Source organism: Ictidomys tridecemlineatus, chromosome 10 (assembly GCF_052094955.1).
Source record: "Ictidomys tridecemlineatus isolate mIctTri1 chromosome 10, mIctTri1.hap1, whole genome shotgun sequence".
NCBI classification, from domain to species: domain Eukaryota; kingdom Metazoa; phylum Chordata; class Mammalia; order Rodentia; family Sciuridae; genus Ictidomys; species Ictidomys tridecemlineatus.
The window spans coordinates 47,903,081-47,975,169 of record NC_135486.1 but is presented as its reverse complement, the minus strand read 5'-3'; the positions used below and the strand labels follow the sequence as shown (position 1 = coordinate 47,975,169).

General features: G+C 41.3%; 2 protein-coding genes across 4 annotated transcripts; one reads left to right on the top strand and one right to left on the bottom strand.

Moving 5' to 3' along the window:
• Window positions 1-15,093: 15,093 nt before the first annotated feature.
• On the bottom strand, window positions 15,094-19,199 carry LOC101955812 (uncharacterized). Its single transcript, XM_078022858.1, has one exon. It carries the CDS (start codon window positions 18,720-18,722, stop codon window positions 18,003-18,005), a length of 720 nt encoding a protein of 239 aa, XP_077878984.1. The 5' UTR covers window positions 18,723-19,199; the 3' UTR covers window positions 15,094-18,002.
• A 39-nt stretch (window positions 19,200-19,238) lies between these two features.
• Dusp10 (dual specificity phosphatase 10) lies at window positions 19,239-60,342 on the top strand. Of its 3 annotated transcripts, none has more exons than XM_078022856.1 (4): window positions 19,239-19,686; window positions 21,927-22,778; window positions 54,659-55,030; window positions 57,986-60,342. In XM_078022856.1, exons 2-4 carry the CDS (start codon window positions 21,968-21,970, stop codon window positions 58,249-58,251), a joined length of 1,449 nt encoding a protein of 482 aa, XP_077878982.1. In that variant the 5' UTR covers window positions 19,239-19,686; window positions 21,927-21,967; the 3' UTR covers window positions 58,252-60,342. The 3 variants fall into 3 exon arrangements, with proteins under 3 accessions (XP_077878982.1, XP_077878981.1, XP_005335910.1); XM_078022855.1 differs by having other exon boundaries at window positions 19,254-19,622; XM_005335853.4 differs by lacking the exon at window positions 19,239-19,686 and adding an exon at window positions 19,822-19,909.
• The last annotated feature ends 11,747 nt before the right edge of the window (window positions 60,343-72,089 follow it).

The window sequence follows — 72,089 nt, the reverse complement described above, 5'->3', positions numbered from 1 at the left end:
CTGACATTAGAAATCCACGTGTCTGAGAACCATATCAAATACCCCAATGGTTTTATCCAGTTGGGGTTTAACATCTCATGTTTGATAATATTTTGAAAATATGCAACAGTGTGCACATTACTTAGGGTCTTTAGCAAGTAAGAGACCCTGAAGCTTAACTTATTAGCTTCATGGAAAATCTACTCATGAGTCAGACAACTAGCATTTATTATCGGGCACCTTCACTATGTAAAGAACCCAGTGTTCATTGATGTTATGGTTTGGATATCAGGTAGTGTCCCTCCAGATCTCCTGTGTTAATATTCAGACATGAAATGCTTAGATTATGAGAGCTGAAATCTAATGAGTCCATCCTAGTTTGTATTAACTGGGTGGTAACTGTAGGCAGGTAGGTTGTGGCTAGAGGAGGTATGTCACCATGGGTGCACCCTGGAAGGGGTCATCTCCTCTGTGGCCTCTTCTCCTTGCTCTTTCTTCTTCTTGTCCATCATGAGCTGAACAACACTGCTCTACCCTTGTACAATGGTATTCTATCTCACGTGGGCCCAGAGAAATGGAGCTGGCCCATCATTAACTGAACCTCTGAAACTATGAGACAAAAATCAACTCTTCCTTATTGGGTGTTTTGATCACCACAACATAAAACAAAGTTTCTGCCTGTTCACCCTCATTAAAAGTCCATTCCCATAGAAAAGAAACATAGATTGTTAGCAAATAAACAAGTAATTACCAAAATGTTATTGTGAATCCAATCAACAGAATGCTATGATAGACAATGAGAAGAAGATCCAATTTAGAAAAATCCTTAGGACAGGGGCATTAAGCTTAGACATAAAGGAAGAAATGTCAAGTTCTGGGGAAGAGCCCTTTTTTTCTGTAGATTGGTGCTCAACTATGCTAACACTGGAAAGAAGTCTATCTACTCCAGAAATGGATGGAGCTGGAATATAATGAGCTAAGGAGAAAGGGATGAGTTGAGACTGTGGAGTGAGGTGGAGGCCAGACCCTACAGCATCTCCCAATAAAGAGTAAATTGTATTCAAAAGATAGCAAACTTAGTGGGGAAGTATTTCAAGCAAAGGAGCTTTGCCTTTTAAAGAAGATTTTCCCCTTTTAAAGAAGAATTCTGTAAGAGGAATGGACCATAGGGAAATAAAATTTAAAAAGCAGGAAGACCAATTATCTGGGCTAGCTTTGACATTTCCAGGTTGTGCAACCTTGGGGAAATTACTTGACCTCTCTTAGCCTTAGTGTCCTAATCCGTAAAATGGAAATCAATAGTATGAATAATTTACGGGATTCTTGTGAAGACAAAATGAAGGTATGTAAATGAAGTGTTCAATACTGTCAATACTCAAAACCTGTAGGCTATTAATATATTGTTGCTATTGTTGGGAGCAAAGCAACACATAGTCTTGTAGTGTAAGGATTCAGAAATAAGAAGCCAAAGCTAATGCCCAGTCATTAGAATGCAGCCTTCAAGGGGGAAAGGGCTGGAGAATGAGACCCCGGGGCTATATTCTGGGCAGCCCAGAAGCCCAGGCATGGGTACTGGGATGCAGCTCCTCCTCCCCGTGGTCAGAATGATGCTGGAAACTAGGAGCAGAGCTTATATCAAGGAACCCAGGGGTTGGGCTGCAGTGAGGCAAGAGCTGGCTTCTCATTTGCTGTTTGTCTGTGCAGAGGGCCCCTGATGGTCTTTTGCCACTCATGAGCACAGAAGAGTGACTGAAACCTGTCAGATTGCCCAGTCTCTTTCAGTCACCATTGAGGCAGCAGTCACACTGGGAGCGAACTAAGGAACAGGTGCTAAGACTCGAAATGAACTGAAATTAAGGAAAAACATTCAACTTTCATTAACTTATTAACATTGAACTTTCTTTAATTTGTTTTTGCATGGGTATCATAGCCCGTGCTTCCTACACACAAAGGCCGTCATGCTGTCACTAGGCAATATGATCTTACGGGACCACCATCATTATATGCAGTGCATCACTGATCAAAATGTGATGATGTAGTGAATGACTATACTTGTACATTTTTAAGCCAGAGTTACCTGGAGCTCAGAGTTTGTGAGAAGATGCTAAAAGCCCCTGAGCTGCTTTTCCTGCAGTCAGGTGTGCAGTGCTGGGGGATCGTGCTACACCCTGGGATATGTGAATAAAACTAGTAGGGTTACTATTGTCACAGAGATTATAGTTTAGCGGTAGGCAGTCATGAAATTATAAAATACAAGAAAGGCTTTATATTTCCATAGTCTGAAGGGACATGCCCTGCTGGGGGATTAGTGAGGAGAACTGTCTCTTGAAATATCCAGATTCTTCCCCTTTTTCCTTAGAAATTTAGCATTTGCCTTCTTTTTCCTTCTCTACCTCCTCTTCCCTCTGCAATTCTTCATTTTCCCTTTCTTCTCACCTGCTCAGATTTTCCCCATTCTCCCATTACCGCCATCTTTTCTAGTCCAATTCTACCCCTGTTCTTTCCCTGGGAGCCTGTTTAATTTTTATATGGGATAGCTGGCCTTCTCTTGATGTCTCCAATTTGCATCACCATCTCTGAAAAATATTTTTTTCTTCTTTATATATATAAATACATGGAACATTTATAACATGTACCAAGTATTGAGCAATTTTTAAATTTAATGTTCCCTTCTATCCTCTAAGATAGGTTCTGGGTCCCTGCCCCCTGATTTCACAATTAAGAAAACAGAGTCGTAGAGAAATTGAGTAACTTGCACAAGGTTACCCAAAAGAGAGAAGTTGATAGACTCGACCTCAAGTCAGTTGATACCAAAACTTGTTCCTTTAACCATTATGCCATTCTGTCTCCAAGTAATTCTGACATATTCTATAACCTGTGGATGCTCTTCATGTGCAGGAAATTTCCAGCTTAATAGGGGAGGGGGTTGGGAAACGAAGCCACACCTATCCATGAAGAGGGTACAGCTCTGTTTTCAGATGGGCAGAGGTCACTGGGTTGTGGCAGATGCAGGGCCACCTGGTCTCCCTGTGGAAAGGTTGTTCAGACTTCTCAGTAACGGCTGGCAATGTACTCCACAAGATGGGGGACCAACAGTGGGCGACATAGGTGGCTTCTAGCAAGAGGAAGAAAACACACTTCAAGGAGACTTAGAAGATGATTTCAGGACCAAGAGAGGAAAACTGAAAGCCTCAGTAGGAAGGATGTGCACTATATGCTGGTGGATTGGTTGCTTGGAGTCCAGGAGAGGGGGATGGCAAAGCCCAAGTTGCCTCTGTGGCAATGTGGTGCGCCTCGGTATCAGCCCAGCCTGAAGGGGATGGTGTGCAGTTGTGCATCCTCCCTCCTTGCAGGAAGCAGTTACAGGCAGAAGGAGCATCTTGGAAGTTGAATTCTGTGGCTGAGATGAGCCAGGACCAGGAATACCTTTCCTTAAAAGCAATGAATTTATTTAGCCAACAAATATACCTTGTGCATGTGCTATTACTCTATGAATCAGGCATTCAGGGTTGAACAAAATAGACAAATATCTACGCACTCTTGGAGGTTGAATCTGTGCACTCGCTACAAAGAAAAGTAATCAGTGATCAAAACAAACCAGATGAAGGTGAAGGTGTGATATGGATCTGCCAGCCTGAAGATTTAGCACAGTTAGAGCTGTCAAAAGGGTTAATTGGGCAGCACACAGTCATTGTAACAAGCTGCTTTGCTTCACAATTAAAAAAAAAAAAAACTTTATTCTGGAGCCCTTTCAAAAGTGCACCAGAGATCCCAGACTGTGTGCAAACTGGATTCTAAATAATCAAAAGTGTCTTATATTCAGCTTTCCAGAAATTCTCCTCTTATAGAGAGCAGGATGTTCCAGTGAGCAGGTACTAATAAGGTGGCCTCATTTCTGTGACTGACACTGTAATACCTAGTGGAGTTGCTAGTTCCACCAGCCTTTTGACAGTAAGGTTATTCCAAACACAGAAATCACATGAAATAAGAAAGGTCTAGTAACAATAGCCAGAAATTAACGTCACTAGGATTTCATAACTAAGTTTTCTTGTCACCTTCATAAATTCTTATTTTCTTTCTTGGAAAAAAAGAATGTGCATTAAACAATTTCTAAGTTTCCTTTCCATTGTGACATACTCTTTTTATTAAATTACTAACACAATTGAACAAATTGATTGGCTTTACTGTAAGGTTTTCATACATATACATATCATGCTATACTGTAAGGTGGACTAGTCTTCCATGAAGATCATAATTCTAGGAAATTAGAATGGATGGAAATTAGCTAAAGGCATGTCAGATACAAAGGAAAAGCCATTAAATTACCCAAGGGATATCAGCTTTTGGAGCCTGAATCTGAGCACCCTTCTATATCAGGATTATTGGAAAAATTACTACACAGACCGTGGATGTCATGGGCTCAGGAAATGGTTTGTTTTCCTCCCTGTATCCTGTCTGCATGTTGTGTGTGGCCCTGTGTGTAAAGACTTGAATTACCACATGGATATATGGCCCCTTGGATAACAGGATGCTCTGCATGAGTGAATTCCCAGAAAATCCAAGCTTCTATCTGTAACTATCAGCACTCCTTCCAGCAGCTTCTGAGCTATTTTATTCAGAGCTAGTAAGAGGAGCATGCATTACTCTTCTGTGCTGAAACATGATGATTTGCTGTGGCTATGACAGGCTCTCTCATTGCCCTGGTTTTGGGTTTTATATTTGTTTCTTTTGCCCATCACTCCCTAGAAGAGGGCTAGAAGACAACACCATGCTTCCCCAAGTCTGTGTTAACCGAGCTTTGTGAAAACTTATTTTACAGAATGAAGCTGATAAATTTTTTTTATTAGGATGATTAGGCTACAAGGCTGATCTTCATGTAATCACCTGTATTTAGAAATCCAGAATTAACTCATAAAGTAAACAATTACTCGTATTAATGAATCCGCTCTATTAAATACATGAGTACTGCAGGGCAAGCCCTGAAGGAGAAATCTGATGTTTGACAAGTCAGGGCAAATTCTTGCTCTGTGAAATATGGAAGACTGCTTGAACTTCATGTTTTTTTTATCTGCAAAATGAGAATAGGAACATGTACCAATGAAGGAAGTTCTAATGAACTAAAGTGCATGAAAATATTTTGCAAAAGCAATTGTTGTGACACAACATTGCATTATAATTATCTCTGAGAAGATTGCATTCTCTAAACTACAAGCTAGTTTAGGACAGAAAGTTTGCCTGATATCCAAGGGAGATACTCAAAATATTTAATAACTGATAGGACATCCGACAATCAGACAGGAAACTGGCCTAATCAAAGCAGAAGCTGGCTGTAAATGTCCAATATGCCCAAGCCAATGCTCATATCAGCCCTCTCACACCCATGCTTGTCTTCCGAAGGAACTAGTCCTGTGCCTCACACAAAAAAAGAAGGCTCAGTGAATGAATCTAAAACATTATTTGTTTTGTGAAACTATTTTACACACATTTTTAGAAGCATGTGATCTATCCCTGCCCTACTTGACTCCCCAGTAGAATTTTTTTTTTCCCAAGCTTAGTTTCAGGTACTAGTCCCTGAACACTTGAAGCCTCTTTTCTTTTACCTGAGTTACAGATTCATTAACCCAGACTTTTTAGAAATGTTATTATTAGAACTTTAATCACCCATGTCCTCCTTTTAAGTTCTTTCTAAAATTACTTTCTGGCAATAATAATTATGTCAATCAGGGGCCAGCCAAAGATAGCTGTGGCCCCTGGGCCAAATCAAGACGGAGTTTCCAGCCATAATCTATTATTTGGCTCTAAACAGTTGTGCTAATTTCCCTGCCTCCACTCCCTACCCCTTTCTCCTATAGTAAGTGGAGTCCTAAAGACCAGGGTAGAATGTTCTGACTGGGTCCATTTTATCCTCTATTGTGATGTTGGTGTCTGTGGCTGGATTCTACAAGTAGTATCCTAGGACAATGCAAAGACAAAAATGAGATGGTAACTGAATAGAGTCATGTCACGGACAGAAAGTCAAAATGGTGTTGGTGTTGATAGATGTGTTGAGAGGATGATAATGTTAAGGTTGGAAGAGACAGAGACCAAAGAAGTCTAAGAATGAAAAGAATAGCTAACAGTTCATGAGTAGGAGGCTCTTATTTTTGTGTTTTTTAAAAAATATTTTTTGTAGTCGTTGATGGACTTTATTTTCATGTGGTGCTGAGAATTGAACCCGGGGCCTCATACATGCTAGGCAAATGCTCTACCACTGAGCCACAACCCCAGCCTGAGGCTCTTATTTTTAAAAGATGACTTCACTGCTTTCACCAACTCTGGCCAATATAAAGTCAACCACATTGTCCCCTTCTGCCTTAACTTCATTTATTCATTCAAGAAACAAGTACTGCGTGACTACTACTTTTGAACCATTGTGCTGGGTGTTGGGGTTACAGAGATTATATTCTTTGGGGTAAGGAATCAAGGGAGAAGGAACAGAAATGTAAGTCAAAAACCACAAGTAAAAGAACAACATGCATGAAAATTCAGAGATCAAAGAAACAGCAAATGCCACTATTTCTGAATACCCAGCATATGGGAAGCAGACTGTGAGCCAATCCAAGTGTTTACTATGAGTAACTATGGAAGAGACAACTAGGGCTGAAGTATTTAGGTTGGCATGTGTGTGCACGGTGCCTGGGATCTAACTCAGGGTCTTGTGCATGCAAAGCAAACAACTGAGCTATATCCCCAGGCCCAAATTGGGACTTTGGACAGCTTACTGAGGTAGCAGTTTGGAGCAAGGTTTGCCTTTGGCCTGTAACAATGTGCAAAAAAGATTTCAAAGTGTCTAGACTACATTGGTGATAATCGGGATGGAGAGAGGAAGTTGGATAGATAGTTAATATAGCAGAGAGTATCAGCTTGAATGGAGAATGATTGTTGAAGGAGGTAAAGGAGCAGGTATAGGATAGACTATCCCCCTCTTCTGACTTGGTACCCTGGTGGGGAGAGGCAAGGCACCAAGGAGAGAAGCAGCAGAAGCAAGTACAGGAGATAAAGGGATGAGTGCAGGCTGATGAGAGGCATCTATGAGGTATAGAGGTTGACATGGATCAGTGTTACCCAAAAGTCCCCGTTCTGCACACTGTGATGAGATACGGAGCCCCGCGGAAGGTAAATTAATATCCAGTATGCATCAGAGAGAAGAAAAAATTCAACCTAACTAAACAGCATTTTTAATAATGATTTTTATTTGCATTCTGACACAGCTCTCCTCTGAATTTGGGTCAGCAGGTCCAAGGAGTGCACTTTAAAAAAAGACTAGGTCAAGGCTAGGAGTTCAGGAGAGTGGGGAATAGAAGTACAGGTAAACCATCAGCATTTGAGAGCTCCTTCATTCTCCCTAGACTGTCTTGCCACCTCCTTCACTTTCTCAACTGTCCTTGTCTCCCCTCAACATCCACCAGGATATTTTCTTTTCACCTCAGAAGCAAAGTTTCCTGCTCTTGCTAAGGCTAATAAATCCTCCAGTCTCCCCATCCCATCTATCCATCCTTTTTCTTCCAGGAGACAGAGGGTGCTGATAACTGCCTCTTCCTCTCTTGCACTTCCTAAGTCTCACTTTAACAGGTTCTTCAGAGCAGCCTCCAATGCACCCAAGTCCTCCATTCTGAAACACAAGAGAACAAACAGAAAACCCTCTGGGTGCTCCTCCTCCTTCATTGAGCTATTTAGCTTCCCCTCCTGTCCTCATAGAACTTCTTGAAAGAACAGTCTCTGTTTCCTCTCATCTACTGCTCCTTGTAACCACCTCCCTGCCACTGTCCAATGGAAGAGATTCCAAGGTGTCCTCTTGAGTCTTTTGTCCAACTTCAACCTACTACAATTTCCTACAACAATCTGACACTTAATTACTCAAACATTAGTTATTCTCATTAGTTACATTAGAATTCTTGATTCCCAATTCTAAGGTCCTCTTTCTCCCAGTTCTCTTCTTCCTTCTCTGACCACTTAACCCAAATTCTTTTCCTTCCACAAGTGCCTAGAAGATATAATCAGTGTATTCTTTTCTAGAACTGTTATTTCAATTATGTTCAATTATAGGTAAATCACTTCAACTCTGACTTTTCTTCCGCAAAATGTGGAGGTTTGTGCTAGGAAACTTCCAAAACCTATTCCAGGTATAGTTTTTTTTTTATTATTATTGGTTGTTCAAACATTACAAAGCTCTTGACATATCATATTTCATACATTAGATTCAAGTGGGTTATGAACTCCCATTTCTATTCCAGGTATAGTTGATTCAAGAAGCACTTATTGCATGCTTTATCAGTGCTAAGAATAGATTTAGAAAATATATTCAAGAAATGTAAATTATATCAGGAGTCAACAAGACAATAAAGTCACCAAACGCTGCAAACATTTTTTGGAAAGAAGCAGTATATAAATAAGCAAACAAATAAATATGATGAAAGTTGCTCATTTTTATTGAGCCAGCCAGAAAATAGAGGGTTTTTTTTTTAACACTTACATTAGTTCTTAAGTTAGACAAATCATAATTTAAGTGCTTAGTTATTCATACCTGGCTAGGGGTTACTATATGGGTTTAGATAGGCCACATATGGTATGCGGACCAGCTGCATCAAAATCACCAGAAAACATGGGAGAAAATGTGGAATTTCCAGCGTCACCTTTGGCCTACTGAATCAAGTCTACAGGTGATCTGTGTGCATTTAGAGTTGTAGAGATTCTGGTCCAGGTAACAGGCAGTGAGTTTCAAGTTTCCTGGGAACCAGAGAGGATGCTGGGGAGTTGTACATTCATAACTAAGCATGTTACACATCCCTGATAGAGAGCCCGGGAGACCAAGAGCATCAGGCAGCTACAAAAATGAAAAGAATTCTTATTTCCCATTTGTTTTTGTGAACTCTGACCTCGTCTAAAGAAATTCACTCTGTAGGCCCTTATGCTGAGATTTTACAATAATTCCACTGTGTGCTGATTAACTTGGAAAAGCAGAAGTAACAAGAAATAAATAACTACAAGATGTCAACATTAATACTGGGGTTTAAAATGGCTTTCTTCATTGCATGCTATAAAATTGGGAAAGCAATCTGTACTTACTACAAAAAACCCTGATGGATTTAAAATTCAGGATGCTTAGATAAAGATTAAATATACATTTGGGGGAAAGAAAAAAATAGTCCTATCTTTCTCCCTTCAGGCTGAATGTACACAAATCTGAGGCTCAGAAACATATCTTTACTTTTATCTTTCCAGTCTCCAAATTGCTTTAGAATTCCAAAGTCAGAAGGCTCACTGAAATTTTCTACTTCCCCCTAATAAATGATGGTGAGATGGGGTGGGGGAATTTGTTTTTGTATCGATAATCCTGACTTAAGTTTATTAAATTTATCCTCTTCACCCTTTTAGTGTAGTGTTAAATGCCTGGAAATTAAGTCACACAAAGATGAACTCAATTAAGTATGTCTTCAGTAGTGCAGGAGAAGAATGCAGGGCACTAGATACCATGCTCATCTCTCAGGCTTTGTTTTTCCCTGTCTATCAAAGGGAAAGAAGGTGTACTAAGTCACATTTCTCCGGAGAAAAAGAACCAATCAGATGTGCGTCTACATATCTATATCTATATCTAGAAAGATATCTAGATCTAGAATCTGTATCTAGAAAGATTTATTCCAAGGAATTGGCACATGCAAGTTCAAAATCCGCAGGATTGGCCTACCGGCTGGAGACCCAGGAAAAAATCATTGTCGTAGCTGAATTTCTAAGGCCACCTGGCAGAATTCTTTTTTTTGCTAAGGGAAAGCCATCGTTTGTTCTAGGCAGGCCCTCAACTGATTAGATGAAGCCCACCCATATTATGGGGAAAATCTACTCTACTGTAACTGCACCAAACTAAATGGTAATATCATTTAAAAAAATAAAAGCATAACTCTCCCATAGAAACAATCAGAATTATGTCTGACCACATAATCTGAGTTCTGCAGCCTAGTCAAGTTGACATATAATATTAGCCATCCCACTTTGAAGGTCACACTGGCTAAACAAACAAAGAGGAAGAAGTCTGCATCTCTGCAGGAGGGAGACAAAGGCTGCTCCCCATTTGATGGGATCAGAGGCACTTGTCTTCCAGGTTCTCCCAGGTCTGAATAGAGTGACCCTGAACTACACTTGAACATCCCTAAAGGTCCTCTCACTCAGCTCTTCCAGAGCTGACTGTCTTCTTTCATCTTTGATGTCCTCTGGGTTGGGCATGAAAACAGAGGTTTCTGTCTGAGTCAGTGCACCCTTGTTAGAAATGCACCAAGACTGACAGTTCTGTTTCTTCCTTCCTATGCCAGGTAAGGGACCAGATTTCTGCTCAGGACTGAGCTTCAGATACCTTCATTTTGGCTGCAAAGCAATAAATAACTTCCTTCGATGTCCATGGCCTGGTCTAGAATATTTAGCTTTTGAAATCAGAAATTTCTAGATTTGAGATTTCCTCTACTTACTCCTTGCCTTATCTCTGCCCAAATATACCCTATCCAATTCTGATGTCAAAGCAAACAATCAGTCACCTTAGTCTTCCTTTTTCCTGCTTTCCTTCTTCCTTAATTATGTCCTTCTTTTTACAAATAATTTTGATGGTTGGAGGATGGGAAACAGGGACAGAAAGTTTGAACTTAAGGAAAAGAGGTCACAACTGCTAGAAGGGCAAGAAGTGGTCATCAGTGGAATACTGATGCGTGACCTTGATGAATACAACCTCCAGAGCTCTAACTTCTCTAATCCATATTCTGGAGGACTGGTTTACTATGTGGGGATTACAGTTGCATTCAAATGGGAGTCTCAATCTATTGGCATTTCTATTCTGTGCAGAATACAGAGAAGACACTTCATTGGACCAGTTACTATTATTAAAGTTCAGAATAGCAGTTCACAGAGTTGCATCAGTTTTACTAATTCCTTAGAATAGGAATTGCAAACTAAAGCTTGTAGATGGCTAAGAATTCCCTGTAAATTCTACATCTTAGAGAGTTCCTGTAGAAAGGTGACAAGTTGCTCTGACCCTCATACCTGTTACTCTGCACATCAGCACATGAATGAAATGTGACTCTGTCTGTTTGGCCACTTTCTAACCCAATCTATTTATCTGCTTTACCTTCTAAATTCTTATGAGCTAGAAGTTTATGACATCATTAGCATTCCTCCTCTTCTGAAGCTTCTATTTGAACTGAAATGTTAGTCATTGTTCTCTTTCTTGTTGAATAACTTGGATTGACTTGACCCGACCTGACTTGAATTAACTTGAGCAATTTCTGTGTGCCAGGGTAGTTCATGTCCAGCAAGGGCCAAGAATATGCAAACAAACATAGCTCAGTACTCAGCATAGAGCAGATGCTTTAAATTCACCTGGAAAAGAAACTGCAGGCTCAAGTGTGATCCTAAAGTGGCTGTCTTATCCATTATAAAACCCAGAGACCCCAGTGAACCCTCTCCCTAGGCAGAAACATCCAGGATGACTTAGACCACCTTCATAGAGCACTAGAAGAAGGACGTTTCAAATTGCTGCTCCCCATTCATGCCAGAGTGACCTTTCCTTTCAGAGCACACCCACCAGGAACACAAAGAACTCATCAAATTTCAAGCACAAGTCCTTGATAAAATGACTTTCTGAAGAAAGCTATTTATCAGCATCAGTCACATGCCAGAGAATAAACATTGGTCAAGCCTTTTATCAGGGAGATTAATGCCAGGAATTGTATTCCATTGAGCTCTAAAAGAAGAAAGATATTTAAGGATGTTATATTTTGGATTGGAATATCCCCCGAAAGTCCATGGGTTGAAGGGTTGGTCACCACTCTATGGTGCTATTGGGAGGTGGTGGAAATCTTAGGAGGTGGGGTGTAGGGGGAGGAAGTTAGATCACTGGGGGTGTGCCCTTGGAGGTGATTTGTCCTCTTCCTGTTTCTCTTTTGCTTCCTTGCTATGACGAAGTGAGCAGCTTCGCTCTACCACATATTCCTGCCACGATGTTCTTCCTCACCACAGACCTGAAAAGCAGTGGGATCAACCAACCATGAACTGAAACCTTGTGAAATCATGAGCCAAAATAAACCTTTCCTTCTTTTAAGTTGATTATCTTAGATATTTTGACACAGTAACGAAAAGCTGACTAACACAAAAGAAAAAAGATGGCTTCATTCTGTTGGAACTCAGTGAAAAAGAAGAAAAATTTTCATAAGTACATAAAACAATCATAAAACAATCAGAGTGCTGATAGATTAAAGAAAAAAACTCGAGTATAGTTTGGATTATGATGAGATGGATTAGGGTTGGAGATGTAGCTGGGTGGCAGAGTGCTTGCCTAATAAGTGTGAAGCCCTGAGTTTGATCCCTAGCACCATTAAACAAACAAACAGACAAATAAATGATTACAATAAAAAGAATGAAGATGTTTCCATAGTTGCTAGAGGAAAGAAGAAATTGGAGTTAAACTATAAAAAGGCAAATATATTTTTAAAAAAAACGAAAATAAAAGAAGTGATGTGTAACCAATGGGATTCTCCAGAGATAAAACACTTGATTAGGGTCTACATAAACAATTTAAAAGAAGATTGAATTTAGGGCCTTCAGAGGTTGCTAAACTTCCAGCTGTGGAAGAAGAACAAATCAGTAGCTAAAAACTAGGTATCAGATGAATCAGGCGGCATATTAAAAAAAGCAATTCAAGAGTGTGTGCATGCTACTATCTGAATATTTGTATCCTCAACAAAATTCACATATTGAGACTATGAAGCCCAAAGTGATGGGCCCTGTAGGAGTGATTAGTTCTTGAGAAGAAAGTGAAGTGATCATATGAGGTTGTGAATGAGATTTATGCCCTTATTAAAGCGGCCTGAGAGACCTCTTGCACTTTTCTCCAGGTAAAGGCAGAAGTGACATCTGAGTTTGCACCCTGGAAGAGGGCCCCAGCAAAACTTGAACATGCTTGGTACGTTGACCTTAGACTTCAAGCATCCAGAACTGTGAGAAATAAGTTTCTGTTACCTGTAAACCACTCAGTCTCTAATATTTTATTATAGCAGCCCAAATGGAATAGGAATGATAAGTTTAAGAAAAAATGCTCAATTCATTATTTCATTCACTCAAAAGAAACTTTTATTGAGATCATACTGTGTGCTAGTTTCTGTGCCAGGTACTATGGATAGGATGGCAACAACATATGGTCTTTGTGATAGAAATGTCACAGGGGGCTGGGGATGTGGCTCAAGCAGTAACGCGCTCGCCTGGCATGTGCAGGGCACTGGGTTCGATCCTCAGCACCACATAAAAATAAAATAAAGATGAAGATGTTGTATCCACCGAAAACTGAAAAATAAATATTAAAAAATTCTCTCTCTCTCTCTCTCTCTCTTAAAAAAAAAAGAAATGTCACAGGAACTTCCTTGAATTCATCATCCAATTTGCAACAACCACCAAACTCTTTACAAAATTCAGAGCAACATTTGGGATGCTTCTGGGAACAGAGTGAAAGTTTTGACCCTGTCTTCAACATGAAAAATGCATTTGGGAGAATGAAGACATAGAACAAAACAAAACGAAAAACAGAGAAACCCAGAAGAAAACAAAGAATAGAAAATTCTTATAAAGAGTTTAACTATTTTGGTCATCTGGAGTCTGAGAGATCTGGACATGCTAGAAGTTTTTAAAATTGCAAAGAGAATGAATTAAATAACACAAAAAGGCTTAAAGCAGATGCTCAAGCTTGAGACTTTCTGGGTTCAAATGTGGATTCTTCTGTTTTCTAGCAGTATGACTTCACGCAGAGTACTTAGCCTATCTATATTTCTGTTTCCCCATTTAAAATTAATGTTAATAAAAATATTTACTTAGAACTTGAGTGTGAATGTGAAGATTTAAATGAGTTAATGCATATGAATCACAGGAGCACTTAGCAAATAGCAGGATACTCAATAAATATTGCCTATTATTATTCATTTTCCAAGTTCTAGATCTTTAGAATTGAGATCTGTAAAGAAGTGGGCACATTACTGCACACTTGGTCATCTAAAGGACCTTCGTATGTACCTAAGTGATACAGCGTGAACCTACTAAGAGATGCTGAGAGGATTAGATTAATTCTTTACTACAGATTAACTATCCCTTATCCAAAATGCTTGAGGCTGGATATTTTGGACATTGGAATATTTGCATAAGAATAATGCAATTTCTTGAGGGATAGGAAACATATCTAAGCACAAAATTAGTTTATGTTTTATACACACCTAGTACATATAGGCTTACAGTAATTTTATACAATGCTTTTTGTGTATCTGCATTTTGATGGCAAACCATCATATCGGTTCAGGTATGGGTTTTCTGCTTTTGACAGCATCTCAAAGATCAAAAGTTTCAGATTTTGGAGGTTTTTGAGATTTCTGATTAAAGATGCTCAGACTGTATTAGACCTATAGTAAGTTGGGAAGGAGTTTGAGACTGCTTAGAATGCCTGCTTGTCTTTCAACTTCACATCTCACAATACACTTCAGCTGTGGCTATTAAAGTCAGAGACTGAGGTTCTGGAGGCATCTTCTAAGGATAAAACAGGAGTGCTCAGCTTGGTAGAGGGGCAAAGGTGAACAAGGCTTTGATGTAGTAACACATAATAAATAATAATAGGTCATCCACCACAGAGGAGAGCCTTGCCAGAGACTCATGATCCAGAAGTTAGTTTTCGTTTTTTATTTACATAAAGAAAATAAGTTTCTGGACCTAGGCAGAATCTTCTGACAAAAAAAGCAGCAAGTGTTTGTGAAGTCACAAATGGGGGATTAGTGAAAGAACCGGACTTCCTAGAAAGGTGATCTGCCTGCCTAAGTGAAGACAGGGAGTTCACTGATTCCCCTATCCAGCCAGTCACCTCTGAGTGGCCAGTAGGGGCCACACTGGACTTTGAAAAGAGGTCGAGGCCTGAGATCAAGCTTGACTTTGTCCATGCGGTCTCCATTCTCTGGGCCTCAAATTGCCTTATAGGTAAAACAAGGGGCAAGGATTAAACACCAAAGTAGAACCAAAAGAACAACCAGGATCTTTTCATTAAATGACATTTTATTTTGGAGTCTCCTGAACAAAACATTATATCTCTATCTCTAACAAGTATGAAGGGGTAAGGGATAAGAATGTGGCTAAGGAACCCCACCAGCCAACCCTGGCTCCAGCTTCAATTACCCCCACTTATATTGGTATCCCATCTCCCCCTGGATCATACTAACACAGTTTAAGAACCACTGGCCTAGATAAGCTGTGAAGTCCCACCCACGTCTAATATTCTGTGATTCCGGTGCCTTTGGCATCAAAGTGACCCAAATCAAAGAAGCAATTATAAGTTCTACATCAGTACTGTCCAACAGAAATAAATAAATTGCCTAAGTCTTTAAGATTTTTTAATGGCCATCTTGTATGTAAAATACATAGGTAGAATTAATTTTAATAGCATTTTACTTACCATACCTAAAAAATAAATAATTCAACCTGTTATCAATATAAAAATAACTGAGATATTTTACATATTTTATGAAGTTTTCAAAATCTAACATGTGTTAAGCTTCTCACACATCTTAATTCAAGTAGTCTCATTTCAAGCATTGAATAATCTCACATGTCAAATGGTTACCATACTCCAACACAGAGACACAGAGTCTTTCCCCAGGCACAAATGCTCCTGCTCATGAATTCAGGTGAGGAAGGCCTGCAGGCCTCCTGTACCCAAATGTGGATAAGGACAAAAGCACTTGGTCCTGCTTCTGTTCTATCCGGGCATTGGTCACTGTGTCAAGTCCAGTTCTGCTGTTAGAACCAAATATCTGAGACTGGGTAATTTATAAAGAATAGAAATGTGTTTGTCATAGTTGTAAGGACTCTAAAACTAAAGTACTAGCAGCTTCCAAACTGGCAAAGGTCTGGTCTCTACTTCCAAGGTGATACCTTGCTGCCCTGACTCTTGAGGTGAAGAATGCTGTGTTCTCATAGGAGGGATGGAAGGAAGGATGGAAGGAAATGAATGAATCCACTCCCTATTCCTACCCAATGAGGGCTTTGTCTTCATGACTTAATCCCCTCCAAAAGGCTCCACCTCTCCACTATCGCAGAGGTGACTAAGTAACATGTGAATTTGAAGTGACACATGCAGAACCACAGCAGCCACTTCCTCCAGCCTTCTCTTTCTCCAGCACTCCCCTAGACTTGGAGAGTGCTGGTCCAATGACCTCAATTGCTCTACATCTCACTTTTCTATTCCTTAGCTCATTCCCTACTTCTTGTTGATTTAAGATCATCTTTATCCTGGGATTTATTATTGCTAAATTATTGGTAAGCCTTACTCTGCCTTAATTATAGAATCTCCCTGAATCTACCTGGACCTTGAGTATTATTTTGACAATAGCAATTGTCCCAAATACTCAACAATCTCAATGTACATAAAGGAAGTAATTTAATTAATACATTTGTTCAACACTATCCATATCAAACATCATATCTGGCCTACATTGTCTTCATTTTTCTTTTGGCTTTAACACATGGCATTTTATGCTGAAAGAAATTGTACTTTTCTTGTGCTGTGTGAAGCTATGATCCAATATAATCATGTAACAACACTCAAATACAGTGAAGATTTTTCATTGTTTCCCTGGGACTAAAACGGAAATGTTCAGACTCTTCTGGTTCTTTGTATGCAGAACAGGTTCATGGCCATTGATTGACTGATAATACATATTTAAATTTGAGGGCAGTATTTTAAATAGTATTTTCACTCATGACTCAAAAACAGGAACAAAATCACCTCTTTTTATACAAAAGAAACTTAGAAGAGTTTTTTTTCCTATGACTATAATTTGAATATAAAATGCACACTTTCAAGATCTCATCTTAGTCAACCGAATTATAAATTCACTAGTTTGAAACTATAATCAAATAATCATTGCATTAAATGAGTTATATTTCTTTTTGAAGTTACTTTCCTCATTGGGGCTTTGTGGAAAAGAAGAACTCTTCTGCAATTGTATAAATTCCTACTTTATTTGGGCTTAGATACTGAGGTATTAACAATGAATTCATGATTTATAGATTACCAGTGCCTTTATATAGAGGCACTCCATTTTCTAAAGCAAGTACAATGATTTCTAACTGAATACCCTTTGATACTGAATATCAAAGAGAATCGTTTTTCCCCTCTCGCTTGCCTGAGTACTTTTTGTTCTGAACTGGTGTACTACCATTTTACAGATACATAAATGAACATAGTGACTGACTGATCAGATACAAGGCAGTCAGAATCAGGATTTAGAATTTTCCCAGAATTAGTGAACATTTTTTTTCAATAATTGTATGTGCTTAGGAAAAGATTTGTAGTTTTTCAGCTCCAAATAGATCCATGGTAGATCTTTCCAGGAAGTTCTTATCTGAGTCCTAGGGAAATTACCTAGAATCCAACTTTCCTGGCCACAATTTGCTGAAATTCAAAGGTGCAAGGACCAACTATTGGGAGCTGAATACCCATTAGTTGTCATTAAGGGAATGAATGTGTGTGTTGGATTGTGCGTGGGGAGGGAGCTACACAAAATCCCATCCTATTTAAAGAGATTAGATACATCTGATGTGCATTGAAACTCTGGTGTGTGTGGGAAGATGAACTGTGTCTATGCCTGCATCCATGTGCAAGTACTCAAGGGGATTTCTCTTAAAACACTTCAACTGAGGATAGTTGGCCAGCAATGGTTTAGCACTTTCTGATTTTAGATCTTAACTTTAAGGATAAGTCCCTGTCTCTTCATATACTTATTAGACCTGGCATCTGAGGTACCCCTCCAAACATTTCCAATTAGATCAAAGAAAAAATCAATTATTGCAGAGTGTTCACAATGTATTATCCTATTGTAATTATTTCAGCAATTCCCCTTTTCTCTCTGAGCAAAGAGGAGACAAAAAGGGATGGATAGAAGAAGCTCTTTAGTTCTTAAAGATTCTTTGATGTAAACTCTTTAACAGTTCATCTGGGCTTGTCCACTCCTTTTTTTATTCCAGGCCAAATTTCTGCAGTTTCCCTGAGATTTTTCTGTTGAAGCGCTAGGCAGTTTACCCAGCTTTCCACTTTTCTTCTCAAGATGCGTACGGAGGCCTGCGAACTCACTACCGGCAAAAGTCCAGTGAACTGGGAGAGGCGGCGTCGCCTCCTCGATGCTCCTCCAGCTCCATTCAATTTGGCTATTTACTCTTGGCTCTGGCTTTTTTCTGCCCGCACTGGCTGTTCCAGAAGCGCCAGGCTGGCGGTCCTTAGCTCGCCTGTAGCTTTGCGGGGCGGAGGAGCGACGGCCGAGGAGCGGAGCGCGGGTGGCCTGTGGGCCGCCGGCACAGCTCCAGGACCCTGGGTACAGGGAAGAGCAGGAGCAGGCAGCCTGCAGGGGCCTGGGCCGGGCTTCGGGGAAGTGTAGCGCGCGCGACGGGCCCCGAAACCTGGGGCTTTGGGGGATGGTGCAGGTGCTGTAGCTCAGAGCGCCGCCATCTGGGTGGCCTCTGGCTTTTACCCAAGCCTTCTCCTCCAAGCAGCCCTCCCGAGTGTCGCCTGGGTGCTTGCAGTCAAGCTCCAGGGGCCAAGCCGGGGATGGCGGCGGCGTAACCGGGGCTGGGAAGAAGGGGAGCCGGAGGACAACGGGCTGCCGCAGCGCCGGAAAGCAATGGGGCAGCCGGAGGGGCAGCGACATCTGCGGGTCAAGGAGCGGCCGACCAACTCTGCGTGGTCGCGAGGCTGAGCGGGGGCTGCCCCGAGGACACCGGAGCGACGAGGCTAGGCGGGCCGCACTTCCCTAGGGCGACCGGCGGGAGGAGCAGCGACGCCCCTTGCTCCGCGCCCCTGGCTACGCGCTCACACCCGCCCCAGGTCTCAAAACTCGGTGCTGTCCGTGGATCTTGGGCTTGGGTTTGTCCAGTCACCTCGAGCGACTCGGAGAACCCGGCTTTCCCATTAGGAACGGAGATTACGCTTTGTCCCTGGCTTTTAGAAAGTTAGTTCAACACTTTGGATCATCAATCCTAAGAAGGAAAAATAAAGACATCGTGGTCTGCCTCTGAATGGATGGGTGTCGGAGGATTCCCGAAAGTAGAGAGAACCAGTTTTAGCCGGCGCGGCGAGCGCTGCCCACTGACACTTCAGCCCCGGAAAGGGTTAATTGCATCCTGCCGGGTCGGTTTACATGTAAATAGAGAGCAGCTGCTCCGCGCGGGCTCGGACTGGCTCTTTTAAGTTTTTGATTGGTTGCCAATGACATCACCTCCCGTGTTATAACACAGAGGACCCGGAGCGGCGTCGGATCAACCCTCCTTAAAGGGACGAGGCCACGCCTTCAGCTCCTCCCCCTCGGTTGCCCATTGGCTGTGGGTCTCTGTGAGGTAGCGGTCGTCTTTCTCCGGATTCTTATTGGCCCAACGCGCCGTCGTTCGAAGGCCGGCCTGCCCCCTCAGAACCTTACATTTACAGTGTAGCAAAAGAGAAAGTAACTATGTTGCTGCTGGAGATCAATGAAGCCAAGTGAATGGGGGCTGAAGGTGCCAGTCCTTAGCTGAAGCCGAGCGCCAGATGGTGGAGGGCTACACTTATTTATGAAGTAAGTGGAAGTCACCGCAGTTGCTACTCGGAGCCCAGGAGTGGAGGTGGAGGATTGTAAAGCGGTGCGTGTTTATGTGCGTGCGCGCGCGCGTGTTTGTATGTGCGTGTGTGTGTATGTGTGTGTATGAGAGAGAGAGAGAGACAGAGAGAGAGAGAGAGAGAGAGAGAGAGAGAGAGAGAGAGAGAGAGAGAGACAGAGAGAGAGAGAGAGAGAGAGAGAGACAGAGAGAGAGAGAGAGAAGAAACGGAGACAGAGATGTGATGCTGACGGAGGAGCCACAGCAGGTAAGGTTATAAGGTTCGGGCTGTTGGCTCCCGTTGCCCTGTGCGTTTTACTCTCTGCAGTCTACTTGGATTTGGGGTGAAGCAAAAATGAGGTTTGTTGAGATGCTTTGCGGCAGTTTTAAATGCCCGGGGCTTGTGAGTGCGCTGTATGGCTAGGAAAGGGGATGATTACTGCCTCTAGGAGTGGGAAAGGAGCATTCTCTAACCACTTAATTTTCTCTCCAGCCCCTGCCCAGTGGTGGAAGGGAGACTAACGAGGGAGAGGGGATAGCTCAGTATTTCTCCAAGAGATTTCCTGGGCCAGACTGAATGGTTTCACAGGCACTTTACACGCCCGACCCTCTGCTGCAGAGATGCAGATTTCTCTATACACTCAGTGCGTGTGTGCGAGCCGCGCACTTTGGTGAAGGTGGGGGGTCCCCGCGTGTGTCCCTTTGAACGTTTCTTGTGTCCCTCTCAAAAGAAGTGGACTGCTGATCCTGGACTACCCTACTAGGTAACAAAATAGCAAAGACTTTTACCGCTCGGTCCATCTGGGAAACAGTTACAGTTTCTGGAATAGTACTCGCTCTTAAAAAAAAAAAAAATACTACGCAAGGGAAGAGGGAGGGAAGGGAGTGGAGGAGGTTGGAGGTTGGAGGTTGGATCCTTTGCTCCCATCCAAAGGTGGGTGAGAGAAACCTGAGTCTATAGGGATATGCTGGCTGGCCGGCATGGTGGGTATTGCTCCTGTTCGTGCGTGTGTGGATTCTGCCTGTGACACTTTGGCTCTGTGTCAGAGAATGGTGAAGATTGTGTGTGGACGAATGATAGATGGCATTTTTCCAGGCAGCTCTTAAAGTTCGTTTTAAGTGAGCAGCTTGGGATTTGGTTTCTTTGCTGTATGCATGTCTACTAGAAAGAGAGAAGCCAGAAGGGCTGTGTTGTACAGTGACCCTGTGCCTCAAGGGAGGAAGGAACTGTCCCTTTTCAGGCACCCTCTGAAGTAGACCCAGTGGGAAACACTTCCCAATTAGCCTGTCTCTGTTGAAGGGGGAATTGAAGTTCTCTATATGGAAGCCATACTCTCACCAAAAGGGGGGGGGTATCCGTTTGGGATTGAAATTGATATAAATCAGCTGCTCCAAGTGAGAGAAGCTCTAGGATACAAAGCCTGTGCCAATGCAGGAGATGAAGAGGGAAGGAGACTCCAAGGGGTCCTTTTCTCAGAGGAAAGAGTGAGGCAAATGTGGGCAGGGAAGCAATGGTGATGGATCTGCTAGGGCTGAGGTTTAGAGACTTGGCTTTCTGGCTTGAGACTTAGTTTTAGGACACCAGTTTGTAGTAAAAGGGGGAAATGCAGACTGATTAATAAGAGGCTAACAGGAAACATGTGGGGTTTTAATATGTCTATGTTGTGCTTTTCAAAGGACCTAATAGAATGGAAAGCAAGAATAGCTCCTAGTTAAAGAGACACTTATGGGGATAATTTCATTCTGATTTGCAGAAGGCTGACATCCGCCCTGATGTATATTTAGATGCTGTATATTTCTGTGAGCCATGCCAATGCTCTTGGTCATCTCTTTGCCTTTGCAGTGGGTAAAGGAATTAAATGGAAAGCATGCAAGGGTGAACAGATGAGTTTTTTTCTCAGTTGCAGAATACTTCTGCCCAGGAGATGAGGCCCAGAATAGATGCCTCTTAAGAATCTTTCTTTCTGTCTTTAGCTTTTCTAATTCTTTGTGCTTTTACCTTCTCTAAGGCTGAACTTTGATGTAGTCAGGGAAAGGTTGTTCATTAACATTTCCAATATTAAGGCTAATATAACCTTACACTCAGCAACCAAATAGACGGGGACCTCAGGTTTGCATCCTCTTTGAATTTATCTAAATGGGTTTGGAGCTTTGATAGTGGGATATAAAAGGGCACCTAGGACAACTTTGCTCAGAAATATGCAAAGACCTTTCCTCGGGATTGGATGAGACTGCCTTTTGTGTCATGACTTTATTCTTTCTTTCCCCCTTCCCCTTCTTTACAGACTCTTGAGTTCTTCTTGAATTGCCAGTTTTCAGCCTCCTCATGCCTCCGTCTCCTTTAGACGACAGGGTAGTAGTGGCACTATCTAGGCCCGTCCGACCTCAGGATCTCAACCTTTGTTTAGACTCTAGCTATCTTGGCTCTGCCACTCCAGGCAGCAATAGACACCGTCCTGTCATCGCCACCACAGTCGTGTCCCTCAAGGCTGCGAATCTGACGTATATGCCCTCATCCAGCGGCTCTGCCCGCTCCCTGAATTGTGGATGCAGCAGTGCCAGCTGCTGCACTGTGGCAACCTACGACAAGGACAATCAGGCCCAAACCCAAGCCATCGCTGCTGGCACTGCCACCACCGCCATTGGAACCTCTACCACCTGCCCTGCTAACCAGATGGTCAACAACAATGAGAATACAGGCTCTTTAAGTCCATCAGGTGGGGTGGGCAGCCCTGTGTCAGGGACCCCCAAGCAGCTAGCCAGCATCAAAATAATCTACCCCAATGACCTGGCAAAGAAGATGACCAAATGCAGCAAGAGTCACCTGCCAAGCCAGGGCCCTGTCATCATTGACTGCAGGCCCTTCATGGAGTACAACAAAAGTCACATCCAAGGAGCTGTCCATATTAACTGTGCCGATAAGATCAGCCGGCGGAGACTGCAGCAAGGCAAGATCACTGTTCTAGACTTGATTTCCTGTAGGGAAGGCAAGGACTCTTTCAAGAGGATCTTTTCCAAAGAAATTATAGTTTATGATGAGAATACCAATGAACCGAGCCGTGTGATGCCCTCCCAGCCGCTTCACATAGTCCTCGAGTCCCTGAAGAGAGAAGGCAAAGAACCTCTGGTGTTGAAAGGTAATGCCCCTGTTCTGTCCCAAGCACAGTCCTGTTTAGCTGGGTTCACTTTGGGGTTTCCTCCTAGCAGTGGCAGCCTTCTCCTTACCCTGGCTACCAGAGAACAAAACAGACTCTCTTCTTGTCTTCTCTTCCATGCCCTTTCTTTATTATTTTGGTATAGTGAGAAAAATCCAGCAGCACTGAGTTGGAAGTCAGAAGATCTGGGTGCTACCCTTGATTCGGCTTCTGATTTGCATTGTGCAAGTCATTTCACCTCTCTGAGACTGTTTTGCCATCCTTCTAAAAAGGGGCTTTATACCACCAGATGGTGTCTCAAGTCATGCCTGGTCTGGTGGCTTTCTGTTCCAGTCCATAACTAATGGGAAAGTTGCTGTCTCTCAGACCTAACCAATGTTGATGAAACAGAGGAAGCAACTCTGGTGAACTACAAGTAAACCGACAGGTACCAGCTCTTTTTGTGGGAGATTCTTCCTCTTTCTCACCTCTGATCAGCTTGACTTTTATATGGCTTATAAAATGACCTTCAAGAAGGGCAGAGATTTTTTTGTAAAATGGAAGTGTAAGTTCATCGAATACCTCCATTCCTTTGCCAAAGCTCCAAGGGGACAGAGAGACTTTTATGAAACACTTTCCAACTCGTTGTGCTTTGGGGGCTTCACCTGATAACATTGGCATGGTGGTTCCTCCCAAGAGGGAGTAGTAGGTCACCTTGCCAGTACACTGAATGTAGAACAACTCTGAGGTTAGTGAAGCTGAGCCCCAAGAGGAGGAATTAATTGTCCACTCTTCTCTGAGCCCCTTCCATACAGTATTATCTAACCTAGCAGAGGAGCCTTGATCTTGTGTCCAGCCCAGTTGCAATTCTTTGCTCTCAGACACTGCACCTTGTTTCTCTTTGGCATCTTCTACTTGGTGACAGTAATGAGAAATAGTCATCCTTTTTCTTCTCTCTTCTTGTGTTTTGAGCCAAAGTACACAGTTTCTGGGTCACATCTCCAACCTGTCTCCTGAACTGTGTTGATCAAAGGTGTTGCTGGGTTCTTTTGAACACTTTGCATATTTAAATTGCAACAGGTGATTTAGGTGAACAAATTACTTATTTTAGCTTTGTGGGACAGCTCTGCCACCATTATTCTTGTTTTCCACGAGAGGTCTTCAGCCTTTTGGTAAGCAGTGTTCTTGGAAATATGGTCCTGAATTCCTTTGCTAGTAGTCCCCTCCCACACCCACTTAACACTTTATTCTCAAGTTTTTTTCTCATTGGGCTCAGATATCACAAGGGCACATCTTTCAAGGTTTACTTGGAGTCACAAATATGTTCAGGCTTCCTCTGTGTAGCTCTGTATTTTATTTTTGTATTCTTGTTTGGTTGACTTTTAGTATTTCCCAGTAGATTTACCTTTCTTCTGTGCTTCTGTTCTCTCACCACCATCCTGGTTTGTCTTTTTCAGATGAGAAAATACCATCTACAAATTTCCTATTTCCCATTTGTAATAGTTTGTCTTGGGGAACAAAGACAAATGGTCTTGCTGGTCTCTTTTCTTCTATAGACATTCTTGATTTAAAAAAAAAAAAAAAAAAAAAAAAAGCATGGTTTTTGTGTCAGCATGACCAGAGGAGAAATGCCAAGCAACAGAAAATAAGATGACCCTGAACTTGAACATGGGGATGATCAGGAGGAGTTGTAGATCTTACCCTGCATTTTTCAAGGGGCCTGTTGGGTAGAAGGTTGGCTTGTCAATTACTGATAAATCAATCTCCTGAGGGCAGCTGATGAAGTGGGGTTCCTCTCCCCTTTCCTGTGGATGCATCTGAGAATCCGGGCAGCCTGGGCTTGTTCCTCAGTGTCAGAGAGCAAGGTTGCCTCAGTGGGGCGGGGCAGGACACGCTGCTGACCTCACCACCAGGCGCCCTGGGTGTCCGCAGCAGAGGGCTCGTCATTTTCGGGTTGGTGAGACAGCGCAGCGGTGAACTGGGAAGACGCTCTGGTGGTAGAGGTTGGATTATATGTAATTTTGGGGGGGATTTTTCATCAAATACCTGGAAATTTGGTTGAATTTACATAGTTCAGGAGCAAGTGGGTCTGTCATGTACTCTCTTGATTATTGTTTTGTTCATTTGATATCTTTTGATGGAATGGCCTAAAATTGGGACCCAAGATAAGAATGAGAGAAAGGGATGGATCCTCAGTAGAATGTCCCTGTTGTCCTTTCATCTAGGCAAAACCGAGGTTAATATCAAAGCAGCACTGAGGTGAAGAATGGGGTGGGCCTTTCTCAAAAGAAATGGTCAACAACTTCCCCCATGTTCTAGAGTGGGCCAAGAAGACCATCCTGATGTGGCTTCTCTTCTGAGATTTATTTTAGGAATCCCCTTCCTCTGTGATTTAAGATTGTATTTCAGCAAGAGTAGTAGTGGTACCATTTTGGAATGAGTGATTTTTCCAGGGAGGATGTGTGTGTGTGTGTGGGGGGGGGTAGTTAGAATATAAGGTAGAAACTTCTTTGTAGGTCTTATAAGTTTATTTCCAGAGATTTCAGGACAATCTGGAGTAATTTATGCCTGACCCATCTGAGTCTCTGGTTCATGTTTGTACACACTGGTTGCTACCCTCCCTGCCCAGGTTTTATGTCCCCCGGTTTCAATGCCATGCTCTCCATTTTTGGTGCTGCCTGTCAAGTCGAGCGGCTGCTGGGTTGCCATTTTAGTAATGCTGTGTCAGGTTGGGAAGAAACTGATCAGAGGCACGGAAGCCCCTGGGATTAAGTTACTGTTCTAATTTATAGTCCCCTCCCTGTTGTGACCTATGTCTGAATTCATGTTTTATTCTCATCCTTGGAAGAATAAATGGCATCAGACCTTTGCTTCTACTCAACCTGATGAAAATAATCCAAATGAACAAATAGTTAGGGATTTGCAAAGTCTTTGAAAGAATTACAGTCTGTTTTACCTGAAGTCAATTTCTAATCAACTCTAACTTGGTTTTTGGCCAAATTGAATAAGAAGGCTAGACAATTCTTGACCTTCCATAAAAGAAAGCCACCATTTTTGCTCTGATATTTATAAGGCTACTTTTTTTTTTCTTCAACAAAGCTGGGTTCAGAAAAATAATTTGTCTTTTATCTATATAGGAAGAGATAGTCTACTGCCACCTTCTCCTTATGGCAATATATGCCTTTAAAATTTTTATCATGACATATTTTCAAACATGTAGAAAAATAGCAAAGTGTATAATCACTGTCCCTGTTAATCAGTATAAGCTATTATTACTTTTTTTCCCTATTTGCTTTCTCTTTTCTTCTTGTTGTTGAAATAGTTTATAGTATAGAGAGTATTTGAAAATATTAAAATGTGTTTAATGTCTAAACAATATTTAAATAACGGTGGGAATATTTTATAGGATAGAATGAACATTTTTTTACTACTAAGTACTTCAGTGTCAGGTGCTCATCTTGACAGAGCCCTTGCCTGTACTTGCTTGTGCTAACACAAAACAAAGACTGACTGACTGGCTATAATCTTTGACAGGCCTGCTCTGTACCAGAGGCATTTTAAGGGGTGGAACAAGGGAAGGCCAGGAAAATAGTTTAGGAGCTATAACCTAGAAAGTTAGATTCTATACTACAAAAATCCTGAGAAATGAGCAACATAGATTGCACATTTTTTTCCCTAACTAAAAGGATTCTGAAATATACATTTCTAGACATTACAAAATTAAATGACCATGTAAATTGCTGTGCTCAGAAATCGGAGACCTTGTGAAAAATATTCTTCCCATCTCTGTCTTGCTTTCAGGGATGAATAAAAACCTCTCCTTTGACAAGCCCCTTCCCTGCCCCTTGGCTCTCAGGGATGTTCTGAGGATTTTTTAAGATATGTGAAATAAAAACTTACTATTATTATTCTGAGCCTCTGATTAATCACCAAGGAAGGCTAAATGCCAAACATGAGCTGAGCAATAAAAGGTGGAGATATTAAGGCAGAATTTGGACTCAGTAGACCTGAATTAGTCTTGGTTTTCTCTTTTTGTGCCCCTGAGCAAGTTGCCTTAGTTTTTAATTCCTTAGTTTCCTCATTTACAAAAAGGAGATAACAATAGCAATTGCAGTGTTAGTTTATGGCAGTACTAGAATTAAATGATCGTGTGTAAAGTATACAGAATAGTTCCTCCTTATATGGTAAGTAAGTGTAGCTCAATGTTATCATTACTATTGATTGAACAGAAATGATAGTGCCAGTATAAAGATAATTTTGACTCTTCTTCCAACGGAGTACAAATAACAAGCTAGGTATAGCAGAGTGTATGTGCGTGTGTGTGTCTGTTTGTGAGTATGTGTGTCTGTGTCTGTGTGTGTTGCTATGGCCTAAAAATAACTTGGTGACTGTTACCTAATTTAAGTAGCATACAGTTGGAGTGCCAAGTAATTGCAAAAACATGTTGGGTCAAGAGGCCAGAGTAATTTGGGCATATCCTAGCATTATTTATTTGTAGGGGAATTTATAAAAATGTGATGATAAATCTGTCCAACTAATGTCCCATAACTGAATAATGAAAGTATAAAACTTTTAGGGTCTGCTTTTTCTGGCTTCTCATTAGGCCGATTTATTTTTGGAAGAAGGATTGTAGTCTGACTATAAAAGGGTAGAGGGAAGGAGGGGGGAGGGTATATGTTGTGAGGAGCTGGGGTGTGGAGGAGTAAGGAGGGAATGGTGACCTGAACATTTTCCCTGAACTGCTGCGCAGTTGTCTGTACTCTGTCTGAGCTTTGCACCCACCCTCCTGCTTCCTAATTAAAATGCATGTGAAAAGGGAATAGAAGTGAGCCGCCCCCTACCCCTGACTGTCCTTACACCTTCTGTCCCTTTACTATGTGGTCAGCAAAGTGAAGTGTAGTTCTCTTACACCTGACTTCAAGTCCAGCCTTTCCCACTGACCAATTTAAACAACTCCTGTTGACCTCTCAGAGGCCCAGGTTTTCTCCATTGTAAGATCTGGGTAATTTTACATCATAGGATGAAGTGAGGTGTATATAAAGTGTCTGGCACATGAATAGTTTTCCGTAAGTCAGAACCTGGACCCCACTTCCCTACTCCTGCCCTTTAAGAATTTCCTCCATTAGAGAAACAGCAAGTCATTTTCAGCACAGGACTGTGGGAGCAGGCTAAATATCGACACCTTTTCCTTACCAATGTGTATCAGTATAGGTAACCACTTGGGTTGTCAAGGCCAAGTTCAAGACACTCTTTTCTGGGCAGTTTTAGGTAATGATTATAGATAAGAAAAAAGGCGATGGAAAAGGAAATTAAGTAGACAGAGCCTTCTGCCTAATTCTGTTTTCAAAACATGTATTGATAGGAGGAACGGGAGGGGAGAATGTTGCATATGTACACTTTGTTTTACTTGGTCCTTGAGGCAAACCCTTGAGGGCTGACAAAATCACAGGAGCAGAAAAACTCCCTGCCACAGCCATCTCTGCACGTGCCCTCGGGGGCTGCATGAGGGGTCCTTTGGAGCAGACCTTGCTTTCTTAGACCCTGTGTTAGCAGTCAGAGTTGGGGATGTCAGAAAAATACTGCAATGCTTAGGAAATTTAATCCAAGTTGGCCTAAAAAGTTGCACTACATACTAAGAGTAGAAATTCTAATCCCAGGAGATATCATCATCTCCCTTCTTTTGCATTAGAGATTCCCAGATTTTTTTAATGGGAAGGGATTTGGGAGGGTCCGTAATTTAGAAGCTGTTACCTGTTACTACAGGCTGCTCATTGATATCACTTAGAAGGAATTTAAAACATAAGATACTCAGTTTCCACCTCCGGAGATTCTGGTTAAATTGGTCTGGGACACAGCCTGCAAGCACATCAGGATTTTTAAACCATCTCTGGGGGTGGAAGGTGGTTCCAACATGCAGCACAATTTGAGAATCATTGATCTAGTCCTGTCTTCTCATTATGCAGCTATGGAAATTAGGCCTAGAGAGGTTTTATGACTTGTCCAAGGTCACATGCATGATTAATTTTAGAGCTTTGATCCTTAGTGCTAAAGTAGGTCTTGCCAGGTATATAGAATGATGTATGTGTACATGTTATTATCAGTGATAATAATATCTAATGTACAGCATAAAGTATAAGCTATTTAATCAATAATTTTGAATACCAGTAACTTTTTTTTTTAATTTTGAAATTTTAATTCATGGCAAAAAATACCTAAGTCTCAAAGGACTTTGGAAATCAGCTCACAATCTACATTATACCTAGGCCCAAATATTAACTTTAATTTAGTTCTATTTTCTGAGGAACTAAATGATTTAAGGAAGAGCTGAAAAACATATCAGAGCGCCCAAGCATTTCAGGCTTCAGGTGACTTTTGGATAGGTGGGCCGATGGCTGTACAACCTGGTGGGTAGAGGTGAGTCATTAATTTGTTCAGTAACTGTCACCCAGTGCCTTCTGCATGCTAAGCACTAGTGTGCAGCTGGGAATTCACCATCACCTTTTCAATCCAGGTGTTAGAATGAGAGCCCATTTGGACAAGATCAGTCTCCCAGCTCCTCTCCTCCTTGAAGATCCTGTATGTATTAGAGATCTCCAGCCTTCTCTGCCACACAGTCTTATTTAGGGAGCAGTTTATCTTCAGGAAATGTTATTCTCCTGGGAAGTACATGTTTGTACCTTTTTTTTTTTTTTTTCTCCTTTTCTCTTTCAAATAAGAGCCTGGCCTTCTCTAAGTACATTATGGGCCAACAAAATTTCTTTCCAGTGTTTTGACTTGAAAAGAAATGATTTGCTGGTTTTTAATAGAAAAGGGAATATACTCGCACTCTCGCTGCCTGTGGAGCTCAGGGTGGACAGGACTACTCTGTGCAGTGGAGTGGAACTTTATCATTTGAACCCCACTAATTTTGGACGTGTTGTTGATAGAAACAAGGCCTGTGTTTATTTTCCCTGCATGCTCTCTATTGAAAAAGGGCATGCTTAAGCAAACAAGCATGGCAACAGTATTTCTGACATAAGGTTTTGGCCTGCTTGGATCAGCAGGGGCAATGTTTGCAAGTAGTACTCTTAAGGGACAGGACTGAGAAGAAAACATAAATAAGTCTCCATGACTCTAAAGCCTTTGTTATTTCTCCTAAACGATGAGGATCCCTCTTTGGCAAATTTTTATTGACTGTTTCTATATACTCTATACTTGACATTGATTGAGTATGATCTTAGTCATTCAGGAAAAAAATCGAAGATAAATGAGTATGTATTTTAAATTTTAATTGTAAAACATTTAAAAATACCCATTTTGTATTCAAGTTAATGTTATTTCCTAGTGATGAAGAATTGACTTTTTAGATGTTTTTCATCCCAAACCCAAGAGCAAGATCTTAGCACCCTCCCTCCCACCCCCAGGTTATTTGTGTCATCTCTTATTACTTAAAAGTTGAGAACTCTCTATCTCCTTCCCCCAGCAGGGTTCATATTTTATGTTAACTTAAAGGAGAAGGAAACCTATAGCCTGTGCTTTTGCACAGGGAAATGAACTGTGCAGGCCTGGTACTTTCATACAAGATAAAGGCTATTGCCCCATGCTCTGCCTCTGGCAGAGTAGAAGATCATTTCTAGGAAGAAAATGGTTGATGGAGTCATCAAATTATCTGAATTTCTTAATGCTTTATTTATGGTGAAGGCTGACTCATTCCCACCCCTATCCTCACTCCAATTTCATGGGAAACCAAACAAAGCCCAGCTCTTCATTATGTTTCCACAGAGTTTTGCCTTCTTGTCTTACCCCCCTGCAGGTGGGTTGCATCTGCTGCCCATTTCTGATAGTTGCTGAAACTGCCTAGCCAAGGGAGTGGTGTCAGGCTTGTCTTGCCTTTGAGGAAATTATCCTCTCCTGCTGTAATGTGAGCTCAGCTGATTGTATTTTGTGTTCTGTGGTAAGGAGGCTGTCTCTATTGTGCACAGTCAGAACATCACTGTCTAGTTCTGCCAGGGATAGGGGAGCATGCCTGTGATCTCAGCAGCTTGGGAGGCTGAGGCAGGAGATCGTGAGTTCAAAGCCAGCCTCAGCAACTCAGTGAGGCCCTAAGCAACTCTGTGAGATCCTGTCTGTAAATAAAATACAAAAGAGGACTGAGGATGTGGCTCCGTAGTTAAGCGCCCTTGGGTTCAATCCCAGTTTCAAACCAAACCAAACAAACAAAAAACAAAAGAAAATACGGAAAAAAAAAAAAACCTTATATTTATTCTATGGAAAAAGTAATCTCACACTTTTTCATCACGGCCCCGAAGTCCACTACCAGTGGACTCTATTAGTAGCTATCACTACCTGCAAGAAAGAAGAAGATACAAATTGAGATAAGAGGTCCTATGAAGCAGGAGAAGAGGATAGCAGGAGGGCAGAGTCCTGCTCAGGGCTCAGGGTCACAGCAGTACATCTTGCAGCTCTCAGACTTGAATTCTGGGCTCCAAGGTTCAAGACTCTGTTATTGTTATTAGTCATTCAGTGTCTCTCTTTCTCTCTCAAAATGCTGAGACTAGACATAAACTTTTCAGAGAGCCTTTCCTGAAAGGACAGGGGACCTTTTCTTAGATCTTGCATTTCTATTCTTATTAAAATACTACATTTAAGAGGATCGATCTCAGGGTTATCATGAATGATATTTGAATATGTCGTAGAACATCATTTAAACACTTGTAACTACTCTGGCTCTTTCTAATCTATCATCCTTGAAATTAGAGAATCATTTCCCAGGCAGTTTGGAAGAAAAAACAATTCTCACCTATGGAATGCTTTTGGTGTGCTGGGCATTGGGGTGTTATATGTGTATCTTATTGAGTTCTCAGGGCATCTTTCTGGGAGAGGTTTTATATCCCCACTTATAAATTATTTTTGTCATATCATTAACTAGCAAGTGAGAGAACAGGAATTATAAAGCCTGGTTTTTGGACTCTGGGGTGGCTCAGTGGTAGATCACATGCTTAGTTTGCACCAGATCTAGGTTCAGTTCCCCAGCACTGCAAAAAAAAAAAAAAAAAAAGAAAAAGAAAAAAGTATAGGGTCTGGGGGTTTGTCAGTAGAACAGCTTCTTAGAATGAGAAAGGCCCTGGGTTCCATCACCAGCACAGAAAAAAAGGAAAACTTAACACCCACCTTCTTTACAGGCTGGCCACATGTCTATTTATTAAGTGAGCTGTTTCTTGTTCTTGGTATTTGCCTTAGCACCATGCTTTATTTGTGAGGTATGTTAGTTCTAATGCCATCATTCTTCCCCAATTTTCTTGTATATCCTCATGTAAAAGTTCCATTGCTTTACTCTTGACCTTAGGGTAGAGGTGGCTTTCTGATGACTTTGACCCAAACTATATCCTAGCCTTTGAAAACTTTAAATTTTGGTCATGGCAGAGATTTTAAAGGACTAAGAAATCAATCAAAGAAACTTTGGAAAGTTGCAATGATTATTTCTGACATTTGTGGAGTCTTTCTGTTATACCAGACTCTGTGCTGTTTGCATCATCTCTTGTAACAGCAGTTACATACGAGTGACTGAGACTCAGAGGTCTGTGCATTACCAATTAGCATGAGGTTCCCCCCCCCCATCCTTCAATTCAGGATGAAAATCTCAAAAATGCAAAGTATAGCTCTGTTTGACATTACTTACCATCTTTGTGTTGCCAACTCATCCGAGGGGTTTTTTTTGGCTTAATTAGGGATAGAAATCACAAAGAGGCAAAAGCAGTACCATCCAAGCAAGGCTTTAATAGGGCTAGTGCTCAGGCACAAGAGAGACAGTGCACTGGTTAGGATTCCTGGACTGCTCCAGAGGTCTGGAGGATCAAAGCAAAAACAAACAACAACAACAAAATAAAGGAGTAGTTTCACACAGGCACATTCAGCTGTTGTGCAGGATCTCAGGACTTCTATATCCATCTTGTCAGATTTTGCTCTGGACACTGCAATTTGCCCTTGACCAGGTAATCTGTGCAAGTGCATTGGATCCGACTTACCTGGCTCACAAAAAGGTAAAGGTGCTCACTATAGCCACTCCAGGAAGGTCACTTATGGGTCAAATTCATATTGAACCCATGGGGGTTGCTTGGGGGAAGAGTCAGCAGTTCCTGAACCTGGTCATTGGTAGAAACAATTTTTAGAAAGAAGCTTGCATTGGATGGGAAACCTTGGTAGTGGAATCGGGAACCTACCTGCTGTGTCTTGCAGACCCTTGTCCAAGATCACTCATCAGGTACATGGTTGAGCCTGGGCATAGCATGATTGTGCTTCTGCTTGTGGCATTTTTAGTGCCTGGAACCTTAAAATACGTTCTTCTAGTAGCCTGTGGGTGGAAGGATAATGATATTAATATATCAATATATTTACTCAGTTTCCAGAGTGGGAAATAAGTCAGAAGAAAGAGAGGTCCGAAGTTAGGAACAATGTGTAAGAAGGAATATGTTATGCACCCATATTCCTCCATCCCAGAGACCCTAATGCCCAAGGGTATTCATTTGATCAACTGTGCTTTGTATTGATTCTCTCTTTTATTAACATACATGATAAACTCATGATTGTTTTTTCCTTATGTATTTGAAGAAAGAATCTCTAGTAAGTTTTCATTAGCCTTTGGGAAAGTGAATTCTGTGGGATAAGTGAACTGAGATCCTATCAAGTGATTATTGTTTTTCATTTCTCCCTTCCTCAACTTTATCAATTCCTTTCTTTCCTTCTGCGTCTAAGTCTACCAAAACAGCTTGGGGGACCTGGGGTTGAGGCAGTGACAGACCCTGGGAACAAGCATAACGAATACCTCTGAAGAATAACAAATTAGACACTGAAGGCCTGTATTGGAAGCAGCTTTTTTCTCAGAATTTCTCAGGGCATCTAGATTCACACACTGGACACATGTGTGTCCTTTCGGCTGGTAAAGCCACATCACCCCAAACATCCCAGGTCCTCTGTGGTAGGGTGAGAGGAGTGGGTGTGACTGATCAAGGTGTGGAATCAGTGAATGGGGAAGAAAATCTACAAATAAGAGCATCTTTTTAATCTGAAAAAAAAAAAGAAAGTTATCATTTTAAGAAAGTTTTTAATAAATTCAAGGTATTAATTGATAAATTCTCATTAGTAAAACAGGGTGAATTTTCTGAAACGAGAGATCTGAGGAGAACCTCAGCAGTCTTAAAAAACAACTTTGATTATAATCTCTTGAAGATAGGCATTCACTCCTCTATATGTTGAATTAAAATCTACCCCCTCCCCGCCCCAGGACCTTATTAAACATTCAGTCCACCTCACCCATTTTACAGATATGGAAACTGATCATTTACCCAAGATGTAAGTAGCTAGTAACAGAGATTGCACAGGATTCATGCTTCTTAGCTCTCAATTCAGAATTATTTTTTTAAGCCAGCAGCCATGTAATCCTTTGGTTTATGTCTGAGTTGGTATTCAGTAAGCAAGTCTCGTGGATGCACGTGTTTAGCCAGCTCACAGTTTCTTTGTAGACCTTTCTTATGAGCTTATTAACTGACTTCTCATTGAATAAGCCCATGGTGCCCCCTACATTTGTAGTCAAATTCTTAATAAGAATTTGTGTTTCTATTAAGAATTTGTGTTTTCCTGCAAAGGAAGTGTGGTTTGGAGGTAAAGAGCACAGATTCTGAAGCAGATTTCTAAGTTTGAATTCTGGCTTTGCCACTAATCTAATTATGGACTTGGACAAATTATTAACTTGTCTGTGATTCAGTTACCTTGTCTATAAATGGGGAGACTAACAGCACTTTTTTCATGGGATGAATGGGAGATTAAATTAGATAATATATGTAAAAGTGCTTTAAACAATGACTGACACATCACAGCTAACGTTTATTAAAAACTTACTATGATTATAAAATTAAATACTACTACTAATGATTCACTTACTTTTACCCAAGGGATATTTGGGAAATATGGTTTCATAAAATGATTTGACATCACCCCTATAGGATAGACTTTCTGATGCTTAGTGTAGATCATTTTGTTTAAAGGTTTGAAAAGAATCTGGTATTTCTAGTGATGTGGATAGATGGACTACATAGTGTTTTTTGGGGGGAAGGGGGTCTTGAATTGGTGCCAAATTGAAAACTTACATGCTATTTCTATGTAAGAAAAATTTTAAAATATTAATCTTAGCAAATACCCTTCATGTATGCTCATAGTTGAAATATTAAGAAAATTTTAAAAGGAAAAAAATACTAATCCTGTCTTGACTGACCTAGTTTCATTTTTACATATTCTCTTCATTCTTTACCCATATAAGAGCATGTGTCCCAGAGTTTCTCATATAGAAACTGAAATTCATTTCACTTTAGATTGCAGACACTTTTGCTTCCTGTATTATTGTCATAAATGTTCTTCTTTAATGCTCTAATCTGTCTTATTACCACATGCTACTTAACCAATTTGCCAATTAATGGAAATTAAGGCTGTTTTTACCTTTCTTTTCTTCTTCTTCTTTTTTTTGGATACTGGGGTTTGATCCCAGGGCACTTAACCACTGAGCCACATCCCCAGCCCTTTTTTGTATTTTATTTAGAGACAGGGTCTTGTTGAGTTGCTTAAGGCCTCACTAAATTGCTGAGGCTGGCTTTGAACTCACAATCTTCCTGTCTCAGCCTCTGAGCAATTGGTATTACAGGGGTGCACACTGTGCCTGGCTGCTTGGGTTTATCTTTTTTTTTTTTTTTAACCTCATTTACTTTCAATTTTTTATTTTTGTTTTTCTTTCCAAAACTCAAGAGCCAGCTACCTATCAAAGTTGTTAGTTGTATGGAAAGTCTTTGACCTTGATCTCAGATCTTTGCACAAATCCTGTGTATGTATGCTACTCAAACTCTGAGACGTGTGCTGTGCATCTTAGACTTCTCTCTCCTTCGGTGGGCAGAGTGAGGAGGTTTAGTGGCACCACTCAGCGCTATGAAAACCCAGAGGTTATTGTGGAAGTGAATGATCTATCAGGGCCAACAAGGGTTCCTTGTTTCATAAATATGAGTCACTCCCAGTTTTACAGTATTGATAAAACACTTTAAAGGGACAATAAAAGCAGAAAGAGTTAGATTTTTTTTTTTTTCCCTGTGCTGGAGATTGAACCCATGGGGGTATTACCACTGAGTTCCATCCCCAGCCCTTTTAATTTTTTATTTTGAGGCAGAGTTTCACCAAATTGTTGAGGCTGGCCTTAACTTTTTTGATCCTCCTGTCTCAACCTCCCGAGTCACTGCGCCACCACTGCCTGACTTGAGAGTTAGACCTTTTGTGAGCTGTTGAGCATACATGTTTGTTCCCCCCTTTTTAAGCCTTGGAGTTTTAGTGCACTGCTGGTCTCCTGAGTCCTTAAGCAAACATAGGCGGAACAGAAAGAAAATCCCCATTTGTTCTTTTTGCCAAATTGAGGTAAAATGTCCTTTAAATGAGAGAGATTCTCTGAGAGAACATTAACTTGTCTTCCTTGATTAAGTACATGAATTGGATTGAATTTATCATAATTAATTTTGCATATCATGTAAGAAGGGTGAATCTCTTCATTCCTACCTTGAAGGAAGGCCCACCCCATTCCAGTGAGAATCCGTGAAACGAGATAATATAGGAATGATGTTGTCTGGTAGCTCTCTAACAAAGATAAGGAAAAGCTGAATTGGGACAGAGTGAGTTTTCATATTAATACATGTATCTTTTATTGTTAAAAAATTAGAACATGCTTTGGGGCCTGAGAATCAGATGGTACAAAGCTGCCTAAGTAATTACCTTGATGTCAATCTCCTACTGGGGACATTATTGTGGATTCATGATATGCAGTTTTTTTCCAGGGGACTGGGGAGGGGTGACTGGCTGTTGATGGGACAGTGGCTCTGAGAAGTGGCCTGAGGGGGCTGGGAGCACCCCAGCTGCTTTTCCTCCTCCCCACTCCAGCTATTCAGAGTTCCTGGAGACTTCCTCCTCTGGCTGCATCTTGCTTTCCAGAGTGTCTTTGCCCATTGAAAGCTATTGTCTAAGGCTACTTGATTTTGCTGGTATTAAAGTGTGTGCCTGGGAGATAGGAGAATACAGGAATAGAAGAGCATGCTGTGGATAATCGATCCGAGAGCCTCTCTCCTCCAAGTTCACATGCTGCTTTTCCTAGGGATAAAAAGGGCTCTTTGATGTCTGTGGGAGACGACTAACTTCCTAGGGCTGTGTGGTCTCTAGTGCCTTAAGATTTCCGTCCTTGTGTCTACCTCTGCATGCACACACACGTACACAAACATACTCGTTTTAGTTAACATGTGTAGAACGGTGATGATTATGGCACTCAGCATTAATTCATTTAATTGCAATAACAATCTCTCTTATGTGTGCTGTCCAGTATGGTAGCCATGAGCCACATGTGCCTATTGACCCCTCTAAATAGGGCTAGCGAAACAGAGATGTGTTATTTGTGTGAAAAGCATACTAGGTTGCAAAGATTATGTAAAAAAATAAAATAAAAAATTTCACTAGTAATCCTTTTAATATACCGATCACATGTTGCAATGGAAATATTTTGGACATGCTGAGTTAAATATATTATTCATGTTAATTTTACCTGTTTCTTTTTTACTTTCTTGAGGGCAGCAACTAGAAAGAGAATCTTTGCATTTCATTTCTATCAGATACTGCTGATATTTATTTATGGTAGTGTGATAATCGGATTATATCCCCATTATTTATGTGAGAAAACTGAGGTTGAGAGAGGTTAATTGCCCACAAGTTACACAGCAGAAAGCTAGGCTGGGACCTGTCTGATTCTAGAGCCTATTCTCTTTGTTACTGTGGAATTGTGTAACATAAAATTTGTCTGGCTCTTGTTCTTGATTGCTAGAGATAACCTCTAATTCCTTGGAATTTCCAGAAGAATAGGAGTGTCCTTGTTAAACTCCTGATGAGCCCCTTAGACCACACCGTGAGTTTATGTTAATGAGATGACTCAGGGTAAGAATTGGTCCTCAGAAATATCAGCCTTGTGATCAGAGCATTGGAGCTTTGCATTAGTTCCTCCTCCTTGGAAGAGGGAGCTGGACTGAGGATTAAGTTCAATTACAAGGTCACCGACTGATCAATTATGCTCAAGTTATGAAACCCTAACACCGAGTCTGGGCACCAAAGCTCAGTTAAGCTTCCTAGCTGCTGAATACATTGATGTGCCAGCAGGATGATGTGTCCTGATTCCACAGGACAGGGCACAGAAGTTCCCTGTTCAGGACCCTTCTAGACCTTTCCCTGGGTGTGCCTTCATTTGGCTTGTCCTGATTTGCAACCTGTATAATAGAACTGCAGTCATAAGTATAGTGCTTTCCTGAATTCTGTGAATCATTCTAGCAAATTATAGAACCTGAGGGGTTGTGGGAACCACAGAATTTGTAAATGGGTTCGTCAGAAGTGTGAGTGGCCTGAGAACCCCTGAGCTTGTGGCTGGTGTCTGGGGGTGTTGGGGAACGTGGCCTTGACATGTAGCGTCTGCTCTGAGGTGAGCTAGTGTCAGCATTGCAAGAATAGACAGGCTTGGGCTGGGGATGTGGCTCAAGTGGTAGCGCGCTCGCCTAGCATGCGTGCGGCCCGGGTTCGATTCTCAGCACCACATACCAACAAAGATGTTGTGTCCGCCGATAACTAAAAAATAAATATTAAAAAAAATTCTCTCCCCCCCCCTCTTAAAAAAAAAAAAAAAAAGAATAGATAGGCTTTCTTGTGGTTATGTGTTCTAAAGGCCTGGTGGCTAGGAGAACCAAGGGCTGTGATCTAACTAACCAAAAGCTCTTGGTGACAATGGTCAGTAGCATGTTGGACTTGTAAAGCGACTCAATCTTTAATCAACTCCTTTAACTACTAGGCTCAGCCTGGGGCCCAGCAAACCTATGGCCCCTCCATGCCCAGAACGCTCCCGCTAGTCCACCTTCCAGATGGCATCCTAGCTTTGACGGTAACATAGATATAGATACTGATGCTTGTCGGGATCCCTTTGATACCAGGGATTCTTGAATATTGATGCTGGGATTGAGTTCCTTATGGAGACCATAGTAAGTAAGGCCTGTTTTTGGATTTTGTTGGTTAACCTTTTGCATTGTCAGGAAACGTTTTGTGGTGTGTCCCATTATATCTTACAAACAAGGCATTGAAATCAAAAGTCGCCTTTACATTATTTGCTTTTGTTTGGCATTTTTAGTCATGAACTCCCACCCCCACCCCTACCCCCATCCCTTTTTTCCTTTGTTTACTTTCTTCTTCTCTGCTTAAAATAGACACTGTCTCCCATTTGTGGTCCTGCTAACGGTCACTCTTCTCTTCACACACAGGCCCTACCCGTGTCCTGCAAAGCTCTCTTAGGTCACCAGATCCTGAAAAGTTGATTCCATGAGTACATTGTGGGGCCACCCTGGAAGGCAGATTTCTAAGGAAAAAATAAATACAAATTCCAGTTATTGGGAGGGAGATTTCCTGCATCCATGAAAACCTTGGGCTCTTTGCACACGGCTCCCTGGCCAGCCTTGCTGATCAGAGGGGTTCCGTTTTACAGGTGGGGATGGTTTGGCCAGATCACCCTCAGGCAGCTCTCCCTGCCACTGTCAGTGACAATGTGAGTGTCAGTGTCTAAGAAGGGTAGAGCCCAGGCAGCACATTAGCCATTCCCTTCCAGGCTCCTTTGCAAGCTTTCAAGAGCACCAGAAAGTGCTACAGCCCCGCAAGAGAACTAGGGCTGTGAAGTGGCTCTTTATTCCAAAGAGAGAAAGTCCTCTGTTTGAAGAAAAAGCTCATGCGATACAATCATGTGATTTTCAATGATCACAAGGTAAGGTAACTTGCCCCAAAATGCACAGTTGATAGGAGGGATAAGAGAAACCCGGAATTCCTCATTATAGATCTGGTGTTGTTTCCACTCAAAAGGAGGCAGGGGAAGCAGCATTGACAGGCTGAATCTTGTCACTGCTGACCCATGGTTAAGTGGGAGGCTTCCCAGCCCTTGGGGGGCTAAGCCATATCCTCATCAGTTTCTCATGCCCAGTACTGAGTCTGGTGTCCCCAACCTACAGTGAGTACTTCATCGTGTGCTGAACTGAACTGAGAGCCAGCCGCCCCTCCCCTGTCCAGGGACATCAGACAGGCCATGTGTCTTCTTGTCTCTTTCATGATACTTCCCATCCGTCTTTGCCAATCATCACTCATAGGGAATGGCCTAAAGGGGAGGCACAGAGAGGAGAGAAGGGGTTAGAGGCCACCAAGTGTGATTGGTGTTGAATCTCAGCCCTCTCCAGGGTGCCCATTTGTCACATTTAAGGTCTGATGAGACTCTAGAGTTTGCCTCTTCTGCATGACTCTCATCAGCCCTTCTTCCCAGCCTGGGCAAAGTTAGGGTTTCTAAGTCCCTGCGGGAATTCACCTGGCTGTCCTGTACCTGCTTGTATGAATCAAGGCAACATGATGTCATTCAGGTCAATCCCACAGTGTATTCACAAAACATTTCTTTGGCCAGTCCTTTTGCTAAATTTTCTCTAATCGTCCTTTATCTTTTCTTCTTTCTCCTATTAGATTTTTTCCTTTAGGATTTTTTTTTAATCTCTCATATCCCTAGCATAATGCTGAATAGCACATAATTAATGGCTCTTTCCATCTCATTCTAGCATGCGTTTAATCTAAAAATATTTAATGAGCACTTACTACACAAATCAGATGCTAAACAATTTCTGTGAATAATTACCATGTAGTGGCTCATTTAATTCTTGCAATAGCTAATAGTTGGCGCTATTGTTAGCTCCATTTCGTAATAAGGAAACTAGGGTAAGAAAGAGGTTAAGCAACTCTGCAAGGTCATACTGAAAAGTGGGGAAGACAGCCTGACCCAGTGCACAGAATGGTTATGCTCTGTTCCCTCTAAGACAAACAGCATTCTGACTTTGTCGGGGTCCACAGTTCAATCATGACAATAAACATAGGAGAAATAATTTCAGATAGTGACAAGGGGTCTGAGGACCATAAAACTTCACAACTTCACGATGTGATGAAAGAGACAGGAGAGAGCAGTGGTAAGTTGAAAGTCGGGCAGCAGCCCTCAGAGAAGACCACACATTTGGTCACAGGTCAGTCAGAATCACCTACACGAGTCTAAAGGGAAACAGTTTTGCTCCTAATATACACTCTGTTATGGTACAGATGAGTGTGAGTGTGGCCACCAAGGATCTGTATGATGGAAACTTTGTCCCTACTTGGACAGTGTTGGGTGGTGGTAGACCTTTAAGAGGTGGGGCCTCTGAGAGGTTAGGGGGAAGGGGTGACCTAGTTCTCTTGGGATTCTCCGTTCTTAAGAGAGAGTTGTTGTGGAAAGAGCACACCTGGCCCCCTGTCCATGCACTGACTTCTGAGTGGCCTGATGTAGTCGTCTTGTCATTGTGGTGCCATTGATTGTCATGAGACACAGCCAAGGAGTTTCTCATGGGAGCCAATGCCATGCGATTTGGACTTTCAGGTTATGAGCTAACAACCTCTTTTTAAGTACTCGGCCTCGCATATTTGGTTATAATAACAGAAAACGGACTAATAACCTCACAACACAGAGTGCCTTTGTGTATGTGTGTTTCTCCTCTACACACCAAATAGTTCTCCAGCTGACACCAATGGGATATCCTGAAATTTAACTCAATTCTGACACTGTAACTGGAGGGTAGTGTCAGACCCCACAGGTTTGAGGGCTCAGTCATGCACGACTGCCCCCATTCATAGGCCAGTGACAAGCTCCGGGTGGTGACCTGAGCTTCTGACAAACCTGCTATAAATCAAGGTTTTCATAACACACTCCTTGGATTTGGATAATTTGCTAGGACAGCTCACAGATTCAGAGAGATGCTTTTCCTTATGTTTACTTGTTTATTGTAAAGAACATTATGAAGGATGTAGAGGAACAGCCGGATGGCAGAAGTGTGAAAGGAAAGCTATAGGGAAGGTTTATAGTTTCCATGCCCTTCTCTGCCCAGGGGTACCACCCTCCAGGCGCCTCCTCATGCTTAGCAATTGGGAAACTTTTCAAACCCTTTTGAATTTTGATGGTGTTTCCATTAAGTAGCCATGATTACATTAGATTATTGGCTGTAGGTGGTCAGCTTGACCTTCAGCCCCAGGTTGAAAGTCTCTCCCTAGTGACCAGCCCCAGCCTGAGCCTCTCCAGGGGCTGCCAGTCACTAGCCATCTCATTAGCATATGAAAGACACCCTTATCACTTTGGAGATCCCAAAGGTTCTAGGAAGTCTGAAGTCTGGGACCAGGAAAGCAAAAGTACCCTGGGGTAAGGAACTTCTGAAGAGATGTTCCGGGAAGAGGGATCAGGAAATGCAAAGGCCCTGAAACAGGAAGTTGATCATGCAGGCCTCAAGCACCCTCCCAACTGCGGCTCTTCTTGCCACCAGTTCACATGTATCTGATGAGCTAAGCTGTGCGGAACTTAAAGAATGCTGGAAGTGGAAGAAACTGAAAGATTGCCCAAAGTGCTGATTTAAAAAAAAAAAAAAAATTTTAGTTGTAGTTGGATACAATATCTTTATTTTTATTTATTTGTTTTTATGTGGTGCTGAGGGTCGAAGGCAGTGGCTCATGTGTGGGAGGCAAGCACTCTACCACTGAGCCACAACCCCAGCTCCCAGAGGTGACGATATGTGTCAGAGAGGTAGCACCCAGTATCACTTCAGAGAAGAAAGAAAGGCTGCCTTCTGAGTCCTGGCTTTCGGGGTATCTTGTCACCCTGTGCAGTGTTAGGCATGGCTTCAAGGGGATACTCCTGGTAAGCATGACGGTGTGGCTATGGGGTGTCTTCAAGGTCAGTTCTTTATTCTAAGTGTCCCAGGCTGAATTGCTTATTATTTTAAGCCCATGTGGATAATGTACGTGTCCAGCCCACCTCTTCAGCACTAAATAGAAGCTCTGGTTGTTTTATTTCTCCCTTAATCTCAGAAGGTGGTCCACTCAAACCAAGGACATACAGGCTTTTGACCTGATGCAACCTTGTGTGTCTCTGAGACCCTACTTGGCTTTGGAGGGCCTTTCCAAGCTTAGCCCTGACTGTTGGATGTGGCTGGCTGGCTGGCTGGCTGGCTGGCGGGATCTATGTGCAAGGATAGCTCATGCCTTCTCTTTCTGGCTTTTGATTGGTCATGCTCAGCCTTGCTTAATGTTCTCGCCAAATATAGAATGCAACTTGGTGGCTTGAGGAAGTTGTTGCTATGCTTTTTGTGAACTGAAAACATGAGTTCGGGAAAACACTTCGAATTTTGAGACTGACATTTGATTCTTTCTCCTACCACTTCCTGAATTCCCTCAGCCACTGCCCTTTGACCTCCAGATCATACAAAGTTGCATAATTGTAAGAACTGTTTGGACCTGGGGGAGTTCATTCAAAGTAAGCTAAGGCGCATAGGAGGAGTCTGGGTACTTCCATACTGATATTAGAGATAGAACCCAACCCGGGATTCACTTGTCTAACTTTGCCATGTGTCCCGTTTCCCCACTCCCTCTTGTCATGGATGTTTCTAGATGACCTTTTGTGAATGCAATTTCCAATGGGAATGTTTCACAGTAGAAGAATGCTCTCTCTTGAGGCTTGCTCTTGACATTTCTAGAGATTTATTTAATTGGACTTTACTTAAATCCCATCGGGAAACATATTTTTGCTGTGAAGTTGTGATGTGTTTAATTTGGGGTCTAAGATAAATGTCAATCCTTGGGGCGGGGGTGAGGTTGGGGGGGGGGTGGGCTATTAAGCAACAGTCTTCCTTTTGTGCTGTGGTCTGGTTTAATGAATAGCTTTACTGGGCTTTCCTCTGTTTGTTTGTTTAGCAATGCTTGATTATTTAAACTTCTTTTGCACTGAAAAGCGGAGAGTGTTTTCCCTCTCTTCAGAGAATTAAGCAATAATGCAGAGTATCTGGTTGAGCTCTTGGGAAAAATATGGCTTTGTGTTTTACAGCACCTTGCTCCTGTTAACATTCTTCTCTCTTCAGCCTTGCAGTGTGATCTCATGGATTTTTACCCCCTCCTTTAATCCATCTTGATGGATTACTCCCGGTATGCAGCTACTTAGTAAGAGGAGAAGGTGGGGCTTTCACGTTGTATAGAGTAGCCTCCGGAACACAGAGACAGCTAGGATTTTCTTGGGTGCAGGGAGGAATTGAGCCAATGTTGATTCACGAGGAGGTTATAGCTAATGAGGAGTGATGAGTCTTTGGGAAAGAAATGGACTTCTAGAATGAAGGTTCTGAAAGGCTCTGGGGATTTGCCTCTTCCAGTCATAGAAGGTAGCCACCTCCATCCTTGCCTTGAACCATGTCTGGCTTCACTTCTTTAGTTGGTTCACAGGCTTTTGGTATAGCTCTTTAAAAATAGATATGATATTTCTAAGCTTAACTAGAAATAAAGATTAAAAGTGGGGCTGTATTAGTCAGTTTGAGCTAGGTATGAATTAATTTTCTATTTGTATAACAAAATACTTGGGGCCAGATACTTTATAAAGATAAGAGGTTTATTTAGTTCATAGTTTCAAAAGTCAAAATGGAGTGGCTCCGCTTGTTGCCTCTCTAGTGAGGGCTTCTTTGTGGATGGCATCATCACTGTGGGAGCACAGGCAGAAGAGAATAGGCAGCAAGAGAGGAAGCTGGAGGGATTCTGGGAGTAGGCTTGCTCTTTTATAATGATCTGTTCTCACAGGAACTAACTGGTGTCTCAAGAAATACTTAAGGAACCACACTCAGCCCTTCCGGGGGCAACAACACCCTGGTGACCTAAGTACCTCTCATTAGGCCTCACCTCTTCAAGGTCCTGCCACCTCTCACCATTACCACACTGAGGAGCAAACAGCCAGCACATGAGACTTTGGTTAATACACTCAAACCACATCCAAATTGTGACGGGCAGTGTAAGTAAGGGAGAGTTATCTTCTCAGAGCTCTAGATGCTAAAGGTCTCCACCATGGTAAGGTCTTGGTGCCTGCATGGTCAGATCCTTATGAGGGCTCTCTTCTTGGTGTGAATTCACCTTACGTGTCCTTACATGGCAGAGGAAAACGAATATTTCTTTGTTGTCTATTCTTATAAGACACTAAATCTGTCCTGGGGGATCTATCCTCATGACCTCCCCTAAGCCTATCTCCTTAAGGCTCCCATCTCCAAATATGATCACTTTGGGGGATTAGGAACTCAACACAGTAATTTTGGGGAGACACTATCAGTTTATAGCAGAAACAAAAAAAAAATGCATTCATGGAAAGAAAGGGTAAGAATGCTGCCCAAGTTTTGGAGTATATGTCAATTGCCATGTTGGTAAGCTTTTCTGTCCCTAGGATGAAAAACCTGAGACAAACAACTGGAAAGAAGTAAAAAGGTTTCCTTTGGCTTGTGGTTGGAGAGATTGCAGTGCATGGTCACTTGGTTCTGTTGCTTTGGGCCTGTGTGGCACACTATATCTTGGTGAGCAAAACATGGCGGAGGAGACCTGTTCCCCCTATGGTGATCAGGAAGCAAAAAGAGAAACAAGAAAGTGACAGATCCCAGTATCCCCTTTGAAGGGACAACCCAGTGACATGACTTCCTCCCAGAAGGTCCCACCTCCTAAAGGTTTTAGTGCCCCCCTGTATGTCCTCTGGCTACCCTCTCACCCTTGCCATTCATTGTGTTTCCCTGTGTTGGGGTCCTTTGAGTCTCACAGGCCTCCTGAGTTCCCTGCCTTGCCTTGTCTGGGTGACTCCCTCTCCTCTCCTCTACTCACAAGCCAGTTAGCCCCTGGTTAACCCCCACAGAGGCCTTCCACAAACCCCGTTTAATCAGTCCCCTTTCATAGCACCCAGGAACTCAGGGCAGATTCACGGTCCTTGTCCTCATTTATGATTGCCATCTTTAATTCATCAAAGATCAAATGTGCCATGGATCTCCTCCACTGAGTCCTGACTGATGGTGGGTGGGACGGGAGATGTCCATTGAGAAAATCCCAGGCTTGAGCTGAGTGTCTGAGCTGGGCTTCCTCTCTTGGAACTGAGTGGTTTGAGCTAACATTGTTGGGTAAATCATGGACAGGGAAGGTTGGGGCAGCCAGAACTTGGCCGTCCCTCCTCAGCCCCCTGTGCTCCCCACAGCACGCACGCATGCGCGCGCACACACACACACACACACACGCACGCATGCGCGCGCACACACACACACACGCACACGCACACCCCTAGCTTATGCTTTGATAGGCACACTTCCTAGTAGACAGCGATTCCCTATTGAATCCCAAAGCCTTATCCTGAAAGGCAAACCCCCGTCACTTTATCTAATTGTCATTTTTGATCCTGGGTGTGGAGCTCTACCTAGAGGTGGAGGGACTCCTGGCAAAAAATGAGGACTCCTCAGACTGGGCCTCTGGGAGCTGGGATGGGGAGTCAAAGGGACAAGTGGACCCACCAGAAATTCTGCTGTGACCTTTTCTCTCCAAATGAGGCCCCAATGGGGGGGGGGGTTGCAGAAGACCCACTCCCTACCCTGCTGGCTGGAGTGACTTGGAGAATCAGCTGTGCCCATCCCCATCTTCAGGTACCCACAGTGAGACAGGAAGGGGGGGGCTCACTCCCTGTGGCAAGAGGGGAATGGGCTCCCCCACTTAACCCTGCCACTCTTCAATTGTCTATGCGTCCACAGAACAGATCTGTGGACGCATAGACAATTCAAGCACCCAATACATATTCCAGGTGGAATCTCACTCTTATTTTCTTCCCATCGCCCCCGATGGGTTTATGGGGTTGAGGGACCAAGGCTGGGAGACCGAGACCACCAGGCTCCCGAGGAGGAGGCCACAGGCTGCTCCTCCTCAGTCTCTCAGGCTCCTGCCAGACCCGAGGGGGCTGTGGGCTCTGGGAACGAGGAGATCTTACCCTTTGAATCCTGCGCACATAAAAGTCATCTGCTCATTAAAATAACACAAAGCTGTTTAATTGTTGTCTTTGTGGAAAATTACATGACTGTCTTCAGCTGTTGCTTCTGGCAGTGCTTTCTGTTCTAATGTAAATAAATGAGGTAACAGATTTAAAGGAGCAGGCTGTATTTACATACTTGTGAAGTATCCTCTCCAACAATCTGCCTGTGTTATTCAAATACACACAAACACTGGTTCCTCTTGAAAGCTTTAAAGTAGAAAGGGTGAGGAAGGGGACCTCTGAAGAAGCTTATCTCTCTCCCTTTGGGGTAGTGTCTAGGGATTTCTGTGAAGACTGTGCCACTCTAGCAGGCTGGAGTTTAATCCCCAGTCCTCTTAGGCACCAGTTGTGTAGGGAGGGGGATTGGGAAGCCCAGAGGCAGCTTCTGAACTTGGAAGGTGGGGCCTTAGGGCAGAGGGCAGGATCTTTGTAACCACTGGCAGAACATTCCAGGGTCTGTCCCTCTTGGAAGACTTCCAAGGAAAGCTTCATTATCGATTTTTATAAATCATACTTCCCGAATCATTGGATTTTTTCTGACTTCAAGTTTAGATAAGAATTTTTAAGAATATATTTCTATTGAGGGGAATTGCAAAGTTTTTTATCAAAGAGAAAGCCATCTATTAGCAGAATTCCTACCACAAGCTAATAATTGAAAATAGTTGTAGAAGCACATAGAACCAAAAACTTCAGAAGAAAGCACACTGTTAATAATATACCGATTCAGAAGGAGCAAAAGATACTGTTTTTAGCCTTGGTAAGTGCATTCATAACCAAGCATTAGCTTATTTCCAAAAAGCTAGATTTTCTAGTGGACCAAAGTGTTGAGGTGGAAGGGATTGTGTATAAACTAAGGGAAATAAGAATAACTTGGTGACAGAGTTACAGCAGCTATATAAACCGTGTCTGTTTCACGGGAGCATCTGTAAATTAATTGTTTGTATTTTGTCCAGCAGAAAATACAGAGAAGACTCTGAGCTCAAAATTGAAACAAATTATAGAACAGGTTTTTCAGGGATTTTCTTTTTTTCTCTCAAAACATTACTAAATACAATTTGGTTGGAGGAATGTTTTAAGAACAGAAGTGATCTATTACAGGAAGATGGTTCTATGAAGGGCATTTTGGAAGTGATTTCTGCCTATCATTTGTCACTAAAGAAGGCATGAGACATAACTTAGGAAACTTAAGAAATAAAGTGAAAAGTTATCTCCATAAAGAGATTGCTCCCTAGCTCTGTACCTTTTCCTTATATCTCCTCCTGCTAATTTATCAGCAAGTCTCCTGATGTGACTTATGGCTGGATCCTGTGTCAAATGGACTTAAATAAGAGTGGTAGTCCTGCTCTCCAAGAACCTAGGTACTGTTAAAACTATTCATTTGGATATGCATGAAAAGCAAAATATTTCTGAAAGAATAAGTCTTCATTAGCACAGTTTTACCTGTAGAGCAAGGCTACCTGTTTGTGTACATGGTGGCGCGTTGAAACTAACTTTTTCAGAGAATAGTCACCCTGAAACAAATTGTGGACCTAACAATGATCTATACATCTTTCCTCAATAAATTGAGCTGTTCACGGCAATGTAAATACATGTAATTTTCTATAAAAACTATCTCATATATATAATGTTTCATACTTCTATTTTTAAATTTTTTAGGAATGTATGTGTATACGTGTATGTAAAAATACATATAAAGATAAAATACATATATGTGTATATTGCAGAAAATTGGCCCACAATGCATTTTTGCTGTTTGATAGCCAAGATATCTTCTCCCCCACCCCAAATTCTACTGAGGTCTTAATATATGAAGAACTAAACATAAGGAGGTTACCAAGGGAAACTGCCAACCCCAAGACCTGCATGCCACTTGCTCTTGCATTTGTGGAATCTTGACTAGGTCCAAGAAGAGTACCATTGCGGGAACAGATCTTCTATGGGCAACCACAGGGCCTTTGCCTCACCCTCCCTTCCCTGTACTGTCACCTTTCTATAGTTGAAGAAATCTAGCCTAGAAGATGTAACTGAGAAAGTCCGTCAGTGTGTGGCCGGCCTGCCATTCTAAATCCAAGACAAGCTCTTTCCATGCTGTGTGTCTTCTCAGGTTGGCTTTTAAGCTACCTGTAGACAACGTGTACCCAACCAGAGAGGCCAGGAAAGGGCCTGACATCTTCCCAGAAGACTCAGTAGTACACTATGCCAGTTAATAAAGAGGAACTCAGTTGGATTCAAGATACTGAGATTTTGGTTTATTTTGGTTTGGGTTTTTTTTTTTTTAAAGGTTTTGAGCTTTTGTCTTTTTATACACCAGACATTTATCAACTGAACCAGGCCACATTGGCTTGAAACCAGTGGTTCTGTGAAATACCCAATTGTACCTGTGGAATGTAAAGATAATTTCACAGAACATAAGAAGTCAAAATAATGTCTCACTGTTACTCCAGACATTTCTCCTGTTAAGTTAGGTGCCATTCTGCCCTGAAAATAATGAAGTTATTCTGACCCCATTTTGTCGGTTTGAGCTTTGGAAACCTTTCATCAGCTACAATTATCCATGCTTTGTTCTTCCACCAAGATCCTCCTGCATGTAGGTAGCATCCTAAGAGGCTGCTCCAATGTGCTCCAATTTCCAAGGGGGTCCTACATACGAGTATGCATGCTTTTCCAGTATCTTTTCCACTTGTGTTATGCGACATTGTATCCGTATTGTATTCTTTGAGATACATGATATCATATCTGAACTACTACAGATGTCATCTCTGAACTTCAGAGATGTTAAATAATTTGAAGGAGATAACACAGGTAATGACTAATAGGAACCAAGATTTTAACTAAGGAGTCTGGCTCTAATCTGTTTCCCTCGATCATCAAAGTACTTTTCTTCACTTTAAAAAGGCTGATTAACCCAGTAGCAAAAACAAGGCGACAACAGGAGTGATCAGTGTGTTTGCAGCAAACTTGCACAAGAGTCCAGTTTGAGACTATACACACCCCCTCTTTGGACACTCATTCTGTTTGCTGACCTTCAGACAATGTTTTCCTTAAAGTTCCGGAAGGCGCTCACGTCCTGCTTAGCATAATAACCAAAAGGTTGTGCAGAAGTGCTATTCATCTTTAGATGTGGGAACTTTTTGTTTATGGATTCCACATGTGGATGAAGGCGCTTCGACTCTGCAGCCAGAGAGCATGGCTTCCGAATTACACCACAGAGGACCCTTCTGTTTCTAAGGCTGCAGTAGTCACAATCGCCATGGGAACTGCAGTGCACCCACAGAGAAAGGTTTCCCCCTAAAACTAGAATCCATGGCTTCTCTGGGACAGTCGCTGTACTGACCTCCTATTGGAGAAAAGAAAACCAGGCGGGTGCTATTAATATGTATTTTCTTTGGGTGTGCTGGGTATTCTTTGCTGTTACCATTCAGAATCAGTGTGATCACCATGCTCATTTTGGCAGGGAACCTAGTGTTGAGATGAGATTTGAAAATGTCCCCCAGCATGATTGCTCATGTCTCAAAAAAAACATTTCCACTGGTGACTGCAGGTTCTTGTGTACACAAGGAGGTTTAGTGTTTGTTAGGGATTAGGGGAAGGAGAAAGGGAGGGAAGAAGAGCAGTTTTATTTTAAAAATTTAGTCCTCCTCTGGAAAAACTAGGAATCCAAAGACATGTAATCTTTATTGGGAAAGTTAGGACAAATAAATTGTCCTAATAAAATATATATCCTTTGTGATTAGGAAGGACAGGGAGCTGTTGTTTCTTTTTATGATAAAATTATATTATTCAAACTTTAACACTTGATGCATTTACAGTCATTTACAATCATATAATCATTTACAATCATTATGAAGCATTTTTTTAGATCTTTATTATTTTTTATCTTTTAGATCGTTAAGATTACAGTTTCCCAAGGGACTGAAAGAAAAGTGCTTCCTGTGTGCTGGACATTGTTAATAAAATATTTTGTATTTATTAACCAGTTTAATCCTTACAAATTCCCACGAGGTAGGCACTGTTGTTATCATTTCTGTTTTACATATGGGGAAACTGAGGAAGAGAGAGGTGAGAATCCTGCCCAGCATCTCACAGCTAGTGTTTGACTAGGGGTCAGACCCCAGCAGCCTGGCCTCAGTGCCCCTGCTCTTGATCACTGCACATGAGCACAGATCAATAGCAGGGGAGACCTGGGTTGATAGTACTGGGGTAATAAGAGGTTAATTATCAAACATCAGGTTGTGTGTCAAAATCTTTACATAGACCTCTTCTATCGCAACCCTAAGGGTACATGATATGATATCCACTTGATCAGTAAACTGAGGCTTAATAGGAGAAAATGATTTGAGACCTTTGTAGGTCTCACAACTCCCTACCCAGCAGAATTACAATGATAGCCTGGGTCTATCTGCCTCTAACCTCTGCTCTGTTAACCACACCACACTGCTTCTACCTCAATTGTTGGTTAATTACTATTTTGTAATATTCTCATATAGTAACAACAAACATAATTAAAGCTCTTCATTAAGCAATCAGGCAGGATGGCCTCAGGTGGTATTTGATGGGATAGGGTGGGTGGAAATTGGTTCTACTCACCCCCCTCCCCTACAGCTGCCAATTCCACTCACCCCACCAACCACCACGAAAGGAAAAAAAAAACAAAAACAAAAAAAACCCACATATTTTTCCTGTAGTTTTCTCTCTTAAAAAAAAAAAGGCACTGCAAGCTACTACTGGTTCATTTGCTTTCAATACCGTCCAGAGAGATTTTTAACAGTTGTGTATAGATATGTGTTACCCTTGGATGAGAACCGATGCTTAAGTTGATGAGCAGACTGGAAATTGGACAGGAGACTGTTTCTTTAGACCCTCACTGAGAATGTCCTTGTCTCTAGCTTATATGTTTGAATTAAAAGAGCTCCTGTGCTATCTACTCCCCGTTCAAATAATTTGTGAACAGAGTTCTTACATGGCTCAAACATACATACAATACACACATAATTTTGCACATGAGCACACCCTGCAATTTGGAGCTTTCTGTGTGTGTCTGTCTCAAATTCCCTCCATCCCCCTCTCCCATGGGTTTTTTTTTCCCCCCATTAGGCAAATGGAAGGCCCATGCCACCTGTTAGCATTACATCATTGGCTCCCCAGAACACAGTTGCACCAAAGGCCTTAAACAAAGTAGTTCTTCTTGTATTGTTTGCACTCAAAGAGCTGATATCATGCCAACTGATGTCATTGTATGTCTTTGTGTAACTGCTATGGCAACTGGGCAGGTGGGGAGCCTCCAGCTGATGTCATTGGGAAAGGAGGTGTAGAGACAGAATTTTAAAAAGCTCTATGCTGGTTTTTTTTTTTTTTTTCTGTGTGGGGAGTTTTCTGGCATGCTTTTTAATTTATTTTATCTTTTAACTCACAAATTACAGCTTGAGTACCCTAAATAAGAACAGAGAGAAGTTTTTTTCCCCCCACTGCTTAGAGGATTTCCCACTTCGTTTGAGGACTTTTTTTTTTTTTCGGGGGGTGGGGGAGATGGTCTTTCTTCTCATCGTATGTAGAAAAATGTCTCAACTGATTTTTTTCTTAAAAGAATGAATTGGGCTCTCATCATAGAATCAGTGTGGAACCGTCTACTTGTATTTTTGTGGAAGCAAAGCTGAGTAGATTTTAAAATAACAGAGTACCTTCTGAGCTTATCATGGCAACAATGGCTAGTTTTTATTTTATTCTAATTTTTTAAAGTATTCACTGATGAAGTTTTTGTATTCTTTTTTTTTTCTTTGTACTTAAGAATTCTCTTTGGGCTCAAACTTTATCATTTTTTTTCATAGCATAATAAATAACAGTATGGGCAAAGTTTAATTCTGGAAATCGGTAAGAATGAGTTAATATTTCGTTTTTCTTTTTGAAAAACAAGTTTTTTTACTTGACTCATTTTGGATGATCATTATATGATCATTATATGGCCTTTGAATTTTTTTTGGATTGTTACCATCTCTTAATGACAATGGGATTTCTCTGTCTTGCACAGCTGTTTCAGGGTCCATTGCTTGTACATAGACATGATACTTGGTCTAGGCTCTAGTCTGGACTTCCCCCTGTGGTTGTCACATGTGAAACTTGAAATGGAGAACACATGTTAGGGTCAGAAGCTAGTGGACAGATAGACTTCCTGTCCTTGTTTCAACAGAACCATATCCTATTCGTCCTTGTGTTTTCTGCCTGAATCCAAAGACTATCAAGACAGACACAAGGCATCTATGGGAATGAATGTTGCATTTTGGTGGTTTTTAGCTAATAGGAGTTTTCCAATTTCCCCCTCTTTTCAAAGAGAACGCAAGAGGATATCTAGTTTTTGTCTAGTCAGAATTTTAGAGCTCATTCAGTGCTAATAATGTCAATTCAGATTTCAGAGCCCTAACATGTATATTATATAATTTAAACCTCATAATAATCCTTAGGGTTCATTCATCTGTGCATTTGAATATAACATGTATTAAAGGAAAATCAAAACAATAATCTATATATTTCCTAACTTAAATTAAACATTGTGTATTTTCTCTCTCTCTCTCTCTCTCTCTCTCTCTCTCTCTCTCTCTCTCTCTCTCTCTCTGTAGTCCTTCAGCTTTTGGTGAATTATTGTTGAATTAGCTTTTTTAACTTAATGCTAAGCAGTTTCTTTGTTCATTCATACCTTTTCATAACTACTCTTAATAGTCTATGGAATGAATAAAATAAAATTTACTTTCTTTTTAATTTTTATTTTGTTGTTTGCTTTCCTTTTTCCATTAGACTGATAATGCCATAGTGGATGTCTTCACATATCTAGCTGAAGGTCTTTTGTTAAATGATTTTCCTAAGATAATTTCCATAAGTGAAACTATACTTGGGTCGGGGAATGTTTGCATTTAAAAATTGTGGAAACAGGTACAGCTTAAACTTTTTATGGTAGACCCATAATTTTTGGAGGCAGAGCAGAGGTTTATGTTTAAAGTATATTCATAGATCCATTAGCAGTTTCCTGAGGGGTTTATATACCTAGGACCCTCAAAACTCAGGTTCAAGGGATCAAGCTACTCCACTTCCCTTCTACTGGAAGTCAAGGCTGACAAAGGTCAGGACCTGCAGGCAAAAACATCAGAATGAGACCTTAAGAATGATCTCCCTGTCCCTGCAACCCTGTCTTGTCCTTTCCAATCATTTCTCAGCTGCTTCTACCTTTGGACATTCATATAAATAATATTTATAAAAATAACTAACATTTGCTGAGCAATCGTATATGCCTAACAACATGCTAAATGTATTTATTCTTAGACTCATATTCACACTCAGGTATCATTACCCTCATCTGAGCAGAAGAGGAACAGAGAGGGAGGAGCTTGCCCAAGTCACAGAGCCAGGAAGGGTGGCATTGGGGTTATAGCCATGGTCCCTGCTTGTAAGCCCTCTGCTGTATTGGGAGCAGATGTGGCCTTCCAGGTAAGGTGAGCATGAAGGTACAAGGTGGCATGTGTGCAGGGCCAGATTACAGGCAGCAGTTCTCAGCCAGAGGACGCCATCCATGCCTTCCTCTGCTCCCAAAGTGCAAGGTTCTATATAGGCCACTGAGCATCCGGCTTATGTCTCTTTGAGGCAGATCACATTTGCAGCTGATGAAATTGCCTGATGCTACATGGGGCTCATTCCTGAACAACGTGCCCCACTTTGTATATAAGGAGCATGTTTCTAGAGTCCTCCATGCAGAGAGACGCTCTGAAGCTGGTCCTGGAAGCTCCCCAAATGGACTCTTGCATTTTGGGTTTGGGGTTCATACACACATAAACATCCATCTAAGCAACCACGTACTCTGATTCTTACTGTGAAGTTGGCATTTTCTGCCAGCTTTGAAATCTTAATCGTGCTTTCTGTATTTGTGTTCCAGGTGGACTTAGTAGTTTTAAGCAGAACCATGAAAACCTCTGTGACAACTCCCTCCAGCTCCAAGAGTGCCGGGAGGTGGGGGGCGGTGCATCTGCGGCCTCGAGCTTGCTACCTCAGTCTGTCCCCACCACCCCTGACATCGAGAATGCAGAGCTGACGCCCATCCTGCCCTTCCTGTTCCTTGGCAATGAGCAGGACGCTCAGGACCTGGACACCATGCAGCGGCTGAACATTGGCTATGTCATCAACGTCACCACTCACCTTCCCCTCTACCACTACGAGAAAGGTCTCTTCAACTACAAGCGGCTGCCGGCCACCGACAGCAACAAGCAGAACCTGCGGCAGTACTTTGAAGAGGCTTTTGAGTTCATTGGTAAGTATCTCCATTGGGAGTCCTTGTCCTCTGCCTTCCTTTCCCTCTGGCTCCTGCTTTGAAATCAAGTCCAAGGTTTATTCCTATGTTCCTCAAAAACAGCTGCTCAGAGGTGTTTTGGGTTCTGTCACCTAATGCAGCCAAAGTGTCCTCCTCATTCTTAACATATCAGAGCCATCAGGATGGACATAAAAAAATAATTTGGTTGACATCTGTTCAACTAGAAATGCCCATCACTCAAATTCACAATGGAAAAAAAAATGGTAGTGGTTAGCATTTACCATGCTTTAATCCTAGAAGAATGGAGGGAAAGTAAGGAATTGAGGATCAGAGCTGGTACTGCTGCTACCCAATCTGCCAAGTCCCCTCAGAGTCCTGCAGGACATGAAATAAGTGAATATATCACTTTCAAATGCCCATCTCTCCCTAGTACCCTACTCAGCCTTGTTCACCCAGCATGAGAGGTGACTGCATTTCCTTACCTTGAATCAAACTAAGTTGCAGTGGGTACCTCTTCACTTGAGGCTGAGATACAGGTAGAATTTGCTGAAGGGTTGATCTGAAGAAACTTTTTCAGACTGGTCATGCCAAAGTGAACCTCCTTATGCACTGCCTCATCCTAGAGGAGGGAGAAAGGGATGGGGTCGAGTTCTTTCTCCCTTTCTGCTTTGTCTCGGTTCTGAAGCACTTGATAACAAAATGGAGTGGATGTTAGTGCTGGTGAGATGATACAAGATTTCCTTTGACAGTTTGCAAACTCAACTGAAGCAGGAAAGATCAGATTAGATAGCCCTAGGAGAACAATTCAAGCAATAGCAGGCTCTCATCTTTAAAAGGAAGCAACCATCAGCCTAATCCTAATTAAATTTTGTTACTTCTTGCAGCCTTGAACTCTGCTGTAAGACTCAAGTGATCGTTTGGAGAACTCTAGCATATAGCAGACACTCAATAATTTTTCCAAGGGACTCTAACTGCTATCTTGGTAAAGGGCTGGCCCAGTACTTTTCCTCATTATTGCAGCAAGCTGTCATTGGCCTTTCTCCCATCATGTTTGATGTTCCATCGTCAGAAAAATAAAATAAAAAATAAAAAAGCCTCAGGTTTAAGGGCCTGGTGGATTTGTGGAAGAGCTGACAAGCTTTGGTCACATTGCCCGACTCTTTCCTTTGCTGATTGTATCTTCAGTGGAGGACCATGAAGTATTCAGTTTGGAAGGAAATTCAGACTGGTTGCTGTACTCAGATAAGTACAGTGACTTCTCCAAGATTCTCCGAAGTCTAGTGTCAGAGAAGCAATGGGGATCCAGGGTTCTTGATTCCCAGGCCATGAGCCTTTCTACAAAATACCGGAACGGTGTTTGTAATGCCTTATTAATTAATTCCCAGCCGGCCAACATGTAAAATGCTTCAGATTCTTTATTAATAAAATCTGAGCCAGTCCTTGAGTCCTGCAGAAGAAATTTTTGTCCCCTAGTAGACAGGGAACTTCTTGGTTGATATATGATGTCATGACTGGTCCCACCTGACTTCATTCCAGGCGGAGGGCCTTGGGGTATCTGCTTCCCATTTAATGAGTAGCATAAGATACACTTGTCCTGGGAGGATTTCAACCCAAGTACTCACATTCCTTATAGATTACTCAGGCTTACATGCTCTTTAGAAGGAAAACAAAACCAGTCACAAACAGCATTTAGCCTGAAAGCAATTCAGAGTCATAACCTGCAGGGCACAATTTTATTTTCATTGTTATCCAATAAGCTAAAATCTCATAGTGTGGCTTTTGGGAAACAGAAGGTGTTTAACATCATAACCACTCGGTGCTTAACACAAACTAAGTGGAGTCTAGGTTTAGAGCTTAACTGTGCCAGCATATTCCTGAATCAAATGACAATATTCCCATATTCTCCGAGTGGGATACCTGGTTTTGTTCCCATTATTCAGACAGGAGCTTTGAAGTTCTGGGGACTCAAATTCTGAGCCAATGTGGGAATTCCTGCATCTTGCCGATCCTTGCCATACTGGTGCAGCCTCCATGAATGCAAGGGGAATTTTGAACACTTAAGAGAGGGCTACACTCTGGTTTAAACCATAAGTCTTTAAACTTGGCCATAATTGACTTTCCTAGTGAGAAGCTAAAATCTCTCATCCATTTAATGTCTGTTCCTAAACTAAGCAATTCTTTTTTTTTCCTACATAGATGGAATATAATTTCTCATTTTTCTGAGTATACATATTGTAGAATCACAATGGTCATACAGTCACATACATTCATACAGTAATAATGTCTGTTTCATTCTACTATCTCTCTTAATCCCCACATCCCCTGCCTTCCCCTCCTTTCACTTCCCAATTCTGTAGTATACAGAAAGAAATGTGCTGGACATGATAGCACATGCCTACAATCCCAGGAGCTCAGGAGGCTGAGGCAGGAGGATCTGAGTTCAAAGTCAGCCTCAGCAACTTAGGGAGGCCTTAAGCAACTTAGCTAGACCCTGTCTCAAAATAAAAAATAAAAAGGGCTGGGTGTGTGGCTCTGTGGGAAAGTACTTCTGGGTTCAATCCCCAGTACCTCCCCACCACACACACACACACAAAGAAATGTGTGTGTGTGTGTGTGGTGGGGAGGTAAGCCCATTCATTGTGCTGGAAGTATAGCTTCAGCCTCTGTCCTGCCGTGAGATACTGAGATACTGTTCCAATGAATGCTTCCTCTACTCCATCTCCTCTCTAAATGTAAATATGTAGCCTCTTTCTCATGCTAATACTGACTTTAGCTGGTTCTGGAAGTGTGACCTGAGCATGCAGAATTGACTAGTATATTGTACTGAGTTTTAAAAACCATTTAAATTTATTCTTTCTCTACCAAATGAAGCCTGGGCAAGTTCAGGTCCGTGTTAACCTGTCTCTGTCCATCTCTTTCTCCTTCCCTTCATCTCTTCTCTCTCTCTCGTTTCAGAGGAAGCTCATCAGTGTGGGAAGGGGCTTCTCATCCACTGCCAGGCCGGAGTGTCCCGCTCTGCCACCATTGTCATCGCCTACCTGATGAAGCACACACGGATGACCATGACTGATGCTTACAAATTTGTCAAAGGCAAACGACCAATTATTTCTCCAAATCTTAACTTCATGGGGCAGTTGCTGGAGTTTGAGGAAGACCTAAACAATGGTGTGACGCCACGCATCCTTACGCCAAAGCTGATGGGTGTGGAGACGGTCGTGTGACCGTGGTCAGGGTGGAAAGGATTGCTGCTCTCCTTTGGGGGGCAAAAAAGGAAGGAGGATGGGTTCTGGGTCCCCCCCCCCTTTTTTTTTCCTTTTTTTTTTAGTTGGGGGTAAAGTTTGTGAATGGAAACAAACTTGTTTAAAGACTTTATTTTTAACAAGTGTGAGAAGACTATAACTTTTGATGCCATTGAGATTTACTTCCCACAAACTGACAAAGCAGGGAGGTTCAAGAGGTCATTTTTTTTTTTTAAAGCCAACAATGAAAATATAATAAAACTTGTTTCTCCCCCTTTTCCTTTTAAGCTTTTTGTAGAGTTTATGACTAAATAGTCTGTGCAGGTTCATAGACCTAAGATCCCATATACACCATTTTAAAAGAACCAAAAGTAAGTAGAAAAGACATTGGATCATGAGGACCTAGGAGCCTACCTGGGCCATCCATATAGGAAATAAAAACCCCACCCAACCAAGCCCTGCTGTGCTCCTTGGTGCAGAGAGAAGATCAGGGCAGCTTGAGTGGTCTAAGAAACCTTCGCGTATTCTTTAAAGAAATAGAGAATAGTGTTTTATGCTCTGGACCTTTCTTTCCCCCCCTCTCTGGGTTGAAGAAACTTTTTGAAACAACAACAAGGAACGACTGACCACTATACCATAGGCCTTCACTGGCTCTTGTGCAATAATATGGTGTTTTGAGTGTGCAAACAAGTTTAGAGCTGGCAAGTGAATGATAGACAAATAGTGCAAAATTGCCAGCTTGGAGGTAGAAAGAAATTCAACAAAACCAATTACTTTCCTTCCCACCTTTTCCTTTTTTTTTTTTTTTTTGGATTTGATTCTGGTTATAGTGCCATAAACCTTGTTACATATGTATATCAGAATGTAAAAAAAAAAAATGACAAAAATTTATTTAAAAATATTTTTCGCAAAAAAAAAGCAAAAACAAACTTTGTGTGTTTCTGTTGATTGTGTAAAAATTTATTTTCATTATATAAATGAAACTCATTCTGAGACGTGTCGTTTTTGCCCACTCTTTTTTTACTTCAACTCAGGATTAAGCCTCTGTTACCTCTGGAAGCTTGTACATATGACATAATTAAAAGCACATGTTTTGACATAGGGAAGGGAGATGAGGGTGTGAAGCAGAGAATCTTCGAGGAAGCTAAAGATCTCCAGGGTTGATGTGCCCAGTTATGAATGCCCTCCATTCCCTATTATCCTCTCCTGTCATCCTCATCCATAAGTATAATTCCTCTTACATTGTGGAAGCCCTAGTTAAGGTGACCTCAAGAATGTGAGCATTCTCATCAGCCTTCGAGCCTTGACAACCAAATCACTGCCTGATGGGTTAGAAGTCAGTGATCTCCCAATGGCTAATCGATAACTGTTTGTGACAATCTGCCATTTCTGTCTCCAAAGTCCTCATTGCCTTCATTGCCACTTATTCAATTGACATCTTTGGTGGCATTCACCAGATAGTGCATTTGCAGCAGGTTTTTTGTCCCCTAGTCTTAGCAAATCAGACTCAGTTTTGCAAGCACAGCTTACCTATAGCAGCACTTAGTTAATGTATCACAGGGTTATCAATCCACAGACAGGTGGGGGTAGGGGAAGAATACAATCCAAACATTTCCTGTTTCACTGAAGTATAGGTCTAGAGAGACTTAGCCACAGGAAAGATTTGCAACAAACTGAAATTTTCCAGGTCTGAGTTAGAGTTGAAGAATTCTGGCATGTCTCATGCTACGTGACTATATTTGACATAAATATTTTTGTGAACATTTGCTTACAAATGTTATGACAATATTTTTTTATGTTTATTTTTAATAGATTTCTGCTTAAAGTGTTTGAGTTTTCTCTTTTATTAAAAGTAGAGCTTGAATTTAACAGGAATTAACAGCTACTTGAGATTAATTTAATGTAAAGTGTTAATTAAAATCTGTTACAGTATTTTCTACTCTTTACAATTCATTAGCAGGCTATTTTCTTGATGTTGGAGCATATTTAAGGAGTAAGCTTTTGATACATAATTGATGATTTAAAATTTGTAGCAATTTATCAGACTCTTTTTAAATCCAAATGTTAAATTTCTCATAGTGTGTAAAGTGCTTTCTTTCAAAAAAAAAAAAAAAAACCAAAAGAATACAGTTTCTGTTCTTGAGCTACATGGAAATGATTTATGTTTTTGGAAGTTTACGATTTCAAGAGAAGGCCTGTCTCGGACAGACAGGAATCCTGCCAACCAGCATACCAAGAATTCTGAAAAGGACTCAGGTCTTTTCTACTAATCTGCTTTGGGTCACTTAGCCTCTATTTTTTCAAGAGGAATTTAACCACTTCATGAAAACAATATGGATTAACCAAGCCATTGCTCTAGAAATCAGACTTCCCAGGTTTCTAGGCCTCACTAGTTGCCTGGGAACTTGAGTACTAAGCTAGGAAATAATCAAGTCTTTGTGAGAAAGTAGGGTCACTGACCAATGCAGGCATCATTTTATGCCAAATGAATTTAGCGATTTAATAGAATAATTGAAAGCATTTAATATAGGCATCATTCACTTAACTTGGACAGACCAGGAGCTCCACCACCTTTCTATACACATATTTCAATAGTTGGCACTTCTCCAATTAGTGAATATTAACCAGGATAGAGAGTTCACATTTTGTGGTACTTATACCAGCTACTTTTGGACCAAGTTGGGCAGTGTGGGAGGTAACTCGGGGAAGATGACAACAAAGGACATGGAGAAAGAGATAGGAAGACATAAAACCCAGCACTCATATGTTGGCAGTAAGTGGGGAGAGATGAACCACTGAGAGCAATGAAATATAAGAAGCAGAATACTAGAGTAAAAGAAAAAGCTGTGTTGGTAAGGAACTAGAACTTGAATTGCACTCCAAAAATGAACTAGGAATGCTACTAAATTGCTCTAACTAGGTAGATCCTCCCTTGTGGAAGGTAAAACATCTGGCAATATTGACCTTTGCCTTCTTTTTGGACAGGCACCTACAAACACGCCACTTTTGCACATATTTGTGGGATTTTCTTCCCACACATGTAGCATTCAATTTCAGGTGTTTGATTTGAAGCTCTGATCAGAGACAATTGTGTATGTGGATTGTAGGAAAGAAACCATAGAAAAGCAAGCACTGGTGCCCAGAAGATTAGCAATAATAAAGTATTTAGAAAAAAACTAGTGTCTAAAATGACAGCTGTCTATGGATGACTTTCAGCCTTTTGAGTTGGTAGGATATGAATGCAGTGTTGTCCACAGCTTCTGATTTCTTCCTCTGGGACCACTTTTGTCAATGTTTCGTGCAAGATGTGTATATCAGGATCTGATCGGAAGCAAAAACATTAGAAGATGTGGAAGGAGTTTATCCTAGGGAGCAGACGTCAGGCAATGGTAGAATCTAGTGCAGAGGGAAAGGATTGCCTCTATGATGGCCTGAAATCTCTGAGTCAGTAAAGGTCACTGGGAAGACAAGTTGGACATTAAGTAAAGAAGGAATTAGGAAGACAAACTAGAACCCACATCAGCCCTTAACCAAGCTTAATGGGAGTTATTTGAAGGATCTAGTGTCCTTTGCCATGGAACTGAACACATACCTAGCATAATCAACTTTAGGAGCTGCAATCACAGCTTCTGACCTAAAGTGAGCGAGGGGACCAGTGAAAATGTGCGCTAGTTAAAATAATTCCTGGGGCCCCCTTCAAAATATAATGGCTGCTGCTTCAATTCTGCTTTTCCAGCCTCATGCAAATTTCCCTTAGGGCTAATCCAGTGTGAAACAGGAAATGGAGTTCTGAAATATAGTTTTGATTTAGCTGAGGTGGTACTATATAAAACCACCATAGTTCATCCCTTGCCAACTATACTTCTTTTAACCAAATATAACATCCAAACAAAGACGTGAGTAAAATGCTGATGACACCCAGTAAGATGCATCTCCCCAACACAGGACACAGAGCCCATTTTATAACTTTATTCATTTGGAGGTGGCGTTAAATCCTCAACTAGCTGAGATCCACTCTCCATTTGAAGTCCAGAGATACAAAGATGTTTGAATTTTGTCTGCCAAAAGATAGGCTGTAACCTGAGGCCTTATAAATATGATCTTATTTGAAAATGGGGTCTTGGTAGATGTACTCAAGTTCATAAAAGGTTATACTGAGTTAAGATGAGCTTAATTCAATGACTATTTCACTGATTAGAAGAGAGAAATTTGGACCCCCACACACATATCCCCAAAATGTCACATGACAATGGAGGCAGAGATTGGAGTGATCTTGTCTCCAAACCAAGGAACACAAATGATTGCCAGTAACCACCAGAAGCCAGGAGAGAGGTAGAACAGATTCTCCTTTAAAGCCTCTTGAAGCGAACTGACCAGCTAACACATTGATTTTGTACTTATAACCTCCAGACTATATGAGGATAAATTTCTCTTATAAGCCACACAGTTTGTGGTACTTTATTACAGCAGCCCTAGGGAACTAATACAAAAGAAAATTACATTTATCACATTTTATATTAGATGGACAACAGGGGAAGAAAAAGCATTGGTAAATACATTTTATATCAAAATAATAAATATAAGTGTTACCATTCTAATTTCCATAACTGATCTTGTGGCTGTAAGTGATATTTATAACTTCCCTTGTTGCTACCCATCCCATATATCCTTTGTCCTCAGCCAACATGTCACTTGGTCACGGTGACTTAAATCTTCATTTTTGAAGGATCCAGGCCTTGCCAACTGGACTTGTATTGGGTCATTTTCCATATACCTTGTTACAGTAAGCAAGGTCCTCACAGTACGTGAGAGTAAAAGAGATATCCTTGAGTTCCAGACATAGCTCTTACTATGTTACAGTTTGCTAGTAGTTCAATTTCCTTTCTGGTCTCCTCCACTCTACCTCTGTACTGGGAATTGAACCCAGGACTTTGCACACACTAGGGAAGTACTCTATCCCCAGCCCCCTCCTTCCTTTTGAAAGCCACAGTCATTCCTATCAGTAGAGCAAAACTCTGCTTTATTTGTTGATTCTTTATCATGAGGAGCCCAAAGTGGCCAGCAAGCAGTACCAACTTCCAGCTTAATGTCATCACCGTTACATTTCCCCATAGAAGCATCTTTCCCTTGGCAACTAAGACTTCTAGGCCAGCAGAGCATAACACTGAGGGTGGAGAGAACAAATTTTGCAAGTGAATCACTAGTGGCAATAGTGAGAGAAACTCATTTCCACCCTTTGATTCCTGGACCCAGGAATAATGAAGAAACACTAAGATATATTGGTTGCTCGTTTAGAGAATCCACTGCATCTTTCAGGACATTACCTGAGCCTGATAAAGAGTTTCCTTCTGTCTAGCACACTAACAAAATTGTCAGAAGAACCATTCCACCTTCCAATGATGGATAACACAGTAAAACTAATGAATTCTATGAGTACAAATGAGCCTATTCCAACGCTTTATTTACTGCAAAATAAAGTCCTTGGTCAGAAGTAAAGCTTATGGAAGAATATGATGACAAATAAGATGTAAGAATTCTATAAATTCACAGTTGCACTTTTTTTGGCAAAAGTGTGACAGGTGGGAAAGATACCATGAAGATTAATTTTCTATGCATTGAGAACAAACCGCTGCCCTTTTATGATAGGAAGAGAGTCCATTGAAACTAATTCACTCTCAGATAGGGGCTGATTCTTCCAAAGGGTTGTGCTATTTCAGGGGCTCAGTGTTGGTCTCACTTTTTTTTTGAACTGGACATTTCTCAATGGCTATCAATCAGATTAGCCTTGGCAAGTGTAAATTCATGTTGCTGAACTCACACACACTGCCCACATCTGCCACCAGAATCACTTTCCTTACAAGCTAATCAAACAAGGAAGGGAATGACTGGAAAAAGATCTGACAGAGGTCCACAATGTGTCATGTTTCCCTTTATTAAGATCTTTCTATCCTGAGGTTGAGCTGCGGTGAGCATTCACATGGGCCCTTCTGTGTCCATTCAAGGAAATCTGTGCATATTTCTTGTTTCCCAGTCTTTCCTCTGACCAATATATATCATATTACTCCACCAGTTACTTCCCATGAAGCAATGTAGATTCATATCACTGGCTCTCTCTTTCTCCTTTCAGACAAAATAAATAGTCAAGTACACTGATGAAAAGTTCTGTCCATTGGGGAAAAAAAATTCCTTCACCTATCTGCCTGGGTCACCCTTGAGCAAGGCAGCAATGATGTAGCCATTTAGTTTTGGATGATACCAAGATATTATGCAAAATTTTTCTTTAAACAATGTCAAATATTTATTTTTTAAGTCTGCTGTTCACTGAGAAGCTCATATGAGTCTATGTGTGTATGTTCCAAGAGATTAGAGCAAACCATGGGAATCTGAGTCACTTATTTATTCAGTGTGCTTGTGCTTACTCTCTCATATATTCCACTGCCACTTGATAATGAAATGCTGTCATTCATGCCCAACTTAGATTCGCTGGATTGACAACACTTAGTCCATCAAGAGAAATTCAAGTAATATTATAACTTGATGGTCTATGTTGAAGCTACCAGCTTCAATCTACTATTCTTAAAAACCATAATAGTTTTGCTCCACAGTTCTAAGTGTCTGCTCTATAATTGACTTATTGGATGAATGGTTTCATGTACAATCCCTGTCTACTTCTAGTGCTATAGAGTATACTAGCTCTAGATGTAAAAACAACTGCAAGTCTTCTAAAGCACATAAACTCTGAAATTCCATATTACTTCTGCCAAATTTTGTGTACCAAATGCGTCATTAATACAAGCACAGATTCAAGGGGAGGGAAATTAAACTCCATCCCTCAATAGGATGAGTAGGGAACAATTTGTGGCCATCTTGAATCCACCACAGTTCTCTTTGCACATTACAGCCAACACATGGAAAATAACATACAGGAGGGAGTGGGTTTGGAATGAATGTAAGGAAAACAATCACATTAATTCCCTCCAAGAACTGCTTCAAATGGTATTGCAATTCAAGGCTAGCACTTGAACTCCTCTCTGGCCTCAAGGATCTATCTTCCTTCATCCTCCAAACCAACCCCTGAGGAGTGGGGATAGAGGTCAGTAGGGCAGAGTTAGAGCTCCCTGATGATTGAGTCTACTCCTTAATCTGATAGGATCACCTTTCCAAGAACAACATCACCCATCATCTTTTTTTCCAGATCAGACTTCAATGATGTAATGGACTTTTAAAATGATTGGTTTCAGAGACATTTTATACTCCATAACTCAAGGCTAATTCTCCATATCATCCTCGCTGCTTTTGGCTCTATATATCTCAAAAAGAAACCTGAATGCTCCTGAAGAGGAGATTCCATAGATCCTATCTGCCCTATTCTATATGCTCTCTCCAAAGAATAAAATCATGTCCCAAAACTCAGTGATCAACATGCAGGTCCAGTGTTAGCATTGGGAGTGACTTCTCACCATGGGGAGGATGCATGTCCCACCTGGTTACTCTGAGCATGAACTTTCAGACTTATGCCTTCTAGAGAGTGCTCGACTTTTTGTGAGTCAACTGTGGAATTTTGGAAATAGACTCTGCCTTGTCTTTGGTTTTCTCAGCTGCAGACTGTTAGCAAGGATTCTAAAATAAGCAATTGATGAGGTGATCTTTGATAAAACTGGTACTGGAGATGGGGTTGAAGGCAGACGTTTAGGAAAAGAAGCCAATAAAAAAAATTGTTATTGACAGAGTTATTGACAAGTAACCATTGTGAAAAATCAGAGTTGAATTCCAAGTTATCCAAGGGGCGAGTTAGATGGTACTATTATTTACTGATTCTCTTAGTCATAGTTAAGGTAAAGGAAGAGGCATCTGTTCCCAGCTACTCCCAGTCTTCTTAGAGGCAGGCAGAGTGGAGTGGCTGGTCAAATTTCTCAAGCACGTAATCACAGGTTCTGGTCCTTCTAAGACCGGTCAGCATGTCCAGGAAATGGTGAATAACAGGGAGCAAGGCAGAGGATGGACTCCACGTGCTACAGGGTATAGTAGGTGGAGTTTCTCAGAGTCCCATGTCTCTTTGGCCAGTTCCAGCCCTGGTGAGAACAGACAGTCAGAGATTGATGGGAAGTCTCTCTACCTTAGGTAGCAAATCCACAACAATGTCTTCTTCAATTCATTACCATTATTTCTTATAACTAGACCCCAAATCATTCTTTCACTTCTTATTTTTACCTCATCTTTTTACTGAGAGAGTTAAGCTTGATTTGCTTCCAAAAGGTATTTATTTTCTGATGATTGACTTTGTATATATTCAGACCCAAGGCTTTTAACTTTGCAATTTCTCTCTCCTCCTTTCATGCAGTCAAAACATGAACATGTTTGTTCGTCCATAACAGTATATTCCCTTATGATGCAGTGTATTTGTGGGAAGGGGATAAATAGGGAGACGTGGTGGAAGAGAATTTTCTAAAAGCTGCTTGTCTTTGGTGCCAGAATAAGGTTGAGGTTTTGATCATGAGGCTGCAGAGCACTCCTCAGACATATCTGACGTACAATTGCCTAAGAAAGAAATAATGAGATTATAATCATTTGCTTCTGACTTATGATTGGAAGTTCAAAGTAGGGAGGGAGTACTTGAGTGGATCATCTTCATCCTGATATTTATCCTCTAGTGGGGAGCATTATCTCCTCTGGATAAACATCAACTGAAATATCCTAGAGGATAAAACAAAGCACTCTTTTCTTAAGGGTTTCCCTCATATAGCGGGAACACATAGCTAGTAGTTATGAGTCCTGTGTGGCACTGACTAAGGAATTTAACCTCTCTGAGTCTTCTTTTCCTACTTTACCGTGAGGATTAAATGAACTAATGTGGACAAAGCACCTAGCATGTTCCTGATATAAAATCAGGAATCTTGACAAATGTTACTTCCATCAGAGAAGTTTTTTTTTTTTTTAAATAATACCAAATTTCAAAAATCTACTAAATCACTGGGGGTCCACTAAACAATAATTCACATGAATAATGGCCTACTAAGCAGGAGAAGCAACTAGAGAGACAGATCTGAAAGTAAAAAGAATCCAATTATCCATCCTTTAGTTTTTACTCCTTAAATGCCTATTCCTAGAAGATCATCAGAAAGGTATTTCCCTTCCAATTTGAATATGAATGGCTGGAATGCTCAGGGAATTTATTTTTCCAATGCCAAGTAGCACTGGGCCTTAACATTTGCCATTTGTTTATTCATTTAACAAACATTTGCTTTTTTTTATATCTTGCAGTGGCCTAATGCAAGGCAAGAATACACCCTCACAGGGTAGAATCCCATGTAGTATTCAGGACAAAGAGGCCATTGAGTCTGTCTTATAGCATCCAGTTTAATGCCTTGCCTGTGTTTCATGTGGTGTCTTATTATTGATTAATCGGAGTTTTGATCTTATTGGTGTCTGCCATCTGAAAAAGTCAATAAGTGTTGGAGAGGATGTGGGGAAAAAGGTACACTCATACATGGCTGGTGGGACTACAAATTGGTTCAGCCAATATGGAAAGCAGTATGGAGATTCCTTGGAAATCTGGGAATGGAACCACCTTTTGACCCTGCTATCCCTCTCCTTAGACTATATCCAAAGGACTTAAAAACAGCATACTACAGGGACACAGCCACATTAATGTTTATAGTAGCCCAATACACAATAGCTAAACTGTGGCACCAACCTAGATGTCCTTCAGTGGATAAATGGATAAAAAAAAAATGTGACATATATACACAATGGAATTTTACTCAGCAATAAAAGAGAATAAAATCATGGCATTTGCAGGTAAATGGATGGTGTTGGAGAAGATAATGCTAAATGAAGTTAGCCAATCCCAAAAAACAAATGCCAAATGTTTTCTCTGATATAAGGAGGTTGACTCATAGTGGGGTAGGGAGGGGAAGCATGGGAGGAATATATGAATTCTAGATAGGGCAGAGGGGTGGGGAGGGGAAGGAGGGGGCAGGGGATTAGCAAGAACGGTGGAATGTGATGAACATCATTATCCAAAGTATATGTATGAAGACTCAAATTGGGTGTCAACATACTTTATATATAAACAGAGATATGAAAAATTGTGATATATATGTGTAATAAGAATTGTAATGCAAAAAAACCCACAAAGTACATGTATAAAGGCATGAATTGGCATGAACATAATCTATATACAAAGATATGAAAAATTGTACTCTATATGTATAATAAGAATTATAATGCATTCTGCTGTTGTGTATTAAAAAATCAAATCAATAAAACTTAAAAAAAATAAATTAAAAAGTCATCAGCTCAAAAAATTCCAGAAAACAATTCTCACAAGCTATGTGAGATTTCTATGAGTCACTGTATTTGTGTGATGGTTAAAAAAAAAAAAGTAAAAAATCTGTCATCTACCTCCTAAGGATGCCATAACAGACAATAACACAAGATCTATATTTTTTTTTCTGTCTATCTGACTTAAAGCTTCTCTCCTTGTTTTGGATGGAAGAATTGGGACAGAGAAGAGGGACAATATCAAGAGTAATAGTGGAATAGCAACAAAATAATGATTATCATAATGCTCTGCATTTCAATAGTATTTTCTTTTCAAAAATCTCACATTTTTTTTCAAATATCTCCTTTAAATCCCAAAGTATTTACAAACAAGGAAGATCAAGTATATTAGAATTTTACTCAGAAATAAAATTCAATGCATGCCATGTGGACTTATTGGAAATTGAATTATTGAAAGACATATGGATAATTTTAATGGCATATATATATATTTACAAAGGATGTCTAAGGGTGTGGATCTTTAAGGAAAATGCTAGAATAGGAGCTAACAGGTAATGGTTAGGAAATCAGGGGACAAAGGTGTCAGGAAGCAGGTTGAAATAAAAATCAACATCTGACCCTAGCCCAAAAGGTATTTCAAATGATGTGGCTCCAGGACTCCAATAAAAGATGAAGTGTTTGGTTCCTAGAATAGCAAGAGAAGCTAGAAAATTGCAGTAAGATAGAGAGCAAGACCTACATACAAAGGAACATTCTAGACAGAACAGGCAAAAGACAAGCAGAAGGAGAAGCTGCAGCCCATAACAGGTTCTTTTCCGGTAGCTTTTGGGTGACTACAGAGATTGTAAATGGACTCCAACATTTCTGTGAACCTTGAGAAACCATATGTCAATTTGTGCTTGTGGTTGAACACACTTGTTATGATGAAGTTGTCTATACAACTTTTGTCAAGTGGTTAGGAGCTGCCAGCCTAGATAGGTGCCCTGAGAAATGAAGTTGGTACTCTTCTTAGAACTAAGTCCCAAATTTCACTAGCTTCTGCATGGTTTGGCTCTTGTGCACTCTTTCAAGTTTCAGCTGAAAGGAAGCAAATGTAGTGATAACCTGGTAGACTTACACAAAGCTTTCCTCCATCCAGAACCATTACCTACCACTGTACTGTTGAGTGACCTTGAGCAGGTTGCTCCTTTGCTCAGTCTCTCTTGCAGCTCAGCTTTCTTACATCTGAAATGATGATAATAACAATAGTTACTATCTCATCTGCTTTGGAGTCATAACAGACTCCACCACACTGACCTTCTCTCTTTACATCAAATAGCATGTTTCTTCCTACCTCAGAGTCTTTGCCCACACTATTCCCTTGAGTGGAAAGTATTTTGCTCTCATTCTTTCCCCAGTTAACCCAGATCTTGCCAAGCTCAGTTCAAATTTCACCACATCAGGAAAACTCTGACCCCCATAATTCAGTGCAGTCTCTATCGTGTTATATGTGACCCAGTGGTGGGCTGGAGTTGGCTAACACTGACTGAAGGGAGCTGCTTGTTAAATGTTCTGGAATTCTGTGAGATAGCAACATTGGGTAGCTTATAATCAACCATGGCAGAAATATTTATACTGTGGAAATTGGCAGTTTACTACCAACCAGGATTTTTTTAAAACTGGTTATAGCATCCTGTACATTTTGTCATACTATCACAATTTTAAACATAAAATTAAATTTCTGATTGCTTCTGTAAAGTTTGCCTCACTCACCAAGCTGTAGACTCCGTGAGTCTTATCTACCTGTTCACTGCTATGTGTGAAACATCAAACACAAAATGTAACCTAGGCCCTTAAATTTGTTAAAGAAACAAATCAGCAAAAGACAAATAGCACCAATGTTACTTCCTTGGGTGAGAAAAGAATTATTCAAGAATCCCAGAAGTAGAGGCAATATTGACACTCCTCGTCTGAAACTCCCTTCCATATGTCCTATGATGGCTGGTGGTACCATAAATGGTGCAATTCTTGACATAGGCTCATTAGATGCTCCTGACAACCATAGAATTTGAATGAACATGTCCGTTAAAAAGGTGACAGGTGTCTACCATCTAGATTTGGAGAAATGCAGCCTCTTAATTTATTGCAACTCTCCTGTTGGGTAATTTATGTGGCTTTAGATCTCCCAAAGATGTCACCATCTCTGTTCCTCTGCTACCTGTACCAATCCACTTTAATCAATTTCAGAGGAGGCTAAGAGGCTATAAAATTGCCTGAGGGATGTGTCTCCAGGGCAGTGCAGTGTCTGCCACCACTGGGCATTTGCAGCTGTGAGAGAAAGTCACCTGGGTGACTGTGAATGCTTGAAGCTCATGAGTTGGGAAGATATAAAGAACTCATAACCTAAATACAAAAATACACAGCTCAAATGGCTTGTCAGAGATGCAGAATCTGGGCCTGTCTCTGTAGTTGGGCTGCCGTGTCTGAGTACCTGCTCCCTGAGACTTGGTGTTTTCAGTCCTGAGAGTGACCTTCATGGCTAGCAAGTCCTCTGAATAAATACCCGGAAAGTGAAAATTTTTCTTTTCCCTCTGGAGCTATTCACCTCAACAGGAGCCACTTTGCATCAAAAAAAGCATCTCCTTGTGAATATTCTTAAGATAGAATGATCCCCTGCTATTGCCTTGAGGTTTGGCAGGGACAGGAAGACTTAGGATATATGAAATATGTGCTCCCGCCTGGGAATGTAGCTCAGTGCTAGTGCATTTGCTTAGCATGAGCAAAGCTCTTGGTTTCAAACCCCAGCACTACAAAAAGAAAGAAAGAAAAAAAAAAAACTATAGATAAGTGGAAGATGAAACTCTAAAACCACAAAGACAACTGAATATCCTAAATCAGGGGAAAGGACCTTCAAGTCTAGAACCTTTGGGTCTTCATATTTTTATAAAGTTTGATGGATGAACAAAACCTGACCCCAAAACTCACCTTAGGAAACTCAAATGCACACACTGAGGGCAATAGCCAGAGGTCAAGTTGTAGACAGTAATAGCCTTCCAGACTGGACATCAGATGAGCTCAGTTTGTCCACGTGTCATTCTGGGAACCTGAGAAGTTATACAATTTTCTGATTGTCAGGCGTTAGAAAACCTAAGCAAACAACAAATACCTAGGGCATTGCACAAATGGCCTCATCTTGTTCTCAAATTGGCCATTGAGCTTGTCTGAAATGCCTACTATTACCTACTCTCCCTCCCAGATACAAGTCCAGGAGGTTTCTGGAGAGTATTTCTCAAACTTTAATGTTCACACAGATCACCGGGGATCTTATTAAAAGGCAGGTTTTGATTAAGTAGATGAAACCCAAGATTCTGCATTTCTACCACATTTTCAGCAGGGGGGTTGCCAAAACTGCCAATCTATGGGCTAGATTTTGAGTAGCAGGCCTCAGAGGATGCATTTCAGAAAGAGGTAATTACCATGAAGACCAGGCACCACAGGAAGTCAGAATGGCTCTTTGGGACCTAATGTGAGCTCTGTCTATGCATCTAATTTTAGTC

Coding starts and splice junctions, on each gene's coding strand:
- LOC101955812 (XM_078022858.1), bottom strand. CDS start 18,722: ATGTCGCTGCCCCTCCGGCTGCCCCATTGCTTTCCGGCGCTGCGGCAG.
- Dusp10 (XM_078022856.1), top strand. CDS start 21,968: ATGCCTCCGTCTCCTTTAGACGACAGGGTAGTAGTGGCACTATCTAGG. Junction 22,779..54,658: donor AGAACCTCTGGTGTTGAAAG/GTAATGCCCCTG, acceptor TTTGTGTTCCAG/GTGGACTTAGTAGTTTTAAG. Junction 55,031..57,985: donor AGAGGCTTTTGAGTTCATTG/GTAAGTATCTCC, acceptor CTCTCGTTTCAG/AGGAAGCTCATCAGTGTGGG.